Source organism: Salvelinus sp. IW2-2015, linkage group LG15 (assembly GCF_002910315.2).
Source record: "Salvelinus sp. IW2-2015 linkage group LG15, ASM291031v2, whole genome shotgun sequence".
Classification (NCBI taxonomy): Eukaryota; Metazoa; Chordata; class Actinopteri; order Salmoniformes; family Salmonidae; genus Salvelinus; species Salvelinus sp. IW2-2015.
The window spans coordinates 22,275,895-22,347,983 of NC_036855.1; the positions used below are offsets into that span (position 1 = coordinate 22,275,895).

General features: G+C 41.9%; 3 protein-coding genes and 1 long non-coding RNA gene across 6 annotated transcripts in view; 1 reads left to right on the forward strand and 3 right to left on the reverse strand.

The window, feature by feature from the left end:
• The window catches only part of LOC111974055 (inositol polyphosphate-5-phosphatase A), a 24,520-nt gene extending 22,176 nt beyond the window's left edge, over positions 1–2,344 (reverse strand). For all 3 annotated transcript variants that reach the window (XM_024001566.2, XM_024001567.2, XM_070447031.1), the window contains exon 1: positions 1,856–2,344. In XM_024001566.2, coding sequence (XP_023857334.1) covers positions 1,856–1,915 — 60 coding nt within the window. In that variant the 5' untranslated portion in view covers positions 1,916–2,344. The remainder of the gene's footprint in view (positions 1–1,855) is intronic.
• Positions 2,345–7,573: 5,229 nt separating this feature from the next.
• Positions 7,574–43,336, reverse strand: LOC111974627 (glycerol-3-phosphate acyltransferase 4). Its single transcript, XM_024002505.2, has 12 exons — positions 43,061–43,336; positions 35,953–36,022; positions 35,544–35,844; positions 18,769–18,843; positions 18,559–18,648; positions 16,793–16,886; positions 16,446–16,561; positions 15,989–16,044; positions 15,765–15,850; positions 13,318–13,446; positions 10,126–10,205; positions 7,574–8,167 (listed from the first exon to the last, which is right to left on the reverse strand). The coding sequence occupies exons 1-12, from the start codon at positions 43,232–43,234 to the stop codon at positions 8,059–8,061; spliced, it is 1,380 nt and encodes a 459-aa protein (XP_023858273.1). The 5' UTR covers positions 43,235–43,336; the 3' UTR covers positions 7,574–8,058.
• A 7,555-nt stretch (positions 43,337–50,891) lies between these two features.
• On the reverse strand, positions 50,892–66,526 carry LOC111974927 (DNA-directed RNA polymerase III subunit RPC4). Its single transcript, XM_024003007.2, has 9 exons — positions 66,334–66,526; positions 56,767–56,935; positions 56,621–56,664; positions 52,986–53,143; positions 52,733–52,857; positions 52,458–52,626; positions 52,117–52,367; positions 51,884–52,036; positions 50,892–51,545 (listed from the first exon to the last, which is right to left on the reverse strand). The coding sequence occupies exons 2-9, from the start codon at positions 56,932–56,934 to the stop codon at positions 51,426–51,428; spliced, it is 1,188 nt and encodes a 395-aa protein (XP_023858775.1). The 5' UTR covers position 56,935; positions 66,334–66,526; the 3' UTR covers positions 50,892–51,425.
• An 854-nt stretch (positions 66,527–67,380) lies between these two features.
• The window catches only part of LOC111974747 (uncharacterized), a 4,928-nt gene continuing 219 nt past the window's right edge, over positions 67,381–72,089 (forward strand). The window contains exons 1-4 of the long non-coding RNA XR_002878717.3: positions 67,381–68,025; positions 68,120–68,445; positions 68,619–69,152; positions 69,265–72,089. The exon at positions 69,265–72,089 is cut by the window's right edge and continues 219 nt beyond it. This is a non-coding gene — a long non-coding RNA (uncharacterized lncRNA). The remainder of the gene's footprint in view (positions 68,026–68,119; positions 68,446–68,618; positions 69,153–69,264) is intronic.

The window sequence follows — 72,089 nt, forward strand, 5'->3', positions numbered from 1 at the left end:
GATAATCATCTGTTTACAGATCTCTTGAACCCACAATGGGATCTGACATGTTTTCAACTGGGCCAGATAGGGAAACCGGAAACATGGTCCTGAGCCAAATTTCCATTAGTGTAACCCCCCTCAGTCACAATGACAGCAAAGCCCCGATTTCCCAGAGACCACAGCACAAAACTAATGCACTGGTGTTTGCATTTCTCATCACATCACAACCACTTAAAGTAGGTCTACTCATATGTTATTGATTCCGTCCTGTTATTACCACATATACAAATTACTATATCAAGGCAACTGTCTCCATGATCTCAACTCACAATACTTGCCTCTTCAAATATTTTACCAGATTTAATGGAAAATGACAATTAGTTCAAAGAAAACAAGCTGACTTGTATTTTGTGCAAATGTTTCAGCCTCACAGCCATTGACAGGGACTTCCTCGGAATGAAATGAAATAAGTAAATGCACAATGTTGTCTAGGGCCATGAAGTAATTGCTTTAGGTAGCCAGCAGATCCAACAAGCATTCCTGTGTAGATTAACACACCATGGAGCCGGCGCGAGATGTAGCTCGGAAAATGTATCTCAATCCAGGGATAACAAACACATTCCAAAATGCCTGCTGTGGCTTCTGCTACCTAGCATGAGGACCAAAAGGCCAGTTTTCTGGAAAAACTACCAGTTGTTTAATCTTCAATTGGAATAATGGGACAGTTCTGAGTACAACGCATTTCTGATCCCATGGATTGAGGTACATTTTCCAAGCCATATCTTGTGCTGGCTCTGCTGTAATTTAATCTACACAAGAATGCTGTCCGACCATGTAAACAAAAGGGCCAGCCCCAGGACCGAGTTTGGGAAACCCTGCTTTAGGCTACTGTGCATAATGTGAGTTGTTATTGTGCAGCAAAACTAGCCTATTTAAAATTACACCCAAATATGGACAATTCCATGCTGACCATGATCATTGCCTATTTCAGTCATCATGTGTAAAATACTTATAGAGTAAGGCCTACTGTGGTACCAGCATTGTATTGATATATGTTGTTAACCCGTAGTAACTAATAACAGGTGTTAGGCCTACAGTATTGAAACAATATAGGCATACACATCTAATTGCCAACAATGTTGCCTAGGCTACAAATTATATCAAATCACTTGTTTCTGCAGTAGCCGAGCGGGAGCTCAGTGAATAATAAAAAGTTGCGCACTGCACTTTCGCGGCAATAACTTCAAACGTGTCGTTGTTGCACGCCATCAATTTCCTGTTTGATTTGAACTGGGACCCGTTGTTGCTTGATAGGTAGATTCTCTCCGCGAATCTGTCAATATGATGTGGGAACACGCACGCGCCTCAAGAATCATGCCGCAACAGCTCACGATAAATACGGGGTGAGTATAACTATAGACAGAGGACTTTCAGTTGTATAGGCCCATCGAAGTGAAAACAATGTGTCGTCAGAAGCCACAATGACATTAAACAATTGATTTCAAAGTTTGAGAAGAAAGCATTTAGGCTACAGAAATCATGGTTGTCATGATTAAATGTAATAGTCTAAAGAAGTAGCTTAATGTAAAAAAAAATATATATATATATATATTATAGGGCCTATAATAATCAAATTAAATATTGGATCGCGTGCCCGATGCCAGCCTGTGGGAGTTGAACTGGTCTCTATTCGAATGTAGTTAACTACAATGTTACAGCTAGTAGAATTTGGTCTTGTAACGGTTCTGGTGTCCTCTGGCAGGTGTAGTAACTGCTTACATAGGAATCTCGCTGTTCCACTTGGACATTTTGATTCACCATTCAAAGTGACTTAAAACAGGTTATCGTTAGGTGAAATGGTGTTAATACTTACATTGTCGAATAATGACCCAACATTTGCGGTGACAAGTAGAACGTCAGTGTACGTTTCCATGATTACGATCGAATTCCAGAAATAGTCTGCAGGAAGAACTCTTGTACACGCGATGGTCAAATGTTGTACGTGTGTTAGCTACAAACAGTTTACTGATTATGGTGGTGTATTGTATATGTCGCTATAACCTGCCCTTAAGAAGTCGGTCGTATTATTAATTAATCCTGATCATTTATTTCTGCTCTTCTCTTGCCCGCTTTTTGTTGATGGCTGGTGTCGTTCGCCGTCTTGATTCTATATCCTTGGGAAGGAGTTATCTCCAAAGTCTGCTAAGAAATGGCAGAGCAGGCAGGAAAGGATTTGTATATCTCTTCATGGTAACTGGACTAGGTTCTTAACCGATTTAAACCTGGAACAGTGCATGTGCTGCTTGCGCCAGAACAGTTCGTCCTGCCCCGCGCGACCAGATCTTGTTGTCAATGTTGTGTCATGAACTTCGGAGCTCCGCCCACGGCGCTCAGTTTTTTTTATACCGATATTTATATTTTGCAAATAAGCCTACCTTTTACTATGAAAAACTACAGACGCCTAATCCAGACTTCAAAACATTCAAACACCGAAATATATAGGCTAGTAGCATTTATATACAAGCTATGGCTAGTGTAGCCAACTAGAGGTTATACGTTCTAATTATAACTCACGTCTGTGACTAGTCTGAGACTGGGGGGAATGATTATGAATGGTTGGGCCTGAAAGCTGTTAGCCTGTCAAATACCAGATATTAGGCTACTTCACAAATAATAAAACAAACTACATTAAACATTTAAAAAAACACATAGCCTATTCATTTATAGAGATTGTGTATCATGTTCAATCTGTTATTGTCAGTGGGCTGGCAACATTTTGCTCTACGCCAAATGTTCAAAGACCACAAGATAAAAGACCAGGCACAGTTCTGATTAACTACTCCATCAAGCTCTGACACTGCTGTTGTAAAACATAACTGGTTGACTTATTTCAATGATGGAAACAAAAGAGCCGAGCTGTGTGATTTAATTGGATTGACCCCATCTCACCATCCTTTATTCGTAACCTGCACCATTTGGATGTGTGCCCACCACTGTCTGTCACCATGCTTGACAAGATAGAAATATGTTTGTTTTACACTTATGCTATGATCTTTGAGCAGACACTACATTGACAGTGCTGCACTAGAACAGCCACATTTTTAGTGATACTCTGAAATTGTGAAGATCATAATTCTGACTCCACATTCAGCTTTTCACTGACCTCACAGCCTACACTGTTACTTGATAACAGGGCAAACTACAGACCACTTATTATGGTGAGCTGTTGAACAATCAGGTCAGACCTTATTTTATAGTAAAGATGCAATTTAACTGTAAAAATGTAATACCTTTTAATGACACAGTCATGATGTTTTCACTTGTGTCAAACAAATTACTTCAAACAGTAGGTTATCTTCACACATTCATCCAAAATAATTCCAGCATCCCAACAGCCACTTCAATTCGCAAGTGGCTGAAACTATCTCACCAGAGAAAGCATCCGAGCGAGCGACACAGCAAACCTCTGTCTCACTACATATATGTAGCCAATGTATCGGTTGCTGTCTGGCCAAAAAGAGTATGACATGCCGTACTCTTTTTGGCCAGACAGCATCGGAAACATGGGCTACATATACAGTGGGTATAGAAAGTCACCACCCCCTTTCAAAATGTTCACCTTTTGTTGCCTTACAGCCAGAAATGAAAACACATAAAATCAGACTTTTCTCAGCTTTATTTACACACAGTAACCCACAATATCCAAGTGAATTCTTTGACATTTTTTTTAACTTAATATTAAAACAGTAAAATACCCTATTTGGATAAGTGAACATCCCCCTGAGTTAATACTTGTTGGAACCACCTTTTGCTTGAATTACAGACATGCAATATTGCAATTCCTTGCAGAATTGTTCAAGCTCAGTCAAATTGCATGTTGACAGCTCATGGACTGCACTCTTCAAGTCATTCCACAGATTCTCGATGCGATTTAGGTCGGGGCTCGAACTAGGTCACTCAAGGACATTCACCTTCTTGTCCTTCAGCCACTGTACGGTTGCTTTGGCGGTGTGCTTTGGGTCCTTGTCATGTTGAAACGTGAACCATTTTTCCCATTTTCAAATTCCTTGTAGAGGGCAGGTTCTCCTTAAGAATCTGTCAGTATTTTGCACTGTCCATTTTCCCTTCTATCCTGACAAGTGCTCCAGTCCCTGCTGAAGAGAAACACCTCCACAACAGGATGCTGCCACCGCCGTGCTTTACTGTAGAAATGGTGTTCTTTGGCTGGAAAGATGTATTGGGTTTTCACCAGACATATCAATTTGCGTTCACGCCAAAAAGTTAGATTTTGTTCTCATCTGACCACAGCACCTTTTTGCCACTTAGCCTCGGAATTTACAATGTGCTTTTTGGCAAAGCTCAAATGAGACTTGAAGTGGCTTTTTTTGAGGAGTGTTTTTTTTCTTACCACCCTCACATAGAGGCCATATTTGTGGAGAGCTTGTGATATTGTTGTCACATGAACACATTGACCAGTCTTTGCCATAAAGGTCTGAAGCTCCTTCATTTCAGTCATCAAAAGGTGAACATTTTGAAAGGGGGTGGTGACTTTCTATACCCACTATACATGTCCTCTGCCCCGATGACGATGGCAGTATTATCAGCAGCACCTTTCTTTTTACTAAATGCATTAGGTCATTTTTCTGTTAAAATAAATATACATTTTTTTATTACTTGTTTCTACTGTTATGAGAAAAACTTGGGATTGTATTAATATGAAATAAATAATTGATCTATTATTAATTATTATTCAGCTCTATGGATTCATTTACTTTTTGGGGGGCCTTTTGTGTCAACAATGTGGCCTCATTAACCTGGGTACAGCGGCCAGGCAAAACCCCCCTCCCTCCCCATTTCCTTTGCAACTTTGAAGCTTCTTGCAGATTTAGCTGCTGCTGAGATATTAGAAAAAAATTACTAGTATCTTTTTATTCTGCCCAGTTCCCATGATGATGCCAGGTCTGAGACAATTGCCTCTTCTGCCTAATGATATGCCCGCCACTGTCCTTACCATGTCATTTGCTTCCAAGAGGGGTTGCATTATTTTGGTCTTAAACTAGCCTCGGTCTGAATCTGCATAGAAAGAGTAAAGATAGTTCATAGTAAAGCACAGAAAGGGGGCAGAGGCCCAGGACCCTTAATAGTGCTTGCCGCGAGTTGCTAAACCATGGAATGGTTTACACAACCAACCTTTGAGGTTTGCACACTGCTTCCTATTGCTCCTCTGCATATTGTGTGCTTTGTCCAGCCGTGTCAATAAATCCATTTGAAGCCTGGCAGAGCATTATGTTGCCCTGTCCATCAGCAGTGTAAACAAAGTCACCTAAAAGGGAAATTCCCCCTGAAAGGCTACTGAGGTAGTTCCTCACTGTTGAGATGCAGGCTGGGTACTCAGTAAAATCACTGGCAATACTTTACCCTGGCAGAAAGGAGTCCTGGCTGGACAACACGTCCCTGAGTGCATGGTCAGATATTGGATTGATATAGAATATATCACCCTCATAAGGAAGGTTTTCAATCCTCACAATTTACATTGCACTAGTGGCCCACAGCCCACTGCATTATAAATGAATTAACAGTAGGTAGGCACTCTGCCCGCAGTGGACAACTGGGCACAGAATATTGTTCAGTAAGCCAAAGGTTAGCACAACCCTATCAACCATTCAGATTCCCACAAAAAAAGTATTTATTCAACCCAATCAACCATTATTAAAGCACAGCCTCGGGCCAGCAGGCCCAATGCTGGCAAACTTTCATAATGGAATGCCAACTTCATGGTTTGAATGCTGATGGAATGCTGATTCTTAAGGGTTCCAGATGTCACAAAGGCCACTCTTTTCAACATGCCTATCCAAGTGTTTTCATGTAACACATGATTGGCAAACTGGACTGCATAATCTCCTTCCTGCTTAGAAAGGAAGACACAGATCATAGATGAAGACCACACACAAAAGGGGACTTGGCTCCCTGAGTATTAGACATGTTCTGGAAAGGGTCTCGTTGAACATACTGTATGAAGGAACACCAAATATCCCATCAATAACACACCAAGCAAAAGTGGTCAGGTAGCCAACAAAATATTGAAAGGAACCTGGTACAGGATAAAAGGTACGGTCAACTAAGCAACAACTGGCAACCTTCCTTACCTGAATGCAAGCTTCATGCTTTGAATGCTGATGGAATCCTTCTTCTTATGGGTTCCAGAGGTCACTAAGGCCACTCTTTTCAACAAGCCAAGTGTGTTTTCTTGTATACTAATGAGGAGTACTGAAAAGAATGGCTTGCATTGACAGAGCTCTTAGCATCTCATTTTACATCAATGAAACTTGCACAACTTTGATATCCTCATCCTTGGGTTTTTATTGGTTAACATTGGACAGATTTTGATCTAAACGTCTATACCCTTGGTACAGCAATGTATAAAGGGATGAGAGAACCAAACAGGAGTTTGAGGAAGGCGATGGCCAGGGATTTCCACTAGGCTTGCACTGCAGCCGCGCAGGGAATCAGTCTAACTCTGCAGCTGTACTTTAATTTTCTCCTTCAGGCCCCTTCACTTTCTGGAGTGCATTTGGCATGAGAATTCCCACAGTAGATGATGAGAAGCCTTCATGGAAGTATTAATAGAGCAGCTAGGGAACAAGGCATATTTTTCACATCCATGGCCCGGTATGATATCACATTTTAACCATGTTATAACAAATAATTAGTAAGTAAACAAATTAAAAGCACACAATGCTGCTTAAACCACAGCTATCGTGAGGTATCGATGGCAGAGGCCTCAGTCTTTACACAGCTCAGAAAGTAGCTTCACGGTAGATAAGGGTGGGAGGCAGAAGTAAGTGTTAATTGAGATAAGGTAGGCTAGTTTAGATGTGACGAAAGTTGAGTATCTACTACATTTCAACAACCCCCACCAGTCACTGAGAATGTATATTCTTCACAACAGAAAAAAAAGAAAAAAGCTCCACTTTAACATAACTCCTATATTTTACACATGAATACAATGCTTAAAGGCCCAGTGCAGTCAAATGTGATTTTCCTGTGTTCTATATATATTTCCACATTATGAGGTGGGAATAATACTGTGAAATTGTGACAATGATAATAATGCCCTTTTAGTGTAAGAGCTGTTTGAAAAGGCCGACTGAAGTTTTGGTAGGATGGAGTCTTGGCCTGCCTGGTGACATCACTAGGAGGTAAATTAGTTAATAGACCAATAAATAAGACTTCTAACCCTCTCTGCCAATAACAGGCAGTTTTCTGTTTTCCACTCACCACTCCCAGACAGTCCTAGCAAAATTCTTGCTTGAGAAATTGCTCTTTGCTAAGAAGCTTTCCTGGTTTCTTTTTGACCATTTTAATTGAAAACAATCACATTAAGGTGCTTCATTGTTACCCAGAAATTATTTGATATTGAGATTAAAACAGCTGCATTGGACCTTTAAAACAAAAGGCTTTTTTCATCTAAAAAAACAAACAATAAAAAAGTATTAGAAACATATTTACGTGGCACCTCACCATCTTGGTCGTGTTGGGAACAAGCCATTCATGCATTTCCCAACATGGTCACAGTTTTCCCCTTCAGTACAAACTTTACAGTGCTTCTCTATGTTGCATTGCTACAGTACATCCCCACACATATCTCTTGTAACTTAAAAAACAATTATGATAATAACTGTCATTATTACTATTAACAATAATAAAACAAAAAAAGAGAAACGATAAGAACAATACATATACATTAACTCAATGAAGGACATACATACATTAGTCACTCAAAAGACAGTTTTGTCACCATCAGGGAAGACAACAAACCATCTTAGTGAGCAGCTTCATGACACACCGGTACAGTAGAGGCCAGTTCATTAGAAACAGAGGACAGAGACAAGGCCCAGAATGGGCTGTAACAGCAATGAGAACTTGAAATGCCAAGCTGAGGCAGTGACTGAGAAAGCCAAGTGAAATATTCCTGACATGAGGGTGGGAGTATTCCAAGTAAAAAACTCCTTTAGACTGTCCATTCTGTGGTCCCCAAGTGGGTCTCTGATCATCTTAAACTCCTTGCATTTGTCTTCAAGAACGACTGCGGTCCTCTTGGGTTCCCACTAGCATTTTGCTGTATAACTTTTGTTGCTCCTCTTTGAAGGTGTCTTTTACCTTCCCTCGCTTTAAACCTCCATCCCTACAAAGAAACAACAACATAATTCACAAATCCATTACACCGGGGATCATCCACTAGATTTAGCCAAGGTCCGATTGTTTCTTGATTAAGGGGTAAAGGGATCCGGAACATAATTACAAATAATTTGTAGACTGCAAATTGACCACAAGAAGCCCAAACAGATATAATATTTGACAAAAACATAATCATTTCATTTAAAATCTCTCCATTATATGTGGGAATAATTTGGAAAAGAATTCCAAAAATCTAATCACTGAGATGATTTGCTGGTGTTTTTACAGTCTTATTTTGGGGAACCCTGCATTACACTGTATTCTGTGATGCCCACAAGGCGATACATTAGAGCAAAACTGAGCTGGGTTTAGCAATGATACAGACAATGTACAGTGCCCTGCAAAAGTATTCACCGCCCTTGGCGTTTTTCCTATTTTGTTGCATTACAACCTGTAATTTAAATGGATTTTTATTTGGATTTCATGTAATGGACATACAAAAAATAGTCCAAATTGGTGAAGTGAAATGAAAAAAATAGCTTGTTTAAAAATATATATTTTTAATGGAAAAATGGTGCGTGCATATGTATTCACCCCCTTTGCTATGAAGCCACTAAATAACATCTGGTGCAACCAATTACCTTCAGAAGTCACATAATTAATTAAATAAAGTTCACCTGTGTGCAATCTAAGTGTCACATGATCTGTCACATGATCTCAGTATATATACACCTGTTCTGAAAGGCCCCAGAGTCTGCAACACCACTAAGCAAGGGGCACCATGAAGATCAAGGAGCTCTCCAAACAGGGCAGGGAGAAAGTTGTGGAGAAGTACAGATCAGGGGTGGGTTATAAAAAAATTACCGAAACTTTGAACATCCCACGGATCACCATTAAATCCAGGAGGGCATTAATCAGCGAGGCAACAAAGACCAAAAATAACCTTGAAGGAGCTACAAAGCTCCACAGCGGAGATTGGAGTATCTGTCCATAGGACCAATTTAAGGCGTACACTCCACAGAGCTGGGCTTTACAGAAGAGTGACCAGAAAAAAGCCATTGCTTAAAGAAAAAAATAAGCAAACACGTTTGGTGTTCGTCAAAATGCATATGGGAGACTCCCCAAACATATGGAAGAAGGTACTCTGGTCAGATGAGACTAAAATTAAGCTTTTTGACCATCAAGGAAAACGCTATGTCTGGCACAAACCCAACACCTCTCATCACCCCGAGAACACCATCCCCACAGTGAAGCATGGTGGTGGCAGCATCATGCTGTGGGGATGTTATTCATCGGCAGGGACTGGAAAACTGGTCAGAATTGAAGGAATGATGGATGGCGCTAAATACAGGAAAATTCTTGAGGGAAACCTGTTTCAGTCTTCCAGAGATTTGAGCCTGGGATGGAGGTTCACCTTCCAGCAGGACAATGACCCTAAGCATACTGCTAAAGAAACACTTGAGTGGTTTAAGCATTTAAATGTCTTCGAATGGTCTAGTCAAAGCCTAGACCTCAATCCAATTGAGAATCTGTTGTATGACTTAAAGATTGCTGTACACCAGCAGGAACCCATCCAACTTGAAGGAGCTGGAGCAGTTTTGCCTTGAAGAATGGGCATAAATCCCAGTGGCTAGATGTGCCAAGCTTATAGAGACATATCCCAAGAGACTTGCAGCTGTAAGTGCTGCAAAAGGTGGCTCTACAAAGTATTGACTTTGGGGGGGTGAATAGTTATGCACGCTCAAGTTTTCAGTTTTTTTGTTTCACAAGAAAACATATTTTGCATTTTCAAAGTGGTAGGCATGTTGTGTAAATCAAATGATACAAACCCCCAAAAAATCTATTTTAATTCCAGGTTGTAAGGCAACAAAATAGGAAAAATGCCAAGGGGGTGAATACTTTGGTAAAGGCACTGTGTAACCCATGTGAACATAAGTTCTCAGATGTTTGCTATGGGTTACTCACCATAGCAAGTCCACCAGCCCTCCTTGCCTGGCGATAGCTGCTTTAACCCGATTGGCAAACTGGACTGCATCCTCTCCTTCCTGTTCAGAAAGGAAGACAAAGATCATAGATGAATACCAGATCGACACACAAAGGGGACTTGCCCATCTGAGCATCAGACATGTCCTGGAAAAGGTCTTATTGCACATATTGTATAAATGACCAACAGTTATTCTTTCTATTGGCTACAGCCACTAATGGAAAAAAATGGCATGTAGTGCAGTATCAAGTCAAGTTTGATAAACTGGGATATTGAATAAAGCATGGGCCATGCATCAGAGGAAAGAGAATCATCTCTAAATGTGGATTGATCTGATTCTGTGTGATGCTGTGTAACTAGGATCCCCTGGTGACAGAGAGACTGGAGGCTGCTCCAAAAGCCTGCTAAGTACTAGTTTCCATTCAAACAGCAGGTGGAAAATTTGATCAAAGGGCAGGACACCTCTGAGGACCAGTTGGATCCTAGCCCACTGAGTTCCTTCCACTCTGACATTTAGAGAAAGGAAAACTTCCCAAACGTCCCTCCTGCTTTCTACATCAAGATGGGATGGTCGGTCAGTCAATGGCCAGAGCCCCAAAGCTGGCCAACCCCTGCCTCTGAACACCATGTTTTAGAAGTGGATGGTTGTACACGACCCTTTCCTGTTTTTCATGAGCGAGGCCTGACCAAGTTCACATCCACACCCGGCTCAAAAGACTCTAAAATCATTATCTAAATTCCTTACACCAAGTCACATACATTAAGTGCACATCCACAATCCTGGCACAAATGGCTTTGTCAAGCTCTGGTTGTGCAATCAGCCTTAATGTACAACCTTTCCCTCAAAGTGAGCAAGACAAAGGAGCTGATCGTGGACTACAGGAAAAGGAGGACCGAACACGCACCCATTCACATTGACAGGGCTGTAGTGGAGCGGGTCGAGAGTTTCGAGAGTGCAAGCGGTGTGTACATCACAGAAAAACCTATCTATCGTCCGTAAACACACCAAGACAGTCCTGAAGAGGGCACAAACAACATTTTCCCCTCAGGCATGGAAAAGAATTTGTATGGGTCCCCAGATCCTCAAAATGTTCTACAGCTGCCACCATCAGAGAGCATCCTGACTGTTTGCATCACTGCCTGGTATGGCAGGACACTGCGCTCGGGCATCCCTGCCGTAAGGCACTACAGAGGATAGTGCGTACGGCCCAGTACATCACTGGGGCCAAGCTTCCTGCCACCCAGGACCTATATACTAGGCGGTGGTCAGAGGAAGGCCCAAAAAGACAGTCACCTAAGTCAGAGTGCTCTCTCTGCTACCGCATGGCAAGTGAGTGGTACCGGAGCGCCAAGTCTAGGTCCAAAAGCTCCTTAAAAGCTTCTACCCCAAACCATAAGACTGCTGAACAATTAATTCACAAAATACACAAATGTACATTGTGGCCTGCTGGAGGTCATTTTGCAGGGCTCTGGCAATGCTCCTCCTTGCTCAAAGGCGGAGGTAGCGGTCCTGCTGCTGGGTTGTTGCCCTCCCTACGGCCTCCTCACGTCTCCTGATGACTGGCCTGGTCTCCTGGAGCGCCTTCCATGATCTGGACACTACGCTGACAGACACAGCAAACCTTTCTTGCCACAGCTCGCATTGATGTGCCATCCTGGATGAGCTGCACTACCTGAGCCACTTGTGTGGGTTGTAGACTCCGTCTCATGCTACCACTAGAGTGAGAGCACCGCCAGCATTCAAAAGTGACCAAAACATCAGCCAAGAAGCATAGGAACTGAGAAGTGGTCTGTGGTCACCACCTGTAGAATCACTCCTTTATTGGGGGTGTCTTTGCTAATTGCCTATAATTTCCACCTTTTGTCTATTCCATTTGGCACAACAGCATTGTGAAATTTATTGTCAATCAGTGTTGCTTCCTAAGTGGACAGTTTGATTTCACAGAAGTGTGATTGACTTGGAGTTACATTGTGTTGTTTAAGTGTTCCTTTATTTTTTTGAGCAGTGTATTAAAGGAGGTGAATGCTGATTTGAAAACCGACCTCAAACCAGGATTTTATTTGCATCAGAAATGCAAACTCGGGTGACTTGAGCATGTCTAGGTAAATCATGCCAAAGATGAGGTCAAAGAAAGGAGTGCATCGAATATGCATCCATTCAATATTAGTAACACTGGTGGATTGAAATGAGAGGCTGTGCAATGGTACTGAATATTAACCACACGAAAAGCAACTTCAGGGAGGTTAGCTTGACTACACCTTCTAAAATATTGACAGTATTAACTTCACTGGGGCTAGAGCGTGCTCATAAAAATGTAATTTAACTGCCATCAAACCATGCACAATGGCCAGGAAAAAACATAAGGTCTTACACGGAACCCAAACCGGTTGCGCGTGGGGCCATCGTGCAAACATTTATTTTGCCCCTAGCACCAAACGCGATACGACACGCAGGTTAAAATATCAAAACAAACTCTGAACCAAATTACATTAATTTGGGGACAGGTCGAAAGGCATAAACATTTATGGCAATTTAGCTAGTTAGCTTGCACTTGCTAGCTAATTTGTCCTATTTAGCTAGCTTGCTGTTGCTAGCTAATTTGTTCCTGAGATATAAACATTGAGTTGTTATTTTTACCTGAAATGCACCAAGGTCATCTACTCCGACAATTAATCCACACATAAAACGGTCAACCGAATCGTTTCTAGTCATTTCTCCTCCTTCCAGGCTTTATTCCATCTTTGAACTTATATGGTGATTGGCATCTAAACTTTCATAGTATTACTACACCGACCGGCAACACAGTTTGTCTTTCAATCACCCACGTGAGTATAACCAATGAGGAGATGGCACGTGGGTACCTGCTTCTATACACCAATGAGGAGATGGGAGAGGCAGGACTTGCAGCGCGATCTGCGTCAGAAATAGGAATGACTTCTATTTTAGCCCTTGGCAACACAGACGCTTGTTGACGTGCGCGAGCAGTGTGGGTGCAATAATTGAATAACAGATTCGTAAATTTATTTTGCAACGCTCGCGCACACGACGTGAGCGGTGTGGTCAGCCTGTTAGGGTGTTGAATCAATGTCACAGCTATCCTCCAACCTGTCAGTGATATTTCTGAGAAAAATAGAATTTCAAATAAAAAAGGTGAGTTTTTTCCCAAACTAACCTCTCTGGTCATGGGTGGCAGGTACCACACACTGCACACAATGGCCCAGCTGCTCATCATCCTCAGCAGGTAGTTGACCATCCCAAACTGGCTGCTGTTCCAGAAGGCATCTCCAAAGCGGGGGTCGTACTGTTGGGGCCGGAGGGACAGGAACTTAATACTGATTAATACTGGAATACAGAGGGGAAAACACACCGCGCACATACACGCACACATGCGCACGCACACACATACATAGGGCTGTTGCGGTGACCGTATTACCGCCACACCGGCGGTCACGACTCATGAAGGCAGTCAAATTCCATGTGACCCTTTAGCCAAGGTAATTAGGCTTCTCCAAGCTCTGATGCTGCTGCTGGTCATTAGTAGCCTACCAAACTTGCTAACTGCCTGGTACTCAGCACTCATTAACTTTGTATAGGCTAGGCCTACTATATCTATTTCTCAACTTTCCTAATATTAAGCACATTGCTTATCTTTACAACAGGAGTATAGCCTACCTGGCTGGCATGAAAATGAACCATGTGAAAAGCGTCCTCCATTCGCTATTTAAGTGCATAGATGATATGTATTTTTTCCCGCCGCCCCTGTTTCGATATATGATAATGGTCCATTCTAAATCACAACAAATTTCACACATATATTATTAGTATATGTAAAGACAAGACTAAATCAAGAATAGTCTGATGAGTGACAATATTAGCCTATCACTTGTGAATTATATATTCTCACTTGTGAATGATTCCCACCCAGCATAAGCAACTATGCCTTTTTTGTGTGACTTTTTCGAATCATAGTCGCACACCTCATGTAGCCTTGCCTATATGTTTTGATACGGTTTGTATCACAACTAAAGTGGCCAAATAACTTCTTAAAATTAAGCACATTAATCTGCTTTACAACGGGCATAGAGTCTAACTGGCAGCACGTGAGTTTCAAGTTTGGGAAAGATCATTTTCACCAAAAAAATTCACCTTTATAATAAAAGCATTACATGAATAATCGCATTTGCGGTCACTTTTGACAATGGTGTTTTCCGCCAATGGGACATTTGCGCTTATAGCCTACTACCATGTGCGTATTGCTGTGCTTATAATGTGAAGAAATAGCCTAATAGTTTATCAACATTTCAAGCTAAATATTCTGATCTGTTGCATAGATTTTTGTACTATGGGGGATAGTAGACTGACATAGGCTAGTGCTTTTGTTTGTTAGGCCTACTTGTTAGGCCTACTCATCTTGTTGGCTGACGAAAAGTAAATGTGGACAGTTCTTCCAATATCTTCAACATGCACCTTGGAATTGGATAAGGACGTGCGCAGTTGCATCCCCGATGTGTCTGTCTTCACTTGTAGCCTGTGAGAAAGACCCGATCATGTGATGGAGAGCCATGTGAGTTAGAGGTGATTCAGAGAGCTCAGCAGTCAGGGAGAAGCGCACAGCGGCCACTGGCTGCAAAAAGGCATGGATGCTTTTAGGATGCATTACGGCCACACAAAGGGGATGCCACCCTGAAATTCTGGGCATTATCAAGTGCTTGTCGAATTGGGAATGAGTGACTGATGTAGTGTGTACAGCCGGTGCAAAAAACAAAGCAGAGCTCATGCCTTTCAAGCTATTTTTTTCAAATCATCATTAGAGTCATGCATCATGCAGCCTTAAAATGTATTAAAAATCTAAACATATAGGCCAACGTTTGTAGAACAACTAAAGTTACATTAATAACTCTAAATTAAGCAGATAGGAGTACTTATTTCTTTGTTAACCGCTTAACGCAGAATAGCTGCATGTGCACACTCCCTCAAATCTTTTGGAGAAAATATCCTTTCTATTTTATTCAGCTTTGTTCAATTGTATTCTTCATACTATAAAATAATGCCAAGGAATTCTAAGCAAATCTTGTCTGCTAAATTAACTAGTGTAGGCCACATCCATTTGGCATAGCCAGATCAGGACCTAACATAAGGACAACTCAGAGTATGCTATTCTGTTCTTCTGAAATAGACTACATTTTCTTCATATCATGCTTCTTTAGACTTGTCTACAATAAATAATGGATTTATTGTGAAGGTGAAGGCTATATTAAATGGATTTATTAGACTTTTTAAAACGTAGATGTTCCAAAGGTCTGCATCAGTGGCTTGTGTGGAAGCCAGGAGATACTAAATGTGTTTATGTTAATGAATGATCAATTACAGTGAGACCGACAGTTATTTGCTTGACAATAACCGTCTGACAAAATGTTGTGACCGCCACAGCCCTACTGATACGACACACACACACAACACACACACACCACACACACAGCACACACACACACACACACACACACACACCACACACACACACACACACACACACACACACACACACACACACACACACACACACACACACACACACACCACAATGAGACACACACACGAGAGAGAGAGATCTACTCTCACCTTGATGGCCACAGGGTAGACTGTGGAGCCAATCTCAAAGCTGCCCTTTTTGAACATCATTACTGAAGTGTTGTTGATGCAGGTGCCTATGGGGAAAAGGTTAGTGTTTACAAATGGGGATAGGAAATGGTATTAAGGTAAGAGTAACAGTAAAAACCCAGTAATAGAAACTACTGTAGTAATGTTCAAAGCAGTAACTAAGGAAAAAAACTAAAACTACTCACCTTCAGGGAAAATGAGAATAGGCAGTTTAGTTTTGTCTTCTACATGATCACTCAATCTGCAACAATATATTTTTGTACGTTTACAGTACATTGATTTCAATCCAGTTTGACTAGCTTTATCAATACACAAACACTAATCCCCATATAAAGTCTAATCAAAACATTTTGGTCACAGTAACCTTTAATTGAAAGTTGTCAATTATCCATTTAAGTTCTTTAAATGTCTCTGCTAAGGTACAGCTGAGTTAGTTCTGGTACATGTGTGTGTTTAAGTGAGAAAGACACAAAGGAGAAGCAGTAAAAGCACAGCTTCATTATCAACGCATCGTGCCGTCAACTTTAAACAGCCTCCCCACACTCTGAAGTCAAAAGGACTTTGAGTTTAGTATCAGCCAGAGTACAGCTGAGAGACTTCCAGCTAAAAAGCATTAAACAAAGTGCACATATGCATTACTACCTTTTGGCCACTAGATGTCGGTCTTTGACTTCAGAGCGTTCAAACCAAATATGTGGGCAGGCTTTCACCATAGACTTCTGGATCACGCCCATCAAACCACCATGGATTTGCCCAACCTGGAACACAAACAGACACACATACAGGTGTGGTTTAACAAACATCTGATGATACAGGTCTCAGATCTCACAAAATTGGAGTGCTTGCTTCAGCTGTCTAAAAGTTTGTTTTGTGGTAGTAGCACACCAATAACTTTCTAAATATGACACATATCGTTCAGTAATTCAGTGCTGTAGTAGGTAGCCTTGTGTTTGACTGCTGTGCCATTTATCATGGGTGTTGGGCCTTACCATTGCATAGCAGCCATCGCTTGCCAGGATGATGACATCAATGGGTGAGGTGTGGTTGGCAACACAGATCCCTCCATTCTTGGGCTTGTTTTCACTGGGAGGATCGAGAGAGAGACAGAGGGGGACAGGATGAGTGTCAGGGGACAAGTGAGTATCAGGAAATTACTATTCCAGTGTAAGCTAGAGCCTAACAACTCAGTAGATGATGGAACATGTAGTCCTAATGGGTTTGAGGGAGAAACTCAGTGCCCTCTCCTTCACCTCTCCCTAATTAACATGAAAGTGGGAGGAGGCTAATGATGTTGGAGTTCAAAGCCAGACCCCCTGAGCATGCTGGACTCTGGTAGGAGCCCAAATTCCGAGGAGATAATGTTGCTGATCGTGTTACCAAAAGAGAGAGCCCATCTTACACCACTTCTGTATTTTTAGCCCCACCCAGACTAGAGAGACACATGGTGTAACAGGCCCAGCACTACATGTAGATTCCTTCAGGGCTAACAGGCAGAGCAAGACGGGACATAATTCATACTGAATACACCACATTCCTATAAAGAAACGTCTATTATTATTATTAGTAAACGTCTATCACCTATTAGAAACGTCTTTAGTTTATGATCAGTTATTTTTATCCCAATGGATAAGTCTTTCAAAACATTTGCTCTGAGGGACAATTTCACAGACAGAGATTAGCCTAACCCTTCTGGTCCTGGACTTAACGGTTTATTTGAATGACTAGGCCTATTGTTTAATTACACTCCCTGACTATGATGACTCATATTCTTTTTTCTTTTTTTAAACTGCAAAACAAAGGGTATCTTGACAAGTTCATATGACAAGTTCCCTCTCTGACCTAGAGTTGGGGATGAGAAGGACTGTATTTTTTCAATATGATAGAGACGTTTCCCTTTTGCAACATTTCCTCAAATGTTCTTCTTTACCTTATCTCATTTGAACCAGCATTGGCTAGTAAGGGCTTTGTCAAACAAACATGTGACTAGTGGTTTTGTAAAGGCGGTGCTCTACAGCAGTTATTCAAATCAACACATCAAGACAGGTCTGGGGGCAGTGTCTGGCATTGTCTCGCACCACAACAACTGAGGATCAATACAAATTCATCACCAGATGACATTTGAACCTGACAGAAAACTGCCTGCATCATGTCAAAGGGAATGTCCACTGTAGCATAAACTGTCTAGGGTAGAGTGGTGTAGTGTAGAGTCCGGGTAAATATAATTAGTCCGATTAACTTCCGGTACTACTTCCTGCTTAGCTGTGCCTGGACTGTTCTCCCACAGCACAGACTATCACACTGTGGGTGTTAATGCCTGAACAATGATGGATTTGCATGTTTCTCTGCCCCTGCTCCCTTTGGTGACACCTAGCCTGGTAAAGTCCAGGGCAACAGTTTGTGCTGGATGCCTCTAAGGGTACTCTAACCCAGACCTAAATGGAATGTGATGGCCTTGTTGGAGCAGCCCTTGCTTTGTGTGTGTGGGCGCCGGGGGGTCGTGGCTACAGGCTTTTGAACTCCACCTAAGCGGCCTCTGCTCAGCACAGTGGACATGAATGTAGATTGCTACTGGCTCTCAGCGACTACTCCACTCATTGCTCAAGAATTCAAACTGATTTATTGATGTGGGCTCTAATACACAGACCAGTAGTGTTCATCTTTCAACAAAGGTATATAGTGCATGTCGTTCCTAATAATGCTTTCTACGTGTTTTGCATTAATATTCTGTGTGTTGAGTGCCGTTTCTGCTGCTTACCTGTCGTGGTAAGTGATGATGGCAGTGAGAGCTCTTACACAGATCCGGTAACACATCAGATGCACCTGCTCACTGAGGAAGTTCTTCATCCTTCAGGAAAAACACAGAAAACAGGGCCTGAGTCTCAACACTTACTATGTTGTTCCTACCCTAATTACAATGTTACTACTCCGGTAATAAGGAATGTGTTACAATTATGAGAAATCTTACCTCCCATTTGGAAGAAACCCGATGATGGAGGTGAGTACGACCAGAAGACCCACCCCGGTGAAGGCAAGAGTTACCCTGTCAGAGAACACACACAGAGCTCCAGTCAAACACAGCCCATACAACCCAGTCTATTCATAGACGTCTGTGCATATCAGAGAACATATAGAGTATAGGCCTATTCAAGGTTTCTAAACCGACAGCTGGCAGTGCTTTCACTCTTGAATGCAATCACTTTTTGACTGCATCCCTTTTGATTTAAACAAAACTTTCCATACAAGTTTGCCCATGGAAGAAGTGTTCAGAAAGTGACTTTTTGGACCACAATGCCAAAACAATTAGGAGATAAAGATGCTCAAAGTTGGTCCATTTTGAATTCCTCACCATACCACGAGATATCCATGTCTTCATCACTGGAAAATATAAACGGGTGAGTTTTATATAATTTAAAAGCTTACAAACAGGGTTGTCAAACTATTTTATAATTTAATACCGTTAATTATACAAACTATGAAACGTTTTAACCATCAACGTCAGTTATCTAAAACGCGTAAATTCAGATTTTTTTCCGCATGTGTTGTAGCTTAGACCCTACTTTACATCATCTTTGGTTTTTGTGTTGCCATTTCTTGAGACACAACATGCTCTTGAATACAGTGGATGTCATTTCAATCATAGAAATATAATTCATAGAATGGACCTATCCCTTCAGACCACTGCAATTTGGCTGGTATACCATTGAAATGTGAATTGAATTGAAAATGTAACTTCTAAATACTACCACAAAGATGGCCGCTGGTCACCCCAATGTCAAATGCCCATGTTTATTCTATTATCTATATTTATAATATTTCAATAAGTTTCCTATGGAGAATTGACAGTATCATTTAAAACAGTCCACACATTCTTTGATGTGTGGACCTCCAACCATCTTTGTAGTACCATTTGAAAGTAGAAATTTCTATTTTATTCCCATTTTAGTACATTTATCAGCCAAAACATGACACCCGATCTGTATTCAAGAGCATGTTGTGTCTCAACCGATTGTGGGCACAACAGAAAAACCTCAGATAATGTCTAAGGCACTGCATCTCAATGCAAGAGTAACAACAGTCCCTGGTTCGAAAACAGGCTGTATCACATCCGGCCATGATTGGGAGTCCCATAGGGCAGCACACAATTGGCCCAACGTCATCCGGGCCGTCATTGTAAATAAGAATTTGTTCTTAACTGACTTGCCTAGTTAAATAAAGGTTACACAGACACACACACCACACTAACCGAAAAGTTATTTTGTTGGCATTTACATATGTCCCCATTACCAGTAAAGCATAATCAAAACCTATTTCTTTCACTTACTTGCTGTGCTGTGCTGTGCTGTTTCATTTTTCATTTGTTCAGTTGTTTCATTCTCAACCAGGATTTCTATGGAACGCCGTTTGTGTCTTTGCGTGTCAAAAAGGATACACGTCAAATAACACTATTTGACGTGTCAAATAAGCTTGTTGACCAATCAGGACCTGAATATGACTGCACGTCACATAATAATTTAACACGTTTATACATTTTTTACGTAGTTATTACACATTGATTACACTATCACTCATATTTCATATGTCACAACGATTCATCGATACGTATGCTATGATGCTCAAATCAAATCAAATCAAATCAAATTTTATTAGTCACATACACATGGTTAGCAGATGTTAATGCGAGTGTAGCGAAATGCTTGTGCTTCTAGTTCCGACAATGCAGTAATAACCAACAGTAATCTAACCTAACAATTCCACACTACTACCTTACACACACACACAAGTGTAAAGGGATAAAGAATATGTACATAAAGATATATGAATGAGTGGTGGTACAGAACGGCATGGCAGATGCAGTAGATGCGATATAGAGTACGGTATATTACGTATGAGATGAGTACTGTAGGGTATGTAAACATAAAGTGGCATAGTTTAAAGTGGCTAGTGGTACATGTATTCAATAAAGATGGCAAGATGCAGTAGATGATATAGAGTACAGTATTATACATATGAGATGGGTAATGTAAGGTATGTAAACATTGTATTAAGTGGCATTGCTTAAAGTGCTGCTAGTGGTACATTTTTACATAATTTCCATCAATTCCCATTTTTAAAGTGGCTGTGAGTTGAGTCAGTATGTTGGCAGCGGCGCTAAATGTTAGTGGTGGCTGTTTAACAGTCTGATGCCTTGAGATAGAAGCGTTTTTCAGTCTCTCGTCCCTGCTTTGATGCATCCTGTACTGACCTCGCCTTCTGGTGATAGCGGGGTGAACAGGCAGTGGCTTGGGTGGTTGTTGTCCTTGATGATCTTTATGGCCTTCCTGTGACATCGGGTGGTGTAGGTGTCCTGGAGGGCAGGTAGTTTGCCCCTGGTGATGCGGTTTGCAGGACCTCACTACCCTGCTGGAGAGCCTTACGTTGTGGGCGGAGCATTTGCCGTACCAGGCGTGATTGACAGCCGACAGGATGCTCTCGATTGTGCATCTGTAGAAGTTTGTGAGTTTTTGGTGACAAGCCGAATTTCTTCAGCCTCCTGAGGTTTGAAGAGGCGCTGCTGCGCCTTCTTCACACGCTGTCTGTGTGGGTGGACCAATTCAGTTTGTCCGTTGATGTGTACACCGAGGAACTTAAAACTTTCCACCTTCTCCACTACTGACCCGTCGATGTGGATAGGGGGTGCTCCCTCTGCTGTTCCTGAAGTCCACAATCATCTCCTTTGTTTTGTTGACGTTGAGTATGAGGTTATTTCCTGACACCACACTCCGAGGGCCCTCACCTCCTCCCTGTTTAGGCCGTCTCGTCGTTGTTGGTGATCAAGCCTACCACTGTAGTGTCATCCGGCAAACTTGATGATTGAGTTGGAGGCGTGCATGGCCACGCCAGTCGTGGGTGAACAGGGAGTACAGGAGAGGCTCAGAACGCACCCTTGTGGGGCCCCAGTGTGAGGATCAGCGGGGTGGAGATGTTGTTACCTACCCTCACCACCTGGGGCGGCCCGTCAGGAAATCCAGGACCCAGTTGCACAGGGCGGGTCGAGACCCGAGGTCTCGAGCTTGATGACGAGTTTGGAGGGTACTATGGTGTTAAATGCTGAGCTGTAATCGATGAACAGCATTCTCACATGGGTATCCTCTTGTCCAGATGGGTTAGGGCAGTGTGCAGTGTGGTTGCGATTGCGTCGTCTGTGGACCTATTGGGTCGGTAAGCAAATTGGAGTGGTCTAGGGTGTCCGGTAGGGTGAGGTGATATGGTCCTTGGACTAGTCTCTCAAAGCACTTCATGATGACGGAAGTGAATGCTACGGGGCGGTAGTCGTTTAGCTCAGTTACCTTAGCTTTCTTGGGAACAGGAACAATGGTGGCCCTCTTGAAGCATGTGGGAACAGCAGACTGGGATAAGGATTGATTGAAATATGTCCGTAAACCACACAGCCAGCTGGTCTGCGCATGCTCTGAGGACGCGGCTGGGAATGCCGTCTGGGCCTGCAGCCTTGCGAGGGTTAACACGTTTAAATGTTTTACTCACCTCGGCTGCAGTGAAGGAGAGCCCGCAGGTTTTGGTAGGGGGCCGTGTCAGTGGCACTGTATTGTCCTCAAAGCGGGCAAAAAAGTTGTTTAGCCTGTCTGGGAGCAAGACATCCTGGTCTTGCTGGTAAAGTTGTCTCGCGCACCTACAGTGCTGGTCATAAAAAAAGCTAGCTAGCTCATGGATGCATACAATGTTCTTCAGCAAAAACATAGCAAAACAACAATCTGTTTCTGTAGCTATAGTTAGCTAGCTAGCTATATAGCTAGGTGTCATCTAAAATAACCGTAATTTATAAGACAGCTCTTATTTGATTAATGGTGGTCGGACCCATCTATGTGAAGCTAGCCACAAAAATGAATTACATTTTTAAGGCTAACCGCAAAGTCAACTATTTTGAAGGCTAACCGCAAAGTCAACTATTGTGCCTAATCGTTATTGTGGCTAGCTTCACAACACATAACCCAGTCCGGTTGAGACTCACTAGCCAGATGAAGCTAGCTGGCTGCTTATAATGTTAGCTCTGGGCAACAGGGTAGCTGGCTAGCTATTTATTTTCAGGAACTGAAGTTCAATTTCAATAGTTGAACAACAAGTGGTAACCTAGCTAATACTTACAAGGATTCCTAAATCATTGCTAAGAATAATGAAAATGACTGCAGTTTCTACTGGTCATTGCTTTCAGGCTGGTTGTATTGGTGCTAGCTAGGTACCGAGCTAAAGCTAGCTACCCCAGAAGTTGCGGTCAAACAAATGATGCTTTATTACCAACGCCGTGTTGTAAACACATCGTTTGTGGCCAGTGTTTGCTTGTTTGCAGACTTTTTTGTACAGCTTTGACAGTGCTACTGTATCTTTTTTGACATGCAAAGACCCAAACAGCGTTCCATAGTATGTATGTCGTGAAGCTAATAGCATTGACGCTATTACTGTGCAACTCCGGTAGGGCAACATCTGAAAAACAGCGCACTTGGTAGTGTGTACCGGTGTTCAACCAGTCGGCGAAAGCCAACATCACCCACGACAGAGAACGGTTGATTGTCAAGGGTAATGAATTCCTTTATCTTGGCTTTAATGGATTTCTCCTTTGGGTTGTCTCGCTGAGATGACTGTTCGACTTGTTGACTGCTCGATCCACATAGCAGACATTGTGTGGGCTAGGTTAGGAATGCTGTGTTGTACGTGTAGCGCAAAATTTTACATGGCGTCATTACGTCACATACCTACGTTATATAGGTATGCACAGTAGCTTTGACATCGGTTTTTAACATCGGCGTTAAACCAGATATCGGGCCGATACCGATGTTGGCATTTTTAGCTAATATCGTCCGATTCCGATATGTTCACCGATATATCGTGCATCCCTAGTAATGACCATGCTGTTTAATCAGCTTCTTGATATGCCACACCTCAGGTGGATGGATTATCTTGGCAAAGGAGAAATGCTCACTAACAGGGATGTAAACCAATTTTTGCACATGAAACATGGGACCAACACTTTACATGTTGCATTTATATTTTTGATCAGTATAAAATATATATAAAGTACCAATCAAAAGTTTGGACACGCCTACTCTTTCAAGGGTTTTTATTTATTTCTACATTGTAGAATAATAGTGAAGAAATCTATACTATGAAATAACACATATGGAATCATGTAGTAAGTAAAAAAGTGTTAAACAAATCAAAATATATTTTAGATTCTTTTTTGATGAAAGCTTTGCACACTCTTGGCATTCTCTCAACCTGCCCCATGAGGTAGTAATCTGGAATGCATTTCAATTAACAGGTGTGCCTTGTTAAAAGTTAATTTGTGGCATTTCTTTCCTTCTTAATGCGTTTGAGCCATTCAGTTGTGTTGTGACAAAGAAGTGGTGGTATACAGAAGATAGCCTTATTTGGTAAAAGACCAAGTATGGCAAGAACAGCTCATATAAGCAAAGAGAAACCACAATCCATCATTACTTTAAGACATGAAGGTCAGTCAATCCGGAAAATGTCAAGTGCAGTCGCAAAAACCATCAAGTGCTATGATGAAACTGGCTCTCATGAGGACCGCCACAGGAAAGGAAGACCCAGTGTTACCTCTGTTGCAGAGGATAAGTTCATTAGAGTTACCAGCCTCAGAAAATGCAGCTCAAATAAATGCTTCAAAGAGTTCAAGTGACAGACACATCTCTACATTGACTGTTCAAAGGAGACAGCGTGAATCAGACCTTCATGGTCGAATCGCTGCAATGAAACCACTACTAAAGGACACCAATAAGAAGAAAAGACTTCCTTGGTCTAAGAAACACGAGCAATGGACATTAGACCGGTGGAAATCTGTTGTCATAACTCTCCCGTGACGATCTGAAGGATCAGGTTACAGTGGGTCCGCTCTACAGTGTGCTCTCTCTCGTAGAGGGGGAGAGCGGGAAGTCGGCTGTTTTATGGTCGGTCATAAAATATGCTGCCCCTATGCTCTGAGGTGTTCGATGGAATGTAAACTGTGGAACACAGAGAGAACCTTGGACATTAAAACTTTGAATAATTAAACAATATTTGTATTTTTGAGAATGTGGGAGTGGTCCGGGAACACTTAAGGGACAGTCATGACGAGTGTGTTTTATTTGGTGATCTCATGAAGGACAGGAAACACTCATTACTGTGTCTTTGGTTGTGTACACTTCTTAATTATGGGGTTTACATCTAAATATTGTGAAACGTATGTGATTAAACATGAAACTATTTATGAAAAGATGTAATGTGATGTTACCCTTCTAAATGAGAAAATATGGGTTTTCATATAAAGTTAACCAAATCAGGGGCCACGCCCACGTGAGCATAGACATTACGTCGGCGTCATGGACCGTATATATATATATATATATATATATATATATATATACAACATTTTAAATAGTTTGACAACACTGTATGCTTTTAAATGTTATCAATCTCAACTGTTTATCTTTTCCAGTGATGAAAACATGGATCTCTCATGGTATGGTGGGAAATGCAAAATAGGTCAACTTTGAGCACCTTTATTTCTTGAATAGTCTGACATTCAGGTCTAAAAGGTCACATTCTGAGCACTTATACAATGTAAAAATATGTATTGAAGGGTTCATTCATATCAAAAAGGGTGCTGTCAAAAAGTGATTGAATTCAAATGGATTTACCCTCTTACTAACAGGAGCTGTCAAGTGGACACAGATTACTCTCTGGATTACAGGTCGACCGATGAATCAGAATGGGTGATTTCTTTTACACCTTTATTTAACTAGGCAAGTCAGTTAAGAACACATTCTTATTTTCAAATGACGGCCTAGCAACGGTGGGTTAACTGCCTTGTTCAGGGGCAGAACAACAGATTTTTACCTTGTCAGCTCTGGGATTCGTTTTTGCAAACTTACGGTTACTAGTCCAACGCTCTAACCACCAGCATTAACATTGCACTCCACCAGGAGCCTGCGTGGCTGGCTGACTACCTGTTACGCGAGGGCAGCAAGAAGCCAAGGTAAGTTGCTAGCTAGCATTAAACTTATCTTATAACAAAACAATAAATCTTAACATAATCACTAGTTAACTACACATGGTTGATGATATTACTAGTTTATCTAGCGTGTCCTGCGTTGCATAGAATTGATGCGGTGCCTGTTAATTTCTCATTGAATCACAGCCTACTACGACAAACGGGTGATGATTTAACAAGCGCATTTGAGAAAAAAGCACTGTCGTTGCACCAATGTACCTAACCATAAACATCAATGCCTTTCTTTAAAATCAATACACAAGTATATCTTTTTAAACCTGCATATTTAGTTAATATTGCCTGCTAACATGAATTTCTTATAACTAGGGAAATTGTCACTTCTCTTGCGTTCCGTGCAAGCAGTCAGGGTATATGCAGCAGTTTGGGCCGCCTGGCTCATTGCGAACTGTGTGAAGTCCATTTATTCGTAACAAAGGCCAGAGTTAATTTTCCAGAATTGTACATAATTATGAAATCACATTGAAGGTTGTACAATGTAACAGCAATATTTAGACTTAGGGATGCCATCCATTAGATAAAATACGGAACGGTTCCGTATTTCACTGAAAGAATAAACGTTTTATTTTCTAAATTAAAGTTTCCGGATTTGACCATATTAATGACCTAAGGCTCGTATTTCTGTGTGTTATTATGTTATAATTATATTTGATATTTGATAGAGCAGTCTGACTGAGCAGCAGCAGGCTCGTAAGTATTCATTCAAACAGCACTTTCGTGCGTTTGCCAGCAGCTCTTCGCAATGCTTCAAGCATGTTTATGTTGTTTATGACTGTTTATGACTTCAAGCCTATCAACTCCCGAGATTAGGCTGGTGTAACCGATGTGAAATGGCTAGCTAGTTAGCGGGGTGTGCGCTAATAGCATTTCAAACGTCACTCGCTCTGAGACTTGGAGTAGTTGTTCCCCTTGCTCTGCAAGGGCCGCGGCTTTTGTGGAGCGATGGGTAAAGATACTTCGAGGGTGGCTGTGTAACGGATCTCCTCTTCGTCTGAGGAGGAGTAGGAAGGATCGGACCAATGTGCAGCGTGGTAAGTGTTCGCCATTTTATTAAAATGCACTGAACACAAAAAATACAAAATTAACAAACAAAGACCAACCGAAACAGTTCCGTCTGGTAACTAATACAAAGACAGAAAACAACTACCCACAAATCATAGTAGGAAAACAGGCTACGTAAGTATGGCTCCCAATCAGAGACAACGATAGACAGCTGCCTCTGATTGGGAACCACACCAGGCCAAACACATAGAAACACAACAACATAGAAAAAGAACATAGACTGCCCACCCCAACTCACGCCCTGACCAAACTAAAATAGAGACATAAAAAAGGAACTAAGGTCAGGACGTGACAGGCTGTTGTCGATGTGTTCCTGGTTCGAGCCCAGGTAGCGGCGAGGAGAGGTACGGAAGCTATACTGTTACAATGGCAATACTAAAGTGCCTATAAGAACATTCAATAGTCAAAGGTATATGAAATACAAATGGTATAGAGAGAAAAAGTCCTATAATAACCTCAACCTAAAACTTCTTACCTGGGAATATTGAAGACTCATGTTAAAAGGAACCACCAGCTTTCATATGTTCTCATGTTCTGAGCAAGGAACTTAAACGTTAGCTTTTTTACATGGCACATATTGCACTTTTACTTTCTTCTCCAACACTTTGTTTTTGCATTATTTAAACCAAATTGAACATGTTTCATTATTTATTTGAGGCTAAATTGATTTGATTGATGTATTATATTAAATTAAAATAAAAGTGTTCATTCGGTATTGTTGTAATTGTCATTATTACAAAAAAAAAAAAAAAAAAAAATGTTTATATATATATATTTTTTTTTAAATCGGCCGATTAATCGGTATCGGCTTTTTTTTGGTTCTCCAAAAATCGGTATCGGCGTTGAAAAATCATAATCTGTCAACCTCTACTCTGGATACACATAAATGTATTGATTACCCAAGTGAAGTCTACTCTCATTAATAAGAACCATGTTATCCTGCGCCCATATGGCCATGTGTGGTAAAGCTGGCTGGCAGGCAGGCAGCAAGTCTAATCCAGGTGAATCCCAACTACACACGGCTGGGCTGGAGGAGAAGGTGCAGATATGGATTTAGCAGAGCTCATTAGCTCCATATCGCATGTGAGGAAAGGTGAGTGTGTAAGCAGGAGGTGATCGAGGCTAACAGACTCAGAACACTGACCTAAAGTGGTTGTAGGGGCTCACTGCCTGGTGTTTATTTATTTTCTTTACCCCTTTTTCTCCCCAATTGGTAGCTACAGTCTTGTCCCATCGCTGCAACTCCCGTATGGACTCGGGAGAGGAGATGGTCGAGAGCCATGCGTCCTCTGAAACACGACCCTGCCAAGCCGCACTGCTTCTTGGCACACTGCTCACTTAACCCGGAAGCCAAACTGGCCATTGTGTCAGCATGCATGCGCCCAGCCCGCCACAGGAGTCGCTAGAGCGTGATGGAACAAGGACATCCCGGCCGGCCAAACCCTCCCCTAACCCGGATAACACTGGGACAATTGTGCACCGCCTCATGGGTCTCCCGGTTGCGACACATCCCGGGATCGAACCCGGGTCTGTATTGGCGGCATCAAGTACTGCGATGCAGTGCCGTAGACCGCTGCGCCACTCGGGAGGCTTGCCTGGTGGTTTTAATTAAAGTCACTGTTTGTGGAGAGCCCTACCTGCCCCCCCAGGCATAAACCAGATTACAATCTGAACTCACCCCTGATGTCCTAAAGAAGTAAAAGGACACCTCTACCTCTTCCCGCTCCATAGCCAGATGACAGCTGTTGGGCATGCTTTGAGGAGGCTTAAATGAAAAGCTATTGCCATGTAATTAGTCATTAGACAAAGCTACTTAGCCTAAAGCTAAATTTTTCTAGAGATTCACCACAAAATGACCACAGTGAGATGAAAGAAAGAGGCCATCAGTAGTCCGCACCGTGACTAAACTTACAAACTAACGTGGGAACAAGAGGCACCTATGAGATATCACCAGGAATTCCATGGCAATGGTCAAGCCATAAAATACTTGATACTATGATCAGATACTTTGCAATGCAATCTGAACACTTTTCATATGGAACAAACTGTAGCCTAGTAGGCTATAGAGTTAGAGGCTATTCTCATTGACGTACATTTAAGGAGAGGCAGTGCGACGAGATTGCAATTTACATAATATGTACAGAAACTTTTCAATTTACATTACATCTTTGCCTTACCTTTCATTGTGTCTGGCAATGTGACATTCTTGCTCTGCAGCTTCAAATGTACCGTAATTATCAGCATCACAGTTGCCACTAAGCTTGCAAATTATTAAACTACGTGAGCAACTGCTCTAAAACATATTAGCTACACTCTTGAATAATGCAACCAAACCATATTACGCTCTTGAATAATGCAACAATTCACAAGCATACGCAGACAATTAAAGGGTTTATTTTCTTGTTTGTACACGCATTAGCTAAATGTTATTGTCTTGCGAGCTACACTGCTAGCTAGCTATGCTAGCAAGTAACGTTAGCATATTGAACGTTTACCCCTCTCATACGAATATAAAAGTACAGTTTCAGTGTATTAAAGTTACATTCGAACAAACAAGGCTTAATGCTATCAATATGGAAGTAATTCCATAAGGTAAATGCAAAATTGCCCGATCCCACCTTTGACAAGAGGAATACCAACACGGGTGCCCCCCAGGAGTGTGCGCTCAGCTCCCTCCTGTACTCCCTGTTCACTGATGACTGGGTGACAACGCACGACTCCAACTCCATCATCAAGGTTGCTGACGACACAACAGTGGTAGGCCTAATAGCCAACAATGACGAGACAGCCTACAGGGAGGAGGTTAGTGCCTTGGCAGAGTGGTGCCAGGGGTTACATCACTGCCTTGCAGGGCAACTCCACCACCCGCAACCGCATGGCTCTCCCAACACATCATCGGGGGCACGCTGCCTCCAGGACATCTACAGCACACAGTGTCATAGGACGTCCAAGAAGATCATCAAGGACCTCAGCCACCCGAGCAATGGCCTGTTCACCATGCTACTGTCTAGCAGATGGAGACCGGGCAGGTACATCAAAGAAGGGCCAGAGACACTGAAAAACAGCTTCTATATTCAGGCAATCAGACTGTTGAAAAGCCATCACTAGCCGGATACCACCCGGTACTCTGCCCTGCACCTTAAGAGACTGCTGCCCCATGTACGTATATAGACATTGAACACTGATCACTTTAGAAATGTTTACCTACTGTTTTACCCACTTTATATGTATATTCTGTATTCTAGTCTCATGACTCATCTTATATAACTATTGCTGTACACACCTTTTCTATTCATATACTGTCTATACACACCATTTATATATACATTTATATTCTGGACTCTGACATTGCTCGTTCTGATATTTCAAAATATTTTTTTTTTTTTACTTTTTGGAGAATATGTGTATTGTTATTGTATTGCTAGATATTACTGCACTGTTGGAGCTAGAAACATAAGCATTTCGCTGCACCTGTGATAAAAATCCGCAAATCTGTGTACTGTAACGATTGTCGTCGGGAGAAGGAGAGGAGGACCAAAGTGCAGCGTGGTACGTATCCATAATACTTTTAATAAAGATGAACACGCGAACAAAAACAACAAAACGACCAACGAACAGTTCTGAAAGGTGCAACAAACACTAAACAGAAAATAACCACCCACAACTAACAGTGGGAAAACAGGCTACCTAAGTATGGTTCTCAATCAGAGACAACGATAGACAGCTGCCTCTGATTGGGAACCATACCAGGCCAAACACAGAAATACAAAAAAATAGAACAAAACATAGAATGCCCACCCACATCACACCCTGACCAAATAAAAAATAGAAACATACAAAGCAATCTATGGTCAGGGCGTGACATGTACGCACCAAATAAACGTTGATTTTGATTTGAAAACGTTGATAATTCCCCTGGTGATCAGCGTCTTGCTGCACACTTCCTTCCTTGAGCACCCAAATGGGGGAAAAAAACAGTTGTGCTTCCCTTTTCTTACAGATACAGCAACATTTTTAGAATGTAAGAGGCTGTTAGTGCAGATTCAGGTGAAAACTCAATAAAACAAGTCTCAAATATAATGAAAATGTCTATACATTTCTGCTGTTTCAAAAACATTGCTCTGCTATTAGTATTTGTACTGTATGAATGTTGGTCTTAACGAGACAATTCTGTTGATACTGCCCTGCTTACAGCAAGTCAACTGTTGGATGAGACCTCTAGAAGTAGTGAGAAATACCGAAGTTTACATGTCTCTTGAGAATCGCTACCTATCAAAATTCTTCTTAATTCTCATCAATGAGAACAAACCCTTAGTGGCTGTATCTGGAACAAATACTATCAGAATGAAAGTTGCTTATCGTTTTCAGATAAAACAGCTGTTTATGGGAAAGAGATTTTTCTCTCTATGTTCACTTCTTGCAACTGCAAACATGGGACAGCGAGGCCAAGTGCATCAGGCCAGTCTCTGTGTGCAGCAGGGGCTTATTAGTAGCCTATAGAGGGAGACTGTGTATCTGGGTCTACAATGGTGGCCTGGCTGGCTCATGGGTGATTGGATTCAGGCCAGACTGGTTTAGTCCTGGGTCACTGCCCTTTTGTCTGCCCAGCAAACTCTCTCACTCCTGGCCTGGGGGGGATATCTCCATACTTAATGGAAAGTGATGGCTTCCTCTCAGCTGAACGCAGTGAAAACGTACATACAGTGCATTCAGAAAGTATTCAGACCCCTTGACTTCTTGCACATTTTGTTACGTTACAGCCTTATTCTGAAATGGATTAAATAGTTTTCCCCCCTCATCAATCTACACACAATATCCCATGATGACAAAGCAAAAACAGGTTTAGACATTTTAACACATAATTTTTTTTTTTACTGAAATATCACATTTACATAAGTATTCAGACATTTCTCTCAGTACTTTGTTGAAGCACCTTTGGCAGTGATTACAGCCTTGAGTCTTCTTGACGCTACAAGCTTGGCATACCTGTATTTGAGGTGTTCCTCCCATTCTTCTCTACAGATCCTCGCAAGCTCTGCACAGCTATTTTCAGGTCTCTCCAGAGATGTCTGATCGGGTTCAAGTCCGGGCTCTGGCTGGGCCACTCAAGGACATTCAGAGACTTGTCCCAAAGCCATTCCTGCATTGTCTTGGCTGTGCGCCTAGGGTCGTTGTCCTGTTGGAAGGTGAACCTTCACCCCCAGTCTGAGGTCCTGAGTCTTCTGGAGCAGGATTTCATCAAGGATCTCTCTGTACTTTGCACCATTCATCTTTCCCTCACCTGATTTGTGGAGTGCTGCAGAGATGGTTGTCCTTCTGGAAGGCTCTCCCATCTCCACAGAGGAACTCTGGAGCTCTGTCAGAGTGACCATCGGGTCCTTGGTCAACTCCCTGACCAAGGCCCTTCTCCCCCGATTGCTCAGTTTAGCTGGCCGAGCGGCCAGCTCTAGGAAGTCTTGGTGGATCCAAACCTTTTCAATTTAAGAATGATGGAGGCCACTGTGTTCTTGGGGACCTTCAATGCTGCAGAAATGTTTTGGTACCCTTCACCAGATTTGTGTCTCGACACAATCCTGTCTCGGAGCTCTACATACAATTCCTTCAACCCCATGGCTTTGTTTTTGCTCTGACATGCACTGTCAACTGTGGGACCTGACATAGATAGGTGTCAGCCTTTCCAAATCATGTCCAATTAACTGAATTTACCACAGGTGGGCCCTAATCAAGATGTAGAAACATCTCAAGGTTGATAAATGGCAACAGAATGCACGTGAGCTCAATTTCGAATTTCATAGCAAAGGGTCTGAATATTTAGGTAAATGTGACTAGTTTCAGGAAACTAGGCATATGTCGGCGTCACCACATCACAGGAGCACCATTTGAACGTAATGGCAGAAATGCCTTCTGGAACATGTGAACCTTCATGTGCCTTAATAACAAACGTGTATGCCATCTGTAAATATGAATAAAATGGTTAAATTACGAGCCTAGCTTGTTTAGCCATGGAAAAAGACAGAAACATTACCGCTAGCCATGATTGGCTGGGATAATGAGTGGTCTGGTCATGCCGAGAGATTAGCTTGGATTGGTCTCCCATGTAGCGCGCTTCTGTTTATAATATGAGCTGGTCAGTACGTGTAGATCATCCTTTCTTACACTGCTTTTTTGAAAGATAGTAGAACTGCATAAGTTTTGCTCTCCACTTTCTGGAAGACCGAGTTTGGAAATCAATGGAATTAGAGTATGATAGCTAAGGAAACTGAGAAAATTCTGGCGTTTGATTGCAAATATGTAGACAGAATCGAAAAGAGAACACCCAGAAGGCTGTTGTATAAAACACCTGTCTCCCGATTACATCTTCAAACTAAGGGCAACCATGGCATCCGTGACAGAGGGAGAAGCGTCCATCGATGTAGCTAGCTCCATTTTCTGATATTACACATTTCTAATTTTGTCAGAAAGTCGTTTTAATTTCAAGTTAAAGTGTACTGTTAGCTAGCTAGCTAATGTTAGCTGGCTGTTTAGCTAGCTAACGTTACTTGTATGATCTGTTTAGTAATATTATTCTTATCGCAGAGCCATTTGCATTGCTAGTTATAGTCTAATGTTAGCTACTAACATTGAACCTGGTTGGTTAGCTACCTGCAGATTCATGCAGGGTAGTAACGTTATGAGTTGGAATTATGGTTCATTGTTTAGCTAGTCAGCTACATGTCTAAACAAAAAACTCCACTATGCTAGTAACTATTTCAATAGAATGTTTATGATGTCACTGCGACAACTGTCGATAGACGTAGCTGGTAAATTAGTTCTGGCTATCTACTCCGATTTCAGAGCACTCTAGTCTGAGTGTGCCAGAGCGCAGAATATCTGACACATTTACAAATGCTCAATACCGGTTGAATATGGCCTGTGTCAGTAAACGTTGGCAAAAAAAGCGTAATTAGGGGGCCTCACGAGTGGCGCAGTGGTCTAAGGCTGTGCCACTAGAGATTCTGGGTTCGAGTCCAGGCTCTGTCGCGACCAGGAGACCCATGGGGCGGCAGGTAGGACTCTCCCCAATCAGTTACTTTAATTAAAACCACCAGGCAAGCCTCCCGAGTGGTGCAGCGGTCTACGGCACTGCATCGCAGTACTTGAGGCGTCAATACAGACCCGGGTTCGATCCCGGGCTGTGTCGCGGGAGACCCATGAGGCGGTGCACAATTGGCCCAGTGTCGTTCGGGTTAGGGGAGGGTTTGTCCAGCAGGGATGTCCTTGTCCCATCGCGCACGAGCAACTCCTGTGGCGGGCCGGGCGCAGTGCACGCTGACATGGTCGCCAGGTGTACGGTGTTTCATCCGACACATTGGTGCGGCTGGCTTTCGGGTTAAGTGGGCATTGTGTCAAGAAGCAGTGCGGCTTGGTTGGGTTGTGTTTCGGGGAACGCACGGCTCTCGACCTTCGCTTCTCCCGAGTCTGTACGATTGTCGATGAGACAAGACTGTAACTACCAACTGGATACCACGAAATTGTGGAGAAAAAGGGGTACTTAAAAAAATATATATAAGCGTAATTAAATTGTTGCCAGCAGCACAGTTGCAGTCACCAATGCTCTGGATAACATAAAAACAGCCTAAACAGCTCTGCTAGGGCGAATAAAATGGTCAGAGTGAGCTGTTCTCTGATTTGTATCTAGCAAGCTAGCCAACATTAGCCAGTTAGCTTGGATGCTTGACTGTTGCTGTTAGGTCAGAACGCTCGGATCAACCCTACTTTTCAGCAAGAGCATCCAGTGTGCGCTCTGGACGCTCCAAGAGCGAAATGCTCGGAATTTACGAACGGCGAATCCGACAACGCTTTGAGTTTACGAAAGCCCAGAGCACACTGGCACTCCAGATTAAATTTATGAACACACCCGTAGTATAAACCAACCTAGGTGTCTTGAAGTCTTTGGTTGTTTAGTACATAGCCTCATATGTGAATCCTTAAAGAGATGGGTGGGGCTAAAGCGTTTAAGAGGGTGTGAACGATGCTGAATGGGTGTAGACAAAGAAGAGCTCTCCTGTAGATACCAAAACATTCCAGGGCCATTTTCTCAAAAGTGAGGTTACAAGTTTATCAACTTTCAAAGCAGAATTACTTTCCCATTGTTTCTCAACTATAGTGTATGACATACCATTTTCTAGCTCTGAGTCTCTACTTTTATCCAATGTAAAAAACACTATTTCAAATTTTGCTGAATAAAACCGAATCGATCCGGTCGGTCACAAATATGGTATTTCTGTTTAAATTTTTTGATAAATCTGCAAACATTTCTAAAAACCTGTTTTTGCTCTGTCATTATGGGGTATTGTGTGTAGATTGATGAGGGGAAAAAAACATTTAACCAAGGATGTAACGTAACAAAATGTGGAAAAAGTCAAGGGGTCTGAATACTTCCCGAATGCACTGTACATAGATTACAATGAATTCCCATGATATAATAAGAGTGTGTCATATGTTCTCTAGGAGAAACAAGGAGAGGTGTCTGAGGTCAGCCTGTCCATCTTTGTTTACACATGTCAGAAAACAGAGAGTGCTATTACTGAACCAACCAGCGCCACATCTGATCCCTTCCCCTAACCTTGACCCGGTCTTACCTGAGAGGCAGAAGGAAGCCGTAGCGGATCACCACCCCCAGCCCCCACAGGACAGTCAGCCTCAGACTGATGTGCTGGAAGTTGTAGTTGCTACGGGTCAGCAGGTTCCATGACTCCAGCTCCTCAGCAGAAAACCTCTTGGTCACCTCGTCGTCCATGATGCTCTCAACTCCTTGCCGGCAGAAGTAGAAGATGTCGGACATCTCAAACTCGGAGGCATGGTCCAGGTCCCGGTTACTGCCACTGCGCCGGATCTCCTTGATCTCCTCCTCCAGGGAGGTGGGCTCCTTGGCGATGATGGCTGCAATGCACCAGGGAGACACGGGAAATGGTTAACCACTACCAATTTACCCATCAGACACACTCATTAACAACAACAACACACTCATACACAGAGCCCGTCACTCACCATTAGAGTAAGGCTTGTACAAGAGATGGTTGTTGTCCTTGGCTCCTCTTTCAATCCTATGTGTGGCCCACTACAAGCAGAGTCATTTAAAGTAGACAGATATTAGCTTACATTTTGTAGAGAAAAAAACTTTCTGGCTCATTCAGACAATAATCAATTTCTAAACAATAGACTGACCAAATAAAATGTCATAAAATGACAAACAGCTTCATGCCTTATTACAGATATGATATGTCGGTTTGATAGATTAGATAATAAAATGACAGCTAGCCCTATATAGATATGTCCATTGTCTTTTATCCACAACACTTGAGTTCATAAAGACTTGCAATAAATTGCAGACATTATCTCAACAAGTGCCATTTTCAAAAGGCCTATATTTCAGAACCTGAAACAGTAGAACATCAAATCTGTTAACGCTACTATGGTGATAAGGTATTGATATTAGTCGGTGTTACAACTCCAGGGCAGACAGATATTGTGAGGGGAGTCTGTCTCCACAGAAATCATTAGAATGATTAGATTGTAATATTTTATTTTCCATTTTTACATGCATTCACATAGTAGTTGTTTGTTTTATGTAGGCCTAAAAGAACCGTCACCTAAGCTGAACACACTGCAGATGTGAAAACTGTATCTGTATGTGCACACCTAGACAAATGCTCATCTAGTAAGAGGCTGGAAAAGAACAGAGTGTTCCCCATGCCTTAGCAATAACAGGCAAAACAGGAAGGATGAAGTGGGAGGGGATCTGCTGTTCTCAACCTTCAGTCAACCCCAGGCACTAAGCAAGTTCACACAACACATTACATCTTTATAAGATCCTGATGTTCACAAAGACAGACAGACAGAATTCTGCTGCCAGAACATTCCAATCTGCTCAAGCATCCATCTTATACATCCATGATATTCCAATACAGTTCTGAGAGCCAAATGGCTAATGGAAGTAGCTCAGGGAACCTAGCTAACAAAAATGCTAAGAAAAGAAGGTGTTCACATTCTAAAAGGCTTTACCAGGCAACTGGTCTTGCCAGTAGTTGAGGTTCATCTGATCAACTGCTGCACAACATTCCTCTGACAGGACTGGACATTTACTAGACTGACCTGTGGAGCACCTGTGGAGAAGATCACTTGAACAGAGGTAGATGCAAAGCATCTTTGCTACTACGTGGTGCAAGGCCAATGTCAACAGCGCTACAGACGGACACAGTTCTCTTTAGAAACTGAAACTGACCGTTACGCCTTTTGAAAGAACACTGTTCACCGAGGGGAGATTTTACAGTTGGGTACAACAAAATCCTTACTGACATCCAAATACCATGACATGTGAATCATAAGACTAAAGGGCAGCTTATAGGAACACCAATGTGTTTGCTTGGGTGTAGGCTAGTAAAGGAGGAGCATAGCAATCCTGTTGAGTCAGTAAACTGGAACAAGGAAAAGCAAGGCCAACACATCAATTAGGGCAGAGGGGTGTGGTAGCACATGATTATGATTATGCAAAAACATTGCTGGTGTTTGATACCTCTACATACTCACTGAATAGGTTAGATTGAGTTCCAAGCTCCCTTGTCCATTCTCTACTCTGCAGTTGCTGAACAGAAAGTGCTATTTCATCAGTCTGGTATAAAAGAGAGCCAGGTATATCTTTGCGAGATTACCCTTCTCTGCATGAGATCTGGTATACTAAGCATGGAGAGAAAGTTCCTGTCCTTACCCTAGATCAGAGATCATCAACTAGATTCAGCCGCGGGACAATTTTTTCTGGAGCGGATGGTCGGGGTCCGGAACTTCATTATAAATCATTTGTAGACTACAAATTGACCGCAAGAAGCCCAAACATAAATAATATTTTCAAACCTTGCTTACATTTGTATACGATCATGTGTCTCTCTATTATGTATGGGAATACTTGGGAACAGATTTCTTAAATTAAAATCATTTGGAGCTGATTTCCTGGTGTTTAAAGGCTTTTATGTCCCCCAAAAATAATAATAATAAAATAATAAAAGTTTTTTTGGGGGGCCAAATAAAACACCCGCTGGCTGCCAGTTGGAGACCCTGCCCTGGATAGCAAGACGATTCCCAGAGCCCAGCTCACACATAGGCCGCTACATGCACATATAGCGGTTATGAGGTTACATTCGTGACTCAAGTTACCAGCAGCACAGGATGTGATTTCCACATGTTGGAGACTTTAATCATTTAAGCAATACCAAGGTCTTGTATTTGCAGAAACCAAGTGAAATATAACCTGTCATATAATCACCTAGTTTCCAACAATCTGTCATTTTAACCCTTTACTTCTACCATAAAAATGCTGGTTGACTAGACTAGGCACTACTGCGAGCTGAAAAGCTCTCATATATCAAGCCCCTGCCATCTCCCTCCGGACCATTTATTTTTGGCACTAGAATTCTCTCTCAAAGGGGTTCGCTGGAAACTGCTGACAGGCTTACTTTCGACACTTAAGAAAGGAAAGGAAGAAAGAGGGTGATAACCTTCTCTGGTTTCAGCTCTAGTTCAGTTTTGGCAAGGGCTCACTAGTGAGATGTGACCAGGCAGCTAGGCTCCCACCAACCATTGAAACTTCAGATTCATCATATTGAGAGACGCTTTTTAACCCATCAATCAGTAGGCTAAACAAGGACAGAATGGTTGATCAAGTAGGGTCAGAAGCACAGATCCTACAAAGTAAACTCCATGCCTAAGGGTCTATTTTCATTGACAAGAATTAAGGATAATTCTTTAGAGATTCTCGAGAGGTATCGATTGTCGAGAGACATTACTGCAATGTTAACTTGCGTATTTCTCACATCTTGAACGCTACCTTCGGAGGTTGCACGCAACACTCGCCCGACAGTTGCCCCCCTCTAAGCAGGGCAGTGTAAACAGAGTTGTTTCGTTGAGCCCAACATTCATACAGTAATTTGTTTTAAGGTCATTTTAATTAGCTGAAACTATACTTTTATATTCGTATGAGAGGTGTAAATGTTCATGTTTGATATGCTAACGTTACTTGCTAGAATGTTTAGCTAGCTGTGTTATTGTCTTGCAGGCTACATTTAGCTAATGCGCGTACAAATAAATCATCTGCAAGAGTTCGACGCAGTGGGTGATGAAAAAAGTGTACGAGAGAATTGTCCACCTGGCTGTGGAGCGCAGAAAGGACAAGTCTGTTGTCTACAAGAAGCCAGAGTCACTGCCCCCAAAACCCAACATCTCTGCCAACATCGCCAACGCCTGCTAAACCAGCTGCCATTAATACCAAACACACAAAAAAAATCACCAGCTGAAGAACATTCTGGAACCTGCCTTGAACATTCAACCAACACAACATCCATATTCAGTTACACTGACGTTGTAGTATAATATAAAATTCCTAGTATGCTCACAACTGCATTGTGGTATAGATATGGCTAGCTGTTGTACATACTGTATGTATATAACAGTGTTTTATGTAATCTTTTTTACAAGTGTACTGCTCACCAGAGCCCGGACTTGAACTCGATCGAACATCTAGAATGTCTCGCCTGATCCCGCCTGCCTTCCGCTTTTGTGGACATTTATTCCCATTGACAATATACTGAGTGGTCAGTATATTGTCAGCATATAGATCATCTTTGATCACTATCACTAGCTAAACATTATCTAGGTAGCTAACTTGATTCTTCTTAGATGTACTGCTAAAGTAAAAAATAATTGGATTTATGTAAACATGGGCTAGAGAAGGTTTCCTTCGACCATATTTTTTGCTCCAGTCTCGACACTATTCTTTTTAAATATGAGTCACATAGAGATTGACATAAGAATTTAAAACGGGTAAATCCATTTGAATTCAATCACTTTTTGACTGTTTCCCTTTAACGTCAATTATCAGATTCACATATGTTGTAGCTTAGACCTTACATCTTATCTTCTAAGGTGTTTGTGTTGTGCCCGCCATAGGTTGAGACAAAACATGCTCTTGAATAGGTCGATATCCAAAAAACTTCACAATACGGTGCAGAGCGTTCAATTTGGCTGCTGGGGGGGGCATGGAGACCCCCAGCTCCGCTAAAACCATTGAGAACTACGTGCCATTTTCAAGGGATTGTTAAATATTATAAATATTTGGTTTTTAATATCATCAGGATAGTCAGAACGATTAGTCAACATTAAGTTCTATCAGAGTTATACAAATCACATTTTATTGGTCACATACACATTGTATTGGTCACATACATATGTTATTGGTCACATACACATGTTATTGGTCACATACACATGTTATTGGTCACATACACATGCTATTGGTCACATACACATGTTATTGGTCACATACACATGTTATTGGTCACATACACATGTTATTGGTCACATACACATTGTATTGGTCACATTCACATTTTATTGGTCACATACACATGTTATTGGTCACATACACATTTTTAGCAGATGTTATTGCGGTTGTAGCAACATTCTTGTACAGCAAGTAACTGCCTGCTTTTCATGATCAGTAAACATCAATGTATTTTCAGATACATGAGGCTGGGTATTCTATCCATTTGGCATGTAGCTAGCTAGCTAGCTAAGCAAACAACATGTGTCATTTAGCTTACTTAGTCAGAGATTAGGCTTTTGGAAAGAGCTTGGACAGTCCTCGTCCAGGTAAAGTTGTCAGTCGGACTACAGTCATCACCACTGTAGATGGCAAGCAAATCAAACAATATTTGGATACAAAACTATAATATTAAAACTATAATTTAATATGTACAGAGGGATCTGTTAACAGGATTGCATTAACAAAAAGTAAACAAATGTTTGCATTTCAGAAAAACTAAATTTGTTGCAGTTTTACAGCAAATTTCCTGCAATTCTACACATTTTGCCATGACTTATGTCATGTTATTGATATCTGAGTGAGAGTAACTAACTGTTTTTCATGGTTCGGGCTAGGCCCATTAGTTCCAGTGAAGGGAAATCTTAACGCTACAGCATACAATGACATTCCAGACGATTCTCTGCTTCCAACTTTGTGGCAACAGTTTGGGGAAGGCCCTTTTCTGTTTCAGCATGAAAATGCCCACGTGCACAAAGCGAGGTCCATACAGAAATGATTTGTCGAGATCGGTGTGGAAGAACTTGACAGGCCTGTACAGAGCCCTTACCTCAACCCCATCGAACACCTTTGGGATGAATTGGAAGGCTGACTGCAAGCCAGGCATAATCGCACAACATCAGTACCCAACCTCACTAATGCTCTTGTGGCTGAATGGAAGCAAGACCCAGCAGCAATGTTCCTAAATCTAGTGGAAAGCCTTCCTAGAAGAGTGGAGGCTGTTATAATACTCCATATTAATGCCCATGATTTTGGACTGAGATGTTCGATGAGCAGGTGTCCACATATGTTTGGCTATGTAGTATACGTTTCGAAATTTCACATTGTGTATTTTACTATTCTAACTCTCAACAGTAATTTGAGACCTAGACTGAGTTCCTAAATAAAATAGTTTTTTTTGGGCTATCCTCACATATCTGAAATAACATGATCAATTGTTTTTTTACTGATCATAAAAATAATGCAGTTACTTGCTGTGGGCTATAACTCTGATAGAGCTAAATGTGCGCAATTATTTTGCATGAAAAAATCGGAAATTTGTAGTTCTGAATAAGCTCCTCAAGAGGTGATGATATTACAACCAAATAGTTAACATTTATTTAACAATCCCTTGAAAACGGCATGCAGTTGTCAATCGTTTTAGCGGAACCTGGGGGTCTCCTTGCCGCCCTGCAGGCAAATTGAATGCTCTGCACCTTATTGTGACGTTTTATTGATAACGACCAATACAGGGTGGATGTCATTACATTCATAGAAATATAATATATAAAATGAACCTTTCCTTCAGACCACAGCAATTAAGCTGGTACATCATTGAAATGTAAATTGAATTGACTACCACAAAGATGGCCGCCATTCCACCCACCGTCAAATGTCAACTTTAGACATGACCATTTTTTCTATTATCTATATTTCAATATGTTTCCCAAGGAGGATTGAGGTATAATTTCAACAACATATATCCCATTCAAGTCAACATTCTCTGATGTGTGGACCTCTAACCATCTTAGAGTTACCATTTGAAAGTTTAACTTTCAATTGAATTCCATTTTAGTACATTTATCAGCCAAAACATGACACCCACCCTGTATTCCAAGAGCATGTTGTGTCTAAAGAAATGGTTGGCACAACAGAAAAACAGATGATGTAAAATAGGGTCTAAGCTACAACATATGTGAATATGAATATGAGTTTACACGTTTATTTTTGCACCATTTTATAAAGTAGTTTGACAACCCTGTTCATAAGCTTTTAATTTATATAAATCTCAATCGTTTATATTTTCCAGTGATTTAGACATGTCTCATGGTAAACTTTGAGCATCTTTATCTCTCAAATGTTTTGGCATTCAGGTCCAAAAAGTAACTTTCTGAACACTTATACAATGGGAAAATATGTATGGAAGGTTTCGTACAAATCAAAATGGGTGCTGTCGAAAACAGATGGAATTCAAATGGATTTACCCAAAACCTTACTCTTTTGGCAGTAGCCCATTATATTGACAAGCATGACATTGTTGAGTCAGTGATTATTCTTGTGTGCTATTACACACTCATTATATAAAGTGTACACCACATGTTCTGCCTCAGCCTCCCTGTGACAACATAAGGGTTTGGCAAGACTTCATGGGAAGGAAATGAAGCACAGTGAAAATACAGACCTGAACTGAACTCACACAATGGAGCTTTGATGTAGGAGGTTAGGGATTGGAGGTAGGGAGGGAGCGCATGACCTACACAAAACTGCATTCCCATTCCTAAGCCCCAGTTTAGGTCAAGTGCACGTTCACACAGGGAACTGCCACATCACTGCACGGTGAGCATAATCCATGCACTCCACTCAAGTCTACTTCAGTCATAAATGTTGTGTGAAATGTATATGCCTAGCATCCATTATTGATCATTCATATTAATCATACATGTGCAAATGTCAGATGTGATGTCCTCTCTGACCAGAAACTGATAACATCAATGAACCCCTGCAAACAGTCAAGTGGTTCACACTCACCTCAAAGATCTTCAGTAGTGTTTTCATGTAGAGCTGTCGAATGCCAAAGGACACTCCAAAGATGGCAGGCACGATGATGAAGACCAGCAGTAGGGTGAACCACACCGTGAAGGAGATGCCCAGGAGAATGCACAGCAGGTTATCAAAGGGGTTGAAGTCTAAGAACAGGCCCATCTTGAGGCTTTAGGGGGAAATGTGGGGATCCTACTACACAGAATATAAAGGCTAGCCAACAGCAGGAGAGGACAGTGCCTCACTTGTTAGCCTTTTAGGACCTTGGTCTCAGTTCTCAGCCAGAACAGGGCCTTCATTAAGACGTCTGAGGGACCAGACTCCTCCTCCAACTGGCCAGTGAATCCATGGCTGTAGAGGACAGCATCTTGCTACTGCCTCTCCCAGCTTTATAAATATGTTACAGCAACTGGGCCTTCCAGTCAAGTTATTTTATTTTGCTTCCTATCATTCAAACTTAATGTGGTGCATTGGTCGACAATGAAAAACTGAGAAGAACTCAACAAAAAAGAACAATTCCATTCTGCACTACTCTAAAAAAAAAAAAAAAATTGTTTAAAATGTGTCAAAATTGAACAAAAGCCTTTGTTTTTGGAGCCTGAAAGGGATTGAGAATATTGTGTTGAAATTATCCAAAAGTAGCAAGTCTCTTCAGCTGAGCATCCCATGCACCTGAAAGAAATTTAAACAAAAACGGAAGGTTAGTCTACTCTGTTTGTTAACAAAGGCAAAGGACTCTGGTTACAACCATTGAAAACTCCCAGGTGTCCCAAAGATATTAGGCCTTCAACTCAACTCTGCACCTCAAAGTCAGAGTTGAGAGTTTATTGTTCCCCTCTAATCAGTGACTGATTTAGACCTGGGACACCAGGTGTGTGCAATTAATTATTAGGTAGAACAGAAAACCAGCAGGCTCCGGACCTCGTAGGGTAAAAGTTGAATACCTCTGGCCTAGGATTAGGTGGTATACCGTATTTTACGGTAAACCGGTATTGATGCACAGAACGGTTTGGGTTTTTACTTTACCTTCTATAACGGTATTTGAGTGTTTGGATTGTTAAATGTGATACGCCGTGTGTAGCGTCTGTTTTTATAGTTTACTCTGCTACCTGAGTCATCTCTCTCCGCTCTCCCTCTTCATGCCGCTTTCCATACAGACCTAGCCGCGCCCCGTCACTCAAGGAGCGCATTTGTTGTTGCTTGACCATGAGACACTTGTATTCAGTCTGCATGGTCAATGCAGCACAAGCAACAATGTTGATGACAATGATGCTGTTTTCACTTCTTCTGCTTCTTAACAGTGCATAAGGAAAGTATTCAGACCCCTTGTCTTTTTCCACATTTTGTTACAATACAGCCTTATTCTAAAATTGATTAAATTATTTGTTTTCCTCATCAATCTACACACAATACCCCATAATGACAAAGCAAAAAGTATTTTCTAAATTTTTGCAAATGTATTAAAAATTAAAAACAGAAATACCTTATTTACATAAGTAATGGGCTATTTTTGAACAGTCATCAAACTCGGAATTCCAACTCGTGAACACAGGCCTCATTCTACAGTCGTGGCCAAAAGTTTTGTGAATGACACAAATATTAATTTTCACAAAGTCTGCTGCCTCCGTTTGAATGATCGCAAATTGCATATACTCCAGAATGTTATGAAGAGTGATCAGATGAATTGCAATTAATTGCAAAGGCTCTCTTTGCCATGCAAATTAACTGAATCCCCAAAAAACATTTCCACTGCATTTCAGCCCTGCCACAAAAGGACCAGCTGACATCATGTCAGTGATTCTCTCGTTAACACAGGTGTGAATGTTGACGAGGACAAGGCTGGAGATCACTCTGTCATGCTGATTGAGTTCGAATAACAGACTGGAAGCTTCAAAAGAAGGGTGGTGCTTGGAATCATTGTTATTCCTCTGTCAACCATGGTTACCTGCAAGGAAACACGTGCCGTCATCATTGCTTTGCACAAAAAGGACTTCAAGGATATTGCTGTAAGATTGCACCTAAATCAACCATTTATCGGATCATCAAGAACTTCAAGGAAAGCGGTTCAATTGTTGTGAAGAAGGCTTCAGGGCGCCCAAGAAAGTCCAGCAAGCGGCAGGACCGTCTCCTAAAGTTGATTCAGCTGCGGGATCGGGGCACCACCAGTACAGAGCTTGCTAAGGAATGGCAGCAGGCAGGTGTGAGTGCATCTGCACGCAGAGTGAGGAGGATGGTTTGGAGGATGGCCTGGTGTCAAGAAGGGCACTTCTCTCCAGGTAAAACATAAGGGACAGACTGATATTCTGCAAAAAGGTACAGGGATTGGACTGCTGAGGACTGGGGTAAAGTCATTTTCTCTGATGAATCCCCTTTCTGATTGTTTGGGGCATCCGGAAAAAAGCTTGTCCGGAGAAGACAAGGTGAGCGCTACCATCAGTCCTGTGTCATGCCAACAATAAAGCATCCTGAGATCATTCACGTGTGGGGTTGCTTCTCAGCCAAGGGAGTGGGCTCACTCACAATTTTGCCTAAGAACACAGCCATGAATAAAGAATGGTACCAACACATCCTCCGAGAGCAACTTCTCCCAACCATCCAGGAACAGTTTGGTGAAGAACAATGCCTTTTCCAGCATGATGGAGAACCTTGTCATAAGGCAAAAGTGATAACTAAGTGGCTCGGGGAACAAAACATCGATATTTTGGGTCCATGGCCAGGAAACTCCCCAGACCTTAATCCCATTGAGAACTTGTGGTCAATCCTCAAGAGGTGGACAAACAAAAACCCACAAATTCTGACAAACTCCAAGCATATAAAAGCCTTTGACACTTATGAAATGCTTGTAATTATACTTCAGTATTCCATAGTAACATCTGACAAAAATATCTAGACACTGAAGCAGCAAACTTTGTGAAAATTAATATTTGTGTCATTCTCAAAAGTTTTGGACACGACTATAGAGCTCCGACTTTCCGACCTAAAGATCACTGACGTCATGATTTCACCTTGTATTTTTTCAAGTTCCCATTTGTTTTGAAAGCACCATAAAACTCTGACATTGCTTCCAAAGGCAGTTTGGAATTCAGTAGTGAGTGTTGCAACCGAGGACAGACTATTTTTTACGTGCTATGCACTTCAATACTCGGTGGTCCCATTCTGTGAGCTTGTGTGGCCTACCACTCCGCAGCTGTGCCGTTGTTGCTCCTAGACATTTCCACGTCACAATAACAGCACTTGCGGTGCCACGTTGAAAGTCACTGAGCTCTTCAGTAAGGACATTCTACTGCCATTGTTTGTCTATGGAGATTGCATGGCTGTGTGCTCAGTTTTATACACCCGTCAGCAACAGGTGTGGCTGAAATAGCCGAATCCACATACTTTTGTATATATAGTGTATTATGTGAATTGTTAAGCACATTTTTTATCCTAAACATATTTAGGCTTGCCATAAACAAAGGGGTTGAATACTTATTGACTCAAGATATTTCAGCTTAATTTGTACAAATTTCGAAAAACAAAATTCCACCACATTACGGGGTATCGTGTGTAATGCCCTACAAATGCAAAACGCAGTAACTAAGTGTGAATTTGGTTCTGCACCTAGGTAAAATGTGTTTTATATTGTATATTTGGTTATCTCCTCAATGACTATTGAACCAAGCATTCCATAACAATGAAAACAGTATATTTTAAATCAGGGGAGGATGGAGAACTATCTACACTTTTTTGGAAAAAAAATATTATAATAAAAACTGCCATATGTACATCTTTGGGCAACATTACCAAATTCATATAGAAATGTGTGGTAGATCAGTCACTCATTGAACGCAAGCATAATAAGTGGTAGATATGTTCTATGTGCGCGGTTCTATGCTTCCTGTTCTTAAGTTTTGTTTTTGCGTCTTCTACTTCCAGTTTTGTACACTAGATTCAAACAGCTGAAAATAAAATATTTTTGTTTATGGAAAATATATTTCACAATGGTTTAAATGGTACAATGATTATCTACACTATACTTGCTTGTTTCGTCACAAACTGAAATTAGGCAAACTATTAGAATTCTAGGAACCAGGTAATGGAGGAGCGACTTCTGCATAGTGCACCTTTAATAAAGTTTGAAATCCGATTTTTTTTTAAATGGACATAAAAAATGTGTAGATTGTTCTCCATTCTCCCCCGATTCCGAATATAAAATGTTCATTGTCATGCTTGGTTCAATAGCTGTCGAAGAGAGAGTACCGAATATCCAAATATAAAACAAATTTTACCTCAGTGCCTAACCGAACCATATACCTAAAAGTTTACTTTCCTGTGGATATTGTTTGAAATTTCAGACAAACCGCACAGACAACCGATATAGTAAGTTTAAATGTAATTGTATTTAACATTATGGCTTGTATGAATATTTACACGATTTTACAGGTATTCGTTTCAGGCTGTAGTTACATACCAATTAATTGTGTATTACACAGCCAGATCAAATCAGACTAACGTACAGCTAACCAGCCGTTTCTGGTGTTATAGCTAGCCAGGAAAGCTAGATAGCTAGCTAGGCTGGCTGGCTATTTACAGTATAATTACATTATTTTGGGTGTAGAAATAGAGGGCTATTGTACCGTATGATAATCGATAAAATGATGCAGGTACATTTAACAAAAAAATTATGTCATTAGTATCAGATAGGCTTTAAGATTTTACAGAGTTGCTAGCTACAGTAATGTGTCACGATTCATGCATCCATCCCCATATATCAACATCACACTACTAGCTGGCAAGCCAACTAGCTAGGCTAGTATTAAACTGTCGGGTTTTGAGTGCTAGCTAGCTAACGTTAGCTTTCTATAATGGAAGACGACGTTGACACGATACGAACAATTAACTGAAACGTTTTTAGTTACATGAATATACTCACTGGTACCCAAGGCTGTTCGATCAGCAACGATGTTAGCCGTCTTTGTATCGCTTTGTGTCGGACCTCTCACATTGGTGTCTCCACCCGGTGGCTATCGGATAGTTGCGTGGATGCAACGTGATGAAAGTATTTCTGGACGAACTATGATGCTGCGCATCAGATGTTCCTGCGATAATCTCGTTGGTTTTGGTGTCTCGTGTTTATCAGCAAGAACAAAAACACCCTCCCTCCTTGTCTCTAAACTGACATCTGGTGGTGGGACGTGGAAACACTGAAACATGGCTGAGTACTGACCACAAAAGACAAATTTGCTATGCGTAACAGTAGGTCCAATATTGAGGGTAACGTTAATCATACATCTGATTTAGCTAGTTAAAGCAATCCACGCTAGACTCAATATAAATCCTAATCTCATATCATGATTTACAGTTGAAAATATATGGATTACACAAAAAAATTATCAAGTATAACAAGTGGATGAGTGAGTTCCATTACAATACACAGAAGAGTCATTGGACGAAGGCGTCTTCTGTATGGGGGAGATTTGTTAATTAAGAGCCTCGATTCTCAAATGTAACATTAACACGCGTCGCTTACGGTATGGTTTTGGAGGCATAATGATCTTTCATATCAGAGAGAAATAATTTTCTAAAAAACAATAGGTTAAATTGATATACACCTTGATACAGTTAGTGTTCCCACATGGCCATATGAGCGCCTTTTTATGGAAGACAAGAGGTGACCACATAGCACAAGAGCTGACCAAATAGCCGCGGGAAGTAGTTTGGGGGTGGGAGGGCTGCAACTTCTTTGCAATGCCGATGATGTCTATATTGGTCTGGGCCCAGTGCACAACTTTTCTGAAAAAAATGTAAACTAAATGTATTTGAGTGTTTACCAGGATTTGAAATTTGAGTCTGACAACACTTGTGGAATATATAAATACTTGCTTGATATGTTTTCCAGTTTCTTGAAATACTTTGCAAATGCAACTTATTTATATGTGAAACTGAAATGGTTTATTAATTCCTGTTTCATTTTAGTAGTTGCTCTTATTCACAGTGGTGAATGCACTAATTTTTCGTAATGGTCCCCCATGGGGATTGAAAAACACAACCCTAAGCATTGCAAGCGCCCTGCTCTACTAACTGAGCTACGTCACAAAGCACTTAATGTCTCAATGTACTCAATTACTGTATTGTGCATCGTTTTTCTCCATGGTGATGGAAAGTCTACAAATACAAACCTAGATGACCAACCTACAGTGCATTCAGAAAGTATTCAGACCCCTTGACTTTTTTCACTTTGTTACATTACAGCCTTACTTTAAAATGTATTAAAAAAATAATTCCCCCTCTCTCAATCTACACACAATACCCCATAATGCCAAAGCAAACCGTTTTTTTGAAATTTTTGCAATAGTATAAAAAAAATAAAACGGAAATATCACGTTTACATAAGTATTCAGACCCTTTACTCAGTACTTTGTTGAAGCACCTTTGGCAGTGATTACAACTTCGAGTCTTCTTGGGTATGACACTACAAGCTTGGCACACCTGTATATGGGGAATTTCTCCCATTCTTCTCTGCAGATCCTCTCAAGCTCTGTCAGGTTGGATGGGGAGCGTCGCTACACAGCTATTTTCAGGTCTTTCCAGAGATGTTTGATCGGTTTCAAGTCCGGGCTCTAGCTGGGCCACTCAAGGACATTGAGACTTGTCCCGAAGACACTACTGCGTTGTCTTGGCTGTGTGCTTATGGCCGTTGTCCTGTTGGAAGGTGAACCTCAAATCAAATTTTATTTATTAGCAGATGTTAATGCGAGTGTAGCCCCAGTCTGAGGTCCTGAGTCCTCTGGAGGAGGTTTTCATCAAGGATCTCTCTGTACTTTGCTCCGTTCATCTTTCCCTAGATCCTGACTAGTCTCCCAGTCCCTGCCACTGAGAAATATTCGCACATCATGATGCTGCCAGCACCCGGCTTCACTGTAGGTATGGTATTGCCAGGTGATGAGCAGTGCCTGGTTTCCTCCAGATGTGACGCTTGGCATTCAGGCCGAAGAGTTCAATCTTGGTTTCATCAGACCAGAGAATCTTGTTTCTCATCGTCTGAGAGTCCTTTAGGTGCCTTTTGGCAAACTCCAAGCAGGCTGTCATGTGCCTTTTACTGAGTAGTGGCTTCCGTCCGGCCACTCAACCATAAAGGCTTGATTGGTGGAGTGCTGCAGAGATGGTTGTCCTTCTGGAAGGTTCTCCCATCTCCACAGAAGAACTCCGGAGCTCTGTCAGAGTGACCATCGGGTTCTTGGTCACCTCCCTGAACAAGGCCCTTCTCCCCCGAATGCTCAGTTTGGCCGGGCGGCCAGCTCTAGGAAGAGTCTTGGTGGTTCCAACTTCTTCCATTTAAGAATAATGGAGGCCACTGTGTTCTTGGGAACCTTCCATGCTGCAGGCACCCTTCCCCAGATTTGTGCCTCGACACAATCCTGTCTCTGAGCTCTACGGACAATTCCTTCGACCTCATGGCTTGGTTTTTGTTCTGACATGCACTGTCAACTGTGGGATCTTATATAGACAGGTGTGTGTCTTTCCTAATCATGTCCAATCATTGAATTTACCACAGGTAGACTCCAATCAAGTTGTAGAAACATCAAGGAGGTTCAATGGAAACAGGATGAACCTGAGCTCAATTTCAAGTCTCATAGCAAAGGGTCTGAATACTTATGTAAATAAGGTATCTCTTTATTATTTTTAATGAATTATCTTTTTAATAAATTTGCTATTTTTATTATGGGGTATTGTGTGTAGATTGATGAGGAACATTTTGGATTTAATCCATTTTATTATAAGGCTGTAACGTAAAATATGGAAAAAGTCAAGGGGTCTGAAGAATACATAAAGCACACAGGAACTTTTCTTTGTTCTTTTTATTAATCTTACATCCAAGTAAAATGTAATCTTACATCCAGTAATTTAGGTATGTGTTTACAGGATACTACAGGGGCAATATTACTTTTCCCACTTATCCCTCACGAGCATAGACCTGATAGTATGATCTGCTTATAACACTTGAATAGGACATTTGGAATTTGGCACATTCATGAAGAGAATACTGTACCTTCCATTTATTGGAGTCACATAGCACATCTTTTTTAGAACACATCTCAAAATATATTCTCCCATCACTTTCTGCAGAGAGAAAAATAAATACAATGTTCTGTAAACAAGCTGTCTATTCTTACAAAATAGTGGTAGGAGATCTGACTTTATTACACATTCTGCAACTTTCCAGGACCAATTAACCACAATGGACACCTGAAAAAAGCTGGGTGTTGTCTGCTTGTGGTACTACTGTCCTTATAGACCTGATACAGCACTGCATGGTCTGTGTGTCTTTCTGGATTAGGTCCCCACTGTAGTGTAGAAATTGCCTAATGCTTCGTCACACTCTGTTCTCCAACAGGGCTTCAAAGTCTGGAGAGCAGACCAATTTGTGTTTGATGTGTCCCAGCACTGACAAGTCACCAGTCCGGCCCTCTCCTGTTCCAACTGACACCAGCTCCTAATGGAATTAGAGAGAGGGGGGGGGGGGGGGGGGGGGCTTGTCAGACAATGACATACAAGACAAACATAAAATAATATGTATATGTTTACATACTGTACAACTATAAAACTACAGAGAAGTGAAGATTTAAAGGGAAATTCAACTTCTTTCAACATCAAGTTGAAAGAACATCAGCACCACCCCCAACATCAACATGAAAACGGCAGGTTTCTATGTTTTGTAGTAAAAAAGATGGAAGATAATTATTTCCAGTGACATCATCCTGAGACTGATATCATCTGGTGTGCATCATATGATTTTAACCAACTATGAGCAGCCAAAGGTTGTTCTCTGACCTGGAGGAAAGCACACGAGGTTCCCAGAGCCACATCTAGTGTGACATGCCCCAGTATGAGCTGAACCCGACCAGACTTCCGCACCAGCAGCCGTCCAACCGGACCCTCCTGCAGGTCCCTCAGATGACAACTGTTTTCCTCCTGCTGCTCCTCCTATTCCACAGAGGACAGACATGCAAACTGATCGTATACACAGTAGTCTTGCTCTCTGAACCACATATTTAAATACCTACTTGAGATTCCGTTTTCAAAAGCATGGACTGTCCATCCTCCGACTGCATCTCTGTCTTCACTGGCCTGACCTCTTGGGTGGGCGGCTGCCCTGGTAGGGAGTCAGGGAGCTGAATGAAGAACAGCTCCTCTTCTTTGGTCTGACTCCAGCTCTCCAGCAGCTCAGGTAAAACGTCAGGCTCAGGGAGAGGAGGTGGTCTGAAAGTGGGTTCCATCTTCTTTACCTCTGGCGCATCTTCTGGCTCCTGTTTCACTGAAGAGGGAGGAAGACACATTGGTTAGACAGTTGGAGCCCATTGTGTTGCCATTTTGTTTCATTTTAACTGACATGGATTATTGTTACCTTTGAGTGCATTTGTGCCATCCATGGCCTCACTATCCTCTTCAGTCTTGTCTGGTTTGGAGGAGGCTGTCACATCACTTTCCTCCTTGAATCCCCACCCTGACACAGCCAGGGGCAGCTGGACAGGACAGCTCCTTACATCACTCCGTAGGTGAGGGTCATCCAGGAACTGGTGGAAATTAGTTGAAAATTACTTTTAAGTAAGTGGGCAAGGAACTAGATCATAAATGCACAGGCCGACAGCATGATAAGACATGGGTACATGGAGGACTCACATTGTCTCGTTCCAGAGCGCGCAAAATTTCTTTGGTCTCTTCCTCTGTCTCCCTCTTCTCCTTCTTGATGTTGATGATGGGTGAGGGACCCACACTTGGTGCATCTCTCTCACCTTCATAGCCACCTGATTGGAGCACAGGAAGAAACTCATGGGTTAAAACACAAATCATGATACATCAATATGGTCTACACAAAATATTACACCATATAACATGTAATGGAATCCCAGCTGAATGAATGACCCAGCCATACCTCTTTTCTTAATTGTTATCTCTGCAGGCCCCTGCTCAAAGATGGAGTGGGACTGGATGACCTCTGGACGTCCCCGGCCCCGACCGCCCCTACCACCTCGCTCACGACCCCGATCGTTCTCCCTCCTCTCCCTTCTTTGTCCACCCTCAACCTTCTGCCTATGGTAGAAGAAAGTCAAACTCTCAACATATGGTCATTCCTAAGATCCAGTATGTGCTGGAAAACATTTCAGAATCATGCATTGTATTTCAATTTTTGTCACTTAGCAGACTTACAGCTAGCGCATTCATCTTGAGATCTGTGTGTGTATATACAGTGGGGCAAAAAAGTATTTAGTCAGCCACCAATTGTGCAAGTTCTCCCACTTCAAAAGATGAGAGAGGCCTGTAATTTTCATCATAGGTACACTTCATTATGACAGACAAAATGAGAAAGAAAAATCCAGAAAATCACATTGTAGGATTTTTAATGAATTTATTTGCAAATTATGGTGGAAAATAAGTATTTGGTCAATAACAAAAGTTTATCTCAATACTTTGTTATATACCCTTTGTTGGCAATGACAGAGGTCAAACYTTTTCTGTAAGTCTTCACAAGGTTTTCACACACTGTTGCTGGTATTTTGGCCCATTCCTCCATGCAGATCTCCTCTAGAGCAGTGATGTTTTGGGGCTGTTGCTGGGCAACACGGACTTTCAACTCCCTCCAAAGATTTTCTATGGGGTTGAGATCTGGAGACTGGCTAGGCCACTCCAGGACCTTGAAATGCTTCTTACGAAGCCACTCCTTCGTTGCCCGGGCGGTGTGTTTGGGATCATTATCATGCTGAAAGACCCAGCCACGTTTCATCTTCTCATCTTTTTATGTGGGAGAATAAATGTTATGTTGCACAATTGGTGGCTGACTAAATACTTTTTTGCCGCACTGTATATACACACACACAGTTGAAGTCAGAAGTTTACATAGACTTAGGTTGGAGTCATTAAAACTCGTTTTTCAACCACTCCACAAATTTCTTGTTCACAAACTATAGTTTTGGCAAGTCGGTTAGGACATCCACTTTGTGCATGACAAGTCATTTTTCCAACAATTGTTTACAGACAGATTATTTCACTGTATCACAATTGCAAGTGGGTCTGAAGTTCACATACACTAAGTTGACTGCGCCTTTAAACAGCTTGGAGAATTCCAGAAAATTATGTAATGGCTTTAGAATCTTCTAATAGGCTAATTGACATCATTTGAGACAATTGGAGTTGTACCTGTGGATGTATTTCAAGGCCTACCTTCAAATTCAGTGCCTCTTTGCTTGACATCATGGGAAAATCAAAAGAAATCAGCCAAGACCTCAGAATCAGCCAAGACCACATGGTTCATGTTTGGGATCATTTTGCAAACGCCTGAAAGTACCACGTTCATCTGTACAAACAATAGTATGCAAGTATAAACACCATGGGACCACGCAGCCGTCATACCGCTCAGGAAGGAGACGCGTTCTGTCTCCTAGAGATTAAGGTAATTTGGTGCGAAAAGTGCAAATCAATCCCAGAACAACAGCAAAGGCCCTTGTGAAGATGCTGGAGGAAACAGGTACAAAAGTATCTATATCCACAGTAAAACGAGTCCTATATCGACATAAGCTGAAAGGCCGCTCAGCAAGGAAGAAGCCACTGCTCCAAAACCGCCAGAAAAAAGCCAGACTGCGGTTTGCAACTGCACATGGGGACAAAGATCGTACTTTTTGGAGAAATGTCCTCTGGTCTGATGAAACAAAATAGAACTGTTTGGCCATAATGACCATCATTATGTTTGGAGGTAAAAGGGGGTGGCTTGCAAGCCGAAGAACATAATTCCAACCATGAAGCACGGGGTGGCAGCATCATGTTTTTGGGGTGCTTTGCTGCCGGAGGGACTGGCGCACTTCACAAAATAGATTACATCATGTGGATATATTGAAGCAACATCAAGACATCAGTCAGGAAGTTAAAGCTTGGTCGCAAATGGGTCTTCCAACTGGACAATGACCCCAAGCATAATTCCAAAGTTGTGGCAAAATGGCTTAAGGACAACAAAGTCAAGGCATTGGAGTGGCCAGCACAAAGCCCTGACCTCAATCCCATAGAACATTTGTGGTCAGAACTGAAAAAGCATGTGCGAGCAGGGAGGCCTACAAACCTGACTCATTTACACCAGCTCTGTCATGAGGAATGGGACAAAATTCACCCAACTTATTGTGGGAAGCTTGTGGAAGGTTACCCAAAATGTTTGACCCAAGTTACACAATTTAAAGGCAATGATACCAAATACTAATTGAGTGTATGTAAACTTCTGACCCACTGGGAATATGATGAAAGAAATAAAAGCTGAAATAAATAATTTTCTCTACCATTATTCTGACATTTCACATTATTAAAATAAAGTTGTGATCCTAACTGACCTAAAACAGGGAATTTTTACTAGGATTAAATGTCAGGAATTGTGAAAAACGGAGTTTAAATGTATTTGGCTAAGGTGTATGTAAACTTCTGACTTCAACTATATATATATATACACACACACAAACTACCGTTCAAAAGTTTGGGGTCACTTAGAAAAGTCCTTGTTTTTTAATGAAAAGCTAAAGAAAATTCTATTAAAGTAACATCAAATTGATCAGAAATACAGTGTAGACATTGTTCATGTTGTAAATGACTATTGTAGCTGTAAACGGCTGATTTTTTTTATGGAATATCTACATAGGTGTACAGATACCCATTAACAGCAACCATCACTCCTGTGTTCAAATGGCACGTTGTGTTACCTAATCCAAGTTTATAATTTTAAAAGGCTAATTGATCATTAGAAAACCCTTTTGCAATTATGTTAGCACAGCTAAAATCTGTTGTTCTGATTAAAGAAGCAATAAAACTGTCCTTCTTTAGACTAGTTGAGTATCAGGAGCATCAGCATTTGTGAGTTCGATTAAAGGCTCAAAATGGCTAGAAACAAAGAACTTTCTTCTGAAACTGGTCAGGCTATTCTTGTTCTGAGAAATTAAGGCTATTCCATGCAAAATTGCCAAGAAACTGAAGATGTCGTACAACACTGTGTACTACTCCCTTCACAGAACAGAGCAAACTGTCTCTAACCAGAATAGAAAGAGTGGGAGGCCCTGGTGCACAACTGAACAAGAGGACAAGTACATTAGTGTGTGTGGTTTGAGAAACAGACGCCTCACAAGTTCTCAACTGGCAGCATCATTAAATAGTACCCGCAAAACACCAGTCTCAACGTCAACAGTGAAGAGGCAACTCCGGGATTCTGGCCTTCTAGGCAGAGTTGCAAAGAAAAAGCCATATCTCTGACTGGCCAATAAAAAGAAAATATTCAGATGGGCAAAAGAACAGACACTGGACAGAGGAACTCTGCCTAGAAGGCCAGCATCCCAGAGTCATAATGTACTTGTACTCTTGCTCAGTTGTGCACCGGGGCCTCCCACTCCTCTTTCTATTCTGGTTAGGGCCAGTTTGCACTGTTTTGTGAAGGGAGTAGTACACAGCGTTGTACGACATCTTCAGTTTCTTGGCAATTTCTCATTCCACCAAGGACAAAGGAAGAGCTTCATATATCGTCACAGACTGAACAACTGAACTTACTCTTCTTTAGCTTTGCGGCCAATAATGTTAGGGGTGAAAGTTTTCTGAAAGATAAAACATGGGAGTCAAGATTTACTTCGTTAAACAAATACAAAAGTTGTGGTGATAGACCATTACAAACACTGTATACAATTCACTGAGCCTACCTTTTTCACACCTCCCAGGGTGAGGTCTCTGGAGCGCATGGAAGGGAGACGGCCAGGGGAGATAGTAGCTGGTAGCCGGCGTCCCATGACCAAACCCCTGCCACTCCCTCCGGGCGTTGCCGGAGTGTGAGATGGGCCACCAGGGTTGCTTGAGCCTGGCTCAGCCATCCTGGACAAAGCAATTAGAAATAACTTATTTGAAAAGCTAAAAACAGATGACAACTATCCACACACCTTTATTCAAGAAGTCTTCAAAAGAACACCTACACTCCCCTCTGTATTTATGTGGATAGTTAAGCTAAAAATGTGTAGATTTGGCTCTATACTCCAGCATTTTGGATTTGAGATCAAATGTTTCATATCAGGCGATAATACAGAATGTCACCTTTTATCTGAAGATCATGCCCCCCCCCAAAAATGCTATCCTCTCACCATTGCCAAAAAGGTCACACTGTTTTAGGGGGTATGATCATTGTTCCTTACTTTGTCATTCATCATTATTCTGGATTCATTCATAATTATCCATAATCATGGTACATTGTTTCCCCTATATTAATTTAGCAGTGGCGGGCCACTCGGATGGTAACACATTCAGTGTAAACTTAAACGACTCAAACCAAATATAAAGTAGAAAATATATTGGAGCTAATTAATTTTCAATACGATCTTTGAGAACCTACATTCACCAAAATAAAGAAACTAGACTGTCAGGGAGAATCTAAAATTCCCAAAATGTCATGGCATGAGGCCCCATTGATTTTGTTATTATATTTGAGTCACTCAGATATAGAATTTCAGAAAATTTGGCTCTAAAACTGCACATTTTCTCTCAACCTCATGACAAATGTGTAGGATTGCAGGAAACTAGCTCAAACTGTAAAAATCTTCTCGGCCCTTGGCAAAACCAATGATGTACACAGTGTACAAAACAAAACTCTTTCCATGACAGACTGATCAGGTGAATGCGGGATAAAGCTATGCTCCATTATTGATGTCACCTGTTAAATCAATCAAGACCAGTGGTCGAAAAACAGTTCACTGATGAAAAAGGACAAAGGAGGCTGACTTGTGCAGAGCAACAGATGGGCTAGAGTTAGTCAACTGACAGTCCAGTACAACATTGGTGCCCAAAGACCCATAAAAGAATGCACAACTCGTCATACATTGACACAAATGGGGTATGGCAGCCGATGACTTTCCAGAGTTCCACTTCTTTCTTGTTTTTTTGCTGAAACTGCGGCTGCAGTGGGCTAAGGAATGAAAACAAAAACACTGCCTGGACTGAGGAATCCTGGATCCTGCTGTTTTACGCTGATGGGAGGACAAGGGTATGGCGAAAACCACAATACATGCATCCATCATGTTGTGTGTAGACGTTGCAGGCTGGTGGTGGTGGTGTGGGGTGCGTTTTCATGGCACACATTGGGCACCTTGATAAAAGTGGAGCAACGTCTGAGGTCGAAGGAATTGTCCGTAGAGCTCCGAGACAGGATTGTGTCGAGGCACAAATCTGGGGATGGGTATAAAAAAAACTTCTGCAGCAATGAAGGTCACCAAGAACACAGTGGCCGCCATAATTTATAAATGGAAGAAGTTTGGAACCACCAACACTCTTCCTAGAGCTGGCCACCCAGCCAAACTGAGCAATCGGGAGAGAAGGGCCTTGGTCAGGGAGGTGAACAAGAACCTGATGGTCACTCTGACAGAGCTCCTCTGTGGAGAGTTTCTCTGTGGAGATGGGAGAGCCTCCCAAAAAGACAACCATCTCTGCGCACTCCACCAATCAGGCCTTTATGGTAGAGTGTCCAGATGGAAGCCACTCCTCAGTAAAAAGGCACCTGACAGCCCACTTGGAGATTGCCAAAAGGCACCAAAAGGACTTTCAGACCATGAGAAACAAGATTCTCTGGTCTGATGAAACCAAGATTGAACTCTTTGGCCTGAATGCCAAGTGTCACGTCTGGAGGAAACCTGGCACCATCCCTACAGTGAAGCATGATGGTGGCAGCATCATGCTGTGGGGATGTTTTTCAGCGGCATGGACTGAGAGACTAGTCAGGATCGAGGGAAAGATGAACGGAGCAAAGTACAGAGAGATCCTTGATGAAAACCTGCTCCAGAGTGCTCAGGACCTCAGACTGGGGCGAAGGGTCACCTTCCAACAGGACAACGACCCTAAGCATACAGCAAAGACAACGCAGTAGTGATTCGGGACACGTCTCTGAATGTCCTTGAGTGGCCCAGCCAGAGCCCGGACTTGAACCCGATCGAACATCTCTGGAGAGACCTGAAAATAGCTGTGCAGTGACGCTCCCCATCCAACCTGAGAGCTTGAGAGGATCTGCAGAGAAGAATGTGAGAAACTCCCCAAATACAGGTGTGCCAAGCTTGTAGCGTCATACCCAAAGAAGACTCGAGGCTGTAATCACTGCCAAAGGTGCTTCAACAAAGTACTGAGTAAAGGGTCTGAATTAGTGATTCACCAATATGACATTTTTGGCCGATACCGATATCCAATATTTTCCTTGCCAAAAAAAAACGATACCGATAATCAATATTAAAAATTTTAGCGGCCTTTTAAGTATTCTAGTACAGTTAAATAGTTAACACACACACAGGCGGACGCAGCGTTCTAAGGCACTGCATCTCAGTGGAAGAGTGTCACTAAAGTCCCTGGTTCAAAACCAGGCTGTATCACATCTGGCCGTGATTGGGAGTCCCTTAGGGCGGCACGCAATTGGCACAGCGTCGTCCGGGCCGTCATTGTAAATAAGAATTTATTCTTAACTGACTTACCTAGTTAAATAAAGGTTACACAGACACACACACTGACCAAAACGTTATTTTGTTGGCATTTACATATGTCCCCATTACCAGTAAAACATCAATCAAAACCTATTTCTTTCACTTACTTGCTGTACTGTTTCGTTGTTCAGTCATTTCATTCTCAACCAGTATTTCTATGGAACGCCGTTTGGGTCTTTGCGTGTCAAAAAACATACACGTCAAATACACATCATAATCTGTTTCAGTAGCTATAGTTAGCTATATAGCTAGGTGTCATCTAAAATAACCCTAATTTATAAGACAGTTCTTATTTGATTAATGGTGGTCGGACCCATCTGTGTGAAGCTAGCCACAAAAAGGATTAGCCACAATAGTGGACTTTGGGGTTAGCCTTCAAAATAAAAATATGGCATAATTCTACTATTTGTATTCATTTGCATCACTGTCAATGGCATACTTTTATTTTGAAGGCTAACCGCAAAGTCAACTATTGTGCCTAATCCTTATTGTGGCTAGCTTCACAACACATAACCCAGTCCGGTCGAGCCTCACTAGCCAGACCAAGCTAGCTGGCTGCTTATAATGTTAGTTTGGGCAACAGGGTTAAGTAGCTGGCTAGCTATTTATTTTCAGGAACTGAACTTCAATTTCAATAGGCGAACAACAAGTGGCAACCTAGCTAATACTTACAAGGATTCCTAAATCATTGCTAAGAATAATGAAAATGACTGCAGTTTCTACTGGTCACTGTTTTCAGGCTGGTTGTAATGGTGCTAGCTAGGTAACAAGATAAAGATAGCTACCCCAGAAGTTGCGGTCAAACAAATTATGCTTTATTACCAACGCCGTATTGTAAACACATCGTTCGTGGCCAGTGTTTGCAGACTTTTTTGTACAGCTTTGACAGTGCTACTATATATTTTTTGACACGCAAAGACCCAAACGGCGTTCCATAGTATGTATGTCGTGAAGCTAAGAGCAGTGACGCTATTACAGTGTAACTCCGATAGGGAAACATCTGAAAAATAGCGCACTTGGTAGTGTGTACCGGTGCTCGACCAGTCGGCGAAAGCCAACATCACCCACGACAGAGAACGGTTGATTGTCAAGGGCAATGAATTCCATTATCTTGGCTTTAATGGATTTCGCCTTTGAGTTGTCTCGCTGAAATGATCTTACTCTTCAAATGACTGCTCGACTTGTCTGCTGTGTGAATCGAGTAGTCAACATTGTGTGGGCTAGGTTAGGAATGCTGTGTTGCACGTGCAATGCAAAATTTTACGTGCCGTCATTACGGCATGTACCTACATTATATAGGTATGCACGCTATCTTTGACATCGGTTTTTAACGTCGGCATTAAACTAGACATCGGGCCGATACCAATGTTGGAATTTTTATCTAATATCAGCCGTTTCCGATATGTTCACCGATATACAGTGCATCCCTAGTCTGAATACTTATGTAAATGTGATATGTTTTTTATTTTTAATACATTTGCAAAAATGTTGTGTGTAGACTGATGAGGGGGAAAAAACTATTTAATCCATTTTAGAATAAGGCTGTTACATAAAAAGGTGGAAAAAGTGAAGGGGTCTGAATACTTTACGAATGCACTGTATATATAAATATATATTTTTTTTGTTGACATAATTTAAAAGCATGCAAAATGTGTTGAATTGAAGGAAATTAACTTTAAAACGGCAACATTTTGCCAAGAGGGGGCCTCAAATTTTGGTCGGAGACTGTACCATTAGCCATGCTCACCACCCCAACTTTGACACCGCTGCTGAAGAAAATCCTAAGGCAACCACTGTGGTAGCATCCAAATGAATGTAGAAGTGTTCAGAAGCATCTTCTATTCTTATTTTCAATAAAAGTGACTCCAAAATGATAATACATTATTTACCATTCAGTTCCTATTGAGCAAAACATAATCAAAAACAATTAAAACAAACTGCAAATGCATCCAACAAGTTTGTAGTCACAAGCTTGATGTAGTCATTGCATGCTAAGAATAGGAGACAAAATACTAAACTTTTAATACACTAAGTGAATTTGTCCAAATACTTATGGGGGGAAAAAAAGAACTTCAACTCATTGAGGGCTTGATGATTAGTTGACAAGTTGAATCAGGTGTGCTTGTCCAGGGTTACAATAAAAATGTGTACTGTTGGGGCAACTCGAGGACCAGGGTTGGGAAACACTGTTCTATACTGTTGCCTCATATTAAACATTGTATCTGACACCCAAAATGTTGGAGTATAAATATGACGGGGAGTGTATATGCATGTAACCCATTCATAGACGCTACTATCTTTAGCGCCTATAGACCATAGTATCTTCTGGCCGGGCGAGTTTTTTAAAGGGCGACTGCACTTCCTGATTTGGCCTCGTTTTTCATCAATGTTCATTAAGAAAGGCCAAGACTGCAGGAAAACAAGAGTTGTCTTGGGGGTGTGGTTTGATGTTTGTTGTGATTGAATGGCAAAGATACACACAAGGGCAGTAGTGAGTACAGCAAGGTAAGCGAAGCTAGCTTTGCAATGGAAAGAACAAAGTTTAGAAGCTGAGGACACTGACATGCTGACCACACCGCTCACGTCGCGTGCGTGAGCATTGCAAAATAAATGTACACATACATTTTAGTCAATCATTGCACCCACACTGCTCGCGCTCGCCAACGAGCGTCTGCGTTGCCAATCGCTAAAATAGAAGTCAGTTCTATTTGTGACGCTGAACGCGGTGCAAGTCCTGCCTCTCCCATCCCCTCATTGGTTTATAGAAGCAGATAACCAATGAGGAGATGGCACGTGGATGATTGAAAGATGAACGGAGGTCGGTCGATCGTGGTAATACAACTTTATGAAAGTTAGATGCCAATCGCCATATAAAGTCCAAAGAAGAAAGAGCTTGAAGTAGAAGAGATGACTAGAAACGATTCGGTTGACTGTTTTATGTGTGGATTAATTGTCGGAGTAGAGGACCTTGTGTATTTCAGGTAAAATAACTCAACATTTATATCCCAGGACAAATTAGCTAGCAACTGCAAGATAGCTAGCAAAATTGGCATAAATGTTTAATGCTTTTCGACCTGTCCCCAAATTAATATAATTGGTTCAGAGTTTGTTTTGACATTTCAACCTGCATGTCGTGATCATGTTTGGTGTGGGGGGACAAAATTAATTTACACGATGGCGCACGTCCGGTTTGGGTATGGTGTGACTCGCCATCTCAAGCTGGTCAGCTAATTCAGTTCTATGCTTAGGCTAAAGCCTGCGCTGACCTTGTGTTTAGCCAAGCTGACAGAAGCTATCTAGCATAGCTTGGTTATGGCTGCAGCTGGCTATCCCATCTACCTGATATTTCTCTGTCAAATCAGTTATGGCAAGAGAACAGGTATCCCCTGTTAATAACCTCGTTATTGTTATTTTATTGTGTTCCCCCCTTCCGCTACTCGCTGTTTATTATCTATGTCACTTTGCAAATTACCTCGATTAACCTGTACCCCCGCACATTGACTCGTACCATACCCCCTGTATATAGCTTCGTTATTGTTATGTACATTTCTTGTGTTACCTATTGATTGATTTAATTTTTTACTTTAGTTTATTTAGTAATATTTTATTAACTCTATTTCTTGAACTACATTGTTGGTTAAGGGCTTGTAAGTAAGCATTTCACGGTAAGGTCTACACCTGTTGTATTCGGCGCATGTGACAAATACAATTTGATTTGATTTTAACACTGCCCCTTTAAGACAAAAAAGCTCTTTACCTGACTTGCTTTTCAAAGATGGATAGAATGTACATGTTTTGTGCTCTTGTAGGAAGCAATCACTCCCACATCGCTGACTACAAATTAGCTATAACTGGGCTAATAACTCATTAACTAGCAAAGAATATGAACAAATGTGCACACATGACTACATGCAGCTCTTGCTTTGATCTCAAAACAAGCCCATAACCACGACCGCTCATGCTGTAAAACAGTCTAGTTCAAAGTGAATGGCACAAATCCATATATGGCAATGGTCTATTTGCATATAGGCCTACTGCAGCTCTGATTGGTTATGGCGCACCGGTCTGTGTAGAGTACGGGCCTGAGTCGTGCCTGTCAATGCAATAGAATCCTACTCCAATGCACTCTGCCTACAACAAAAGCTCTTGCATAGTTAGTTTTACACACTTAGTCTTGCATAGTCCATTTTTTTTCGGTAGGTTGCATTGAAAGTGGCTGATATTGCGTTGATTCGATCACAATTCCCACAGTAAAGGGAAACGTTGATAGTGTTAAGTAACGGGGAAAACTCTAGAAAGTTGAGTGAAGTTCAATCTCCTGCTTCTTTGCTCTACATGGCAGTCCCTGGTGAGCTGCGCGCTTAGTGGGAACATTGATCATTACCCAGGTGCACCTTGTGCTGGGGACAATAAAAGCCACTAAAATGTGCAGTTTTGTCAAACACCCCAATGCCATAGATGTCCCTGTGAGGGAGCGTGCAATTGGCATGCTGACTGTAGGAATGTCCACCACAGCGGTTGCCAGAGAATGTAATGTTAATTTCTCTACAATATGCTGCCTCCAACGTCATTTTAGAGAATATGGTAATACGTACAACCGGCCTTACAACCGCAGACCATGTGTAACCCCGACAAACCAGGACCTCCACATCCGACTTCTTCACCTGCGGAATCGTTTGAGACAAGCCACCCTGACAGCTGCTGAAATTGTGGGTTTGCACAACCAAAACATTTCTTCACAAACTGCCAGAAACCATCTCAGGGAAGCTCATCTGCGTGCTCTTCGTCCTCACCAGGGTGAACTGACCTGACTGCAGTTCGGCGTCGTAACCGACTTCAGTGGGCAAATGCTCACCATCAATGGCCACTGGCACGCTAGAGAAGTGTGCCCTTCACAGATGAATCCCGGTTTCAACTGTACTGGGCAGATGGCAAACAGCGTGTATGGCGATGTGTGGGAGAGCGGTTTGCTGATGTCAACGTTGTGAACAGAGTGCCCCATGGTGGCGGTGGGGTTATGGTATGGGCAGGCATAAGCTACGGACAACGAACACAATTGCATTTTTTCCCCCATGGCAATTTGAGTGCACAGAGATACCGTGAAGAGATCCTGAGGCCCATTGTCATGCAATTCATCCGCCGACATCACCTCATGTTTCACCCCATGTCGCAAGGATCTGTACACAATTCCTGGAAGCTGAAAATGTCCCAGTTCTTCCATGGCCTGCATACTCACCAGACATGTCACTGATTGAACATGTTTGGGATGCTCTGGATCAACGTGTACGACAGCGTGTTCCAGTTCCGGACAATATTCAGCAACTTCACACAGCCATTTAGGAGGAGTGGAACAACATTCCACAATCAACAGCCTGACCAACTCTATACGAATGAGATATGTTGCACTGTATGAAGCAAATGGTGGTCACACCAAATAATGACTGGTTTTCTGATTCACGCCCCTACTTAGTTGAAGGTATCTGTGTGGCCAACAGATGCATATCTGTATTCCCAGTCATTTGAAATCCATAGATTAGGGCCTTATTAATTAATTTCAATTGACTGATTTCCTTATATGAACTGCAACATCTTTGAAATAGTTGCATGTTAAGGTTATAATTTTGTTCAGTGTAATAACACTTTGGATGGTGCATCAATACACCCAGTCACAACAAAGATACAGGTGCTTTCCATCAGCCACTGGGAGATGAATTCACCTTTCAGCAGGACAATTACCTAACACACAAGGCCAAATCTACACCGGAGTTGCTTGCCAAGAAAACAGTGAATGTTCCTGAGTGGCCGAGTTACAGTTTTGATTTACATCTATTTGAAAATCTATAGCAAGACCTGAAAATGGTTGTCTAGCAATGATCAACAACCAATTTGACAGAGCTTGAAGAATTGCAACACAATCCAGGTGTGGAAAACTCTTGGGAGATTTATCCAGAAAGACTCATAGCTTTAAATCACAGCCAAATGTGCATCTACAAATTGACTCAGGGGTGTGAATACGTATGTAAATTAGATATTTCTGTATTTTATTTTCAATACATCTGCAAAACATTCAAAAAAAATGTTTTGACATTATAGGGTATTTGTGTGTAGGTGGGTGAGGAAAATAAATATTGAATCCATTTGGAATTCATGCTGTAACAACTAAATGTGGAATAAGGCAAGGGGTATGAATACTTTATGAAGGCGTGCACTGAGCCATGCATTTAAAGGTCTTTTTTGCTAACAGTGATTGGGTTATATTATTAGCCTAAATCATGACGATCCAATCTATTCATCACATTACGAATAGTAGGCTCTTTTACATAAGTCAGCAAATGCGATGATACATGGAATGCTTCATTTTTATGGTGAAAATGTACTCCCCCAAACTTGAAACTCACGCACAGCCTATGGAGTTATGTTTCTAGAACCGTATCGCAATTGAAAGAATCGATTTACGTTTATATTTAGTATTTGGCTGCCAGAGCCAGTCTACCTCTAACGTACAAGGTCCTTGGACCTTAAGGAGTAAGGGTAAAGTTAGGCTCCTTAAAAGTATAATGGGCTAATACAGAGCGCGCCTTTAATGTTTGTCTTTGATACCAAATTCTTCAAGTTTTACAGGGCCTTTTTGTTAGGCCATTGGTATAACAGTTAATCAAGGAGTTACTGTCAACACATGTTAGCAATGCATGCTGGTTACATTATCTAGCTAGCTAGGACTCTGACAATGCGTTTTCAATATAGTTGCCTTATTCAAATTACCTGATTGCTTCTTTAGATGTTCACCAAACCAAGAGAATTGCGTTTAAATTGACTGCACCCCTTCAATAAGCAAAACCGTGGCGATTTCTTACGTCATTGGTCAACAACAACAAAAAAGTCAGCATTATCTGCAGTACAGCGCCATGACTGCTAGACCTGACATACTTGAGTTTTTCGCGGATCACGTGCGCGGAATTCTTCTTCTACTTCAATAATATTATGGCGGTTGGTTGGAGGTGCATGTCGCCACCTACTGTACTGGAGTGTGTAAATCAATCACCAGTGCTGCTATTTTTTGAAGATCCGGTAGCATGGAGTGATATTTTCTATTGTGAATGTCATTGACACCACCCTTAGCCGGGCGGTTTAGAGGTCCACCCATAAAAAAAATCAGTTTTAAAGATAATTTCGTGCAATTCTACATATTGTCATATGGCTTAGGCCCATGACCTAGGTGAGATACAAATGTTTAAAAATCACACGTCAGGTGTAGTCACGATTATTTTAAAATTGAATACACACTCAAAACCCGATGACTTGGTTTGAAGTTACCTTGAGATTATTTGGGCATGGGATTTAGAGTATGCTAACTGGGGGACATTGAATTAGATTGGTTTTTCATTAGAACATGCTAATATTAATGATACTGTAGCCATAGGATTGATTGCAGTCTCTCCTTGTCTACAAGAAACCAACATGTAAATATATTACTAATTTGGCTGAACTATCCCTCTAAAATGTGACCCAATTCAGGAAACTAGGCATATGTCGCAAATCAGACTTCACAGGAGAGCCTTTTGAACATAATTTTTTTTTTTTATCAAAATGCGTTTTTTGGAAGAAATGGCTTCTCGAACATGTGAACTTTCATGTGCCTTAATATCAAACTTGTAACGTTATGTCATCTGTAAATAAAAATAAAATGGTTAAATTACGAGCCAAATTGGTTTAGCCACAGAGAAAGCAGGAACCTTTCAGCTAGCCATGATTGGCTGAGATAATGAGTGGGCTGGACATGCCGAGAGATCAGTTTGGATTGGTCTGCGGTGTTGCACTTGTGTCTATAAAATGAGCTACTCGTAATGTTTAGATTATCCTTTCTACTGCAGTTTTTCTTCTCGGAAGATACTGTATAACATTAGCCATGGAGAACTGCAAATATGTTGCTACTGCTCTCAATAACATTTATGCCCTGAATTTATCAGGCGCGATCAACTAAGGTCAGTGGGAAAAAGTTGTGATGGACTACTTTCTGGAGGACGATCGTGCCATGCTAACTCTCTCGGACTCTGAAAATTAATCAGACGATGAGGAAATCCCTGATTTAGGTAAAAACGTTACATGTCTAAACAAAAGACTCCACGTTAAAACATGCCGTTAACTAGCTAACGTTAGCGGAGGTTAGATGGCTGGTTTGCGAACGTTACTCTATGGATTGGGATTTTTGTTAATTTTTTTAGCTAGCTAACATTACATGTCTAAACAAAAGACTCCCAAGTGAAAGCTTGCTGGTTACACCTGAAGCATGAGGACTTGCTGCGAGTGGTGAACTTCATCAACAACTACGCAGAGGCTAATGCAATAGTATTACCAGGATGCCACCCAGGACACACTTTGGTGGAAAGCTGCTGCCATCTCATGTGACAAAAGCAGTGGTGCGGTGTCTCTACAAAGAATCGATGACAACACTTGGTTTGTAAAGCATAAACACCACATTTTGATTATTTAATTGACCTCCAACATAATTATCACTACTTTTATTGATCTCGCATTGTCTGTTTTCCAGAGGTGCGTGTTGTCGGGCTGTCTTCCTTCAGGAATCTGTGGAGAAAATTGCTGCCCCACATCTCAAGCACTAAGCCGAGGACAGACCTGTGGTGGCAGTGCCAGAGGAACAACTATCAGGTCTTCAGATCTGCCAGAAGCTGTTAAGTCAGCCAAGCTGAAGAAGCAAGAGCAGCATCTCTTGCTTGTTCAGAGTGAGCGGTCTGTCTACCAGAAAGTGGTTGCTGAATGCAAGACTATCAAGACCTGCAGTTGTCTCTGTGGGCCCCTACTGAACCAGGAAGCAAAGACATCAGGATGCGTTGCATCTTTAATTTTGCTCAACAAGTAAGCAACATGTCCTCCTTTATACTGATTAAGGGCATAGATAGATATACACACAAAAAAAACACAAATAATAAATAGATAATATGGGAGGCAGGCAAATGCATTTCACTGTGTAAAGACAGAATGACAGGGATGAGACAATTAATTGCAATTTGTCTTAATGTTCTTTGCAGGTGCACTATCCTTCTGACCCTATGCAGCCAGGTCCAATCTACTTTATAACTCCTCGCAGGTGTGGATTGTTTGTCTGCTGTGAAGGAATACCACAAGTCAACTACTTGATTGATGAAGGCATGTCATCCAGCAAAGGCAGCAGCACAGTCATCAACTACAGAGTTGGGGAAATGCGTGTGGACCCTAATTGTGATAACTACAGTGGCCAGAACAAGTTTGTGCTCTGGTATTGTGCCTGGCGGACCATGCACTAGCTCCACCATGGTCTGGACCTTCACTTCCTGATCACAGGCCACACCAAGTTTGCCCCCGACTGGTGCTTCGACCTCATCAAGCAGCGCTTCAGAAAGACCAGAGTGAACACTTTGTCTGAGATTGCTGGTGTTGTGAAGGACAGCGCTGTGACGGGTCAACATCCCACAGCTGGTTGGACTGGAGGATGGTACGGTGCAGGTGGAAAGCTATGGCTGGTAACAACACCTGACTCCGTACTTCAGGCCACTGCCACAGATCAAGCAGTACCAGCTCTTCAGGTGAAAATCATTTTCATTGCATGAGATTATTCTTATGTAAAATTGGGAGGTGCATTGATGTTGTGCAAGGTTGTAATGTCTTCTAATATTTTTGTTATTTCCTGTTTTACAGCTTCGATGCTCTGGAGTCTGGTGTTGCCAAGGAGCGTTCAGACTCAGTTGGGACCAGGTTTCCAACGCTGACAATCTTCCTCCCATAGACGGTCTGTACAAGCACCACCTGGACGGGATACAGCTAGACAAACTTATCTTGAGAAGATCAGGGAGTTTTGCGATGAAGAGGCTATGGACATCACATGCCCTGCACCAAGGGCAGGACAGAAACAGGCTCTCTGAATATAGGTTCCCTTGTTCATGCGTGGTTCGGACGGACCAGTCATCAGCACTATCTGCACTGCCTCTATTCAAATGACTCAACTAGGAGGTCGACCGATTATGATTTTAACACCGATACTGATTATTGGTGGACCAAAAAAAGCTGATACCGATTAATCGGACAATTTTTTATTTTTATTATTTGTAATAATGACAATTACAACAATACTGAATGAACACTTATTTTAACTTAATATAATACATAAATAAAATCAATTTAGCCTCAAATGAGACATGTTCAATTTGGTTTAAATAATGCAAAAACAAAGTGTTGGCGAAGAAAGTAAAAGTGCAATATGTGCCATGTAAGACAGCTAACGTTTAAGTTCCTTGCTCAGAACATATGAAAGCTGGTGGTTCCTTTTAACATGAGTCTTCAATATTCCCTAAAGTTTTAGGTTGTTATAGGACTATCTCTACGATTTGTATTTCATATACATTTGACTATTGGATGTTCTTATAGGCACTTTAGTATTGCCAGTGGAACAGTATAGCTTCCATCCCTCGCCGCTACCTGGGCTCGAACCAGGAACACATCGACAACAGCCACCCTCGAAGCAGCGTTACCCATGCAGAGCAAGGGGAACTACTCCAAGTCTCAGAGCGAGTGACGTTTGAAACGCTATTAGCGCGCACCCCGCTAACTAGCTAGCCATTTCACATCAGTTACACCAGCCTAATCTCAGGAGTTGATAGGCTTGAAGTCATAAACAGCGCAATGCTTGATGCATTGCGAAGAGCTGCTGGCAAAAAGCACAAAAGTGCTGTTTGAATGAATGCTTACGAGCATGCTGGTGCCTACCATCGCTCAGTCAGACTGCTCTATCAAATCATAGACTTAATAACTAGGTAGTCAGGTATGCTCATCCAGAAGCGGTGGTCCTAGTGGCCATGGACTTTAATGCAGGCAAACTTAAATCTGTTTTACCTCATTTCAATCAGACTCCACACTTCCCTTTCCCACCTGGACAAAAGGAACACCTATGTGAGAATGCTGTTCATTGACTACAGCTCAGCGTTCAACACTATAGTGCCCACAAAGCGCATCACTAAGCTAAGGACCCTTGGACCAAACACCTCCCTCTGCAGCTGGATAAATGGACTTCCTGATGGGCCGCCCCCAGGTGGTAAGGGTAGGCAACCACACATCTGCCACACTGATTCTCAACACTGGGACCCCTCAGGGGTAGTGCTTAGTCCCCTCCTGTACTCCCTGTTCACACCATCATTAAGTTTTGACAGTGGTAGGCCTGATCACTGACAATGAGACAGCTTATAGAGAGGAGGTCCGAGACCTGGCAGTATGGTCCCAGGACAACATCTCCCTCAATGTGAGCAAGAAAAAGAAGTTAATCGTGGACTATAGGAAAAGGAGGGCCGAATAGGCCCCCTGTTACGAACCCCTTTTGCCCTGCAGTCTAGGGGGGATGGAAATGAGACCCGTAATATATCTCATGCAAATCACACCAGTGAAAAAGTAACAGTGAGAACAAAAAACCACAGACAACTTAAATCTACCGTCAAACACTTCAGGTTTATTTCAAACACACGGTAAATCGGGGTGTGGGAAAAAGGGGCTGAGTTGGACCCAAGGAAAGAAATAATATATCCAAACAAACCCCTAAGCTAGTCTATCCTGCTTTAAGAACAGCTAGCTAACTAACCAAAAATACAGAGGGTGGTCCGCCCAGTTCTAACTAGGCTATTTAGACAGTTTTCCTACGGGTAATGTAGGCCCATGGGCGACTTGTCTGGTTATCACCTTTTCCCACCAACAAACAGTCATACACCATAACAATACAATACTCACAGGATAACGGACAAAGTGACATGTAGGTGCAAAAGAGAGATCTCCAGAGAGAACTGATTGGGATACTTTTAAACCAAGGGAAAGGGGATGTGATTGGGTAAGGGAAAAGGAGCAGGTGTGTCTTCTGATTAGTGACTGATTGGCGACCGATTAGAGAATGATGATTGCCACCTGTGAGTAGGGGAGAAGGAGAGAAAAGAAATACACACAGGATACCTGTATCCGTAACACCCCCATTAACATCGACGGGGCTGAAGTGGATTGGGTCGAGAGTTTCAAGTTCCTTGGTGTCTACATCACCAACTAACTATCATGGTCCAAACACACCAATATCAATGTGAAGAGGGCACGACAACACCTTTTCCCCCCCCAGGAGGCTGAAAATAATTGTGATGGATCCCCAGATACTTAAAAAGTTCTACAGCTGCACCATCGAGAGCATCATGACCGGTTGCATTACCGCCTGGTATGGCAACTGCTCGGCATCTGACCGGAAGGCGCAGAGGGAAGTGCGTACGGCCCAGTACATCACTGGGGACAAGCTTCCTGACATCCAGGACCTATATACTTGGAGGTGTCAGAGGAAGGCCCAAAAAATTGTCAAAGACTCCAGTCATCCAAGTCATGGACTGTTCTCTCTGCTACTGCATGGCAAGCGGTACCGGAGCACCAAGTCTAGGACCAAAAGGCTCCTTAACAGCTTCTACCCCCCCCTGCTGCTGCTGCTGCTGCTACTCGCTGTTTATTATCTA

Excerpts from the sequence above, each read along its gene's own strand:
- LOC111974627 (XM_024002505.2), bottom strand. The coding sequence starts at position 43,234 with ATGGGCCTGTTCTTAGACTTCAACCCCTTTGATAACCTGCTGTGCATT. Across the intron at positions 16,887-18,558 it reads ATCATCACTTACCACGACAG|TGAAAACAAGCCCAAGAATG; the intron begins GTAAGCAGCAGA and ends CGATCCTCCCAG. Across the intron at positions 16,562-16,792 it reads GCGATGGCTGCTATGCAATG|GTTGGGCAAATCCATGGTGG; the intron begins GTAAGGCCCAAC and ends TTTGTGTTCCAG.
- LOC111974927 (XM_024003007.2), bottom strand. The coding sequence starts at position 56,934 with ATGGCTGAGCCAGGCTCAAGCAACCCTGGTGGCCCATCTCACACTCCG. Across the intron at positions 52,368-52,457 it reads TGGCACAAATGCACTCAAAG|TGAAACAGGAGCCAGAAGAT; the intron begins GTAACAATAATC and ends CTCCCTCTTCAG. Across the intron at positions 52,037-52,116 it reads TTTTGAAAACGGAATCTCAA|GAGGAGCAGCAGGAGGAAAA; the intron begins GTAGGTATTTAA and ends TCTGTGGAATAG.